Source organism: Egretta garzetta, unplaced genomic scaffold, assembly GCF_000687185.1.
Source record: "Egretta garzetta isolate BGI_Z169 unplaced genomic scaffold, ASM68718v1 scaffold158, whole genome shotgun sequence".
Lineage (NCBI taxonomy): Eukaryota > Metazoa > Chordata > Aves > Pelecaniformes > Ardeidae > Egretta > Egretta garzetta.
In genome coordinates, this window is record NW_009260430.1 from 2991943 (window position 1) to 3046430 (window position 54488).

General features: G+C 39.1%; 1 protein-coding gene across 1 annotated transcript; it reads right to left on the reverse strand.

The window, feature by feature from the left end:
- Window positions 1-25854: 25854 nt before the first annotated feature.
- ZNF831 (zinc finger protein 831) lies at window positions 25855-41012 on the reverse strand. The gene is made up of 6 exons (XM_009643709.2): window positions 40938-41012; window positions 32223-36492; window positions 31301-31443; window positions 29498-29661; window positions 28651-28802; window positions 25855-27379 (listed from the first exon to the last, which is right to left on the reverse strand). Exons 2-6 carry the CDS (start codon window positions 36486-36488, stop codon window positions 26543-26545), a joined length of 5562 nt encoding a protein of 1853 aa, XP_009642004.2. The 5' UTR covers window positions 36489-36492; window positions 40938-41012; the 3' UTR covers window positions 25855-26542.
- Between the last annotated feature and the right edge of the window lie 13476 nt (window positions 41013-54488).

Here is a 54488-nt window from a genome sequence, read left to right on the forward strand (position 1 = left end):
CGCCCCCCGCTTCCCACCCGCGCAGGTAAAGGGCAGGGATGAAGGCGCCCATCCTCCCCGGGCGGGGAGGCACAGCCCTTCTGCTACTGTTAACGCCGATCTGCGTTCATCGCTTTTAAATGCTCTGAGCCTCTTGTTCTACGTGGAATTCCAGGAGGACGTTTATTGCTTGGGCGATAAAACCGCCAAGTTTTGACTCAAATCTGGGCTACAGATTTGGGAATTGTTTGGGGTTTTTTTCCCCAGGACTCCGCCAGTTATTTTCCAGGTGAAAATCAGTCACCGATTTATTAATACTTTCTTTTTCCCCAGTTAATTGTGAACACCTCTTTGCGGACTACCTAGAGTGCAAAAATTAAGGTAAAAGGGGATTTCAGGTTGCGTGAAATACCTGACACTTGTGCCAAACACTCCTGCATGTGGCCCGGTTTGCTTTCATATCAGCAATTACGTGACAATAGGTAAGGGGGTAAGGGTTAAGGGAATTTCTTACAGTCGTATGTGTAATATCCTGCTACAGGAAACATATGTCACAGATAGCACCTGGAGAAAGGTTAGCAAATTTAGCCGTGGATATTTTAAATGAAAACACGAGGTTTTACTGGAGAGTGTTTCAGTACTAACAGAAAGAGCTGCAGCCAAATTGCTTTTATGCATCAGGCCAATTTGATATATTTGCCAAGAACTGTTTTGTGAGTAGCAAACTGGTGGCAGGATCACTCAGGTTATGTTATCCGAAGGAGGAACACTGTTCTCTACCCCATCAGATTCTTCTCCAGCCCTGCCCCCGATTCCAGCTTCTGGGGCGGACTATCCAGCAACACCACTTACAAAAAAATCTCATTAAGATGTCATGTTTTGTCAGTTTGTCAAACTTTGCCTTTTGTCAGTTCCTGAAGATTGAGAGTTTTGTGGGAGAACTCTAGCTGACCATATTCCCGGCTAATAACAAAAGTACGACGGTCATCAAAGACGCGGTAATAGCCAGAAAGTTCCTTTTTCTTGAGTTTTGCTGAGACCACGGCTCTCTGTGGAAATGTAAATTGCTTTTGTTTCGCACACTTTGTGCACGTGACAAGACTTTACAATATAGAACTGAAATGTTAGAAGCATTAATCATGCCCTGTCTCCAAAACCCAGTTAGAAAAGACAAGATTTCAGTAAATTTCTAAGGTCTGTACCCACTGCGGTGAGTGCGGTTCACGAGGACGTAGCTGCAAGGAGTTTGCTCAGGTATTGACAACATTCGAGTGCTGACGCAGAACTGTGGAAGTACCTTGTTGATTTTAGGTCTGCTAATTTTAAATCATTTCCTTGCAGTCCCTTGTGTTCTCATAACTAATGCAGCGGGGGAAGAATAGATCCCATGTAAATCACTGAACTTAGCGTTGTATTGAAGTTCACGCTTGATCTAGGAAAGTAAACGCTCACTTACCTTTAAGGATGAGTAACTGCGGTGACCTGAATGTTTATGTAGTTTTGCTTTGCTGCCTTGTGGGTTTGTGTGCATTAAAGCCATGCTCTCCAAGCATCAGCAGAGTTGCAGTCAGGCTTCACAGTTGTAGAGCTGCTGCTATTCTGAAAAATATCGTGACAAAACATCTCTGAAAAAAGAATGTTTTTGAAGTTGTTTCCATTTCTTGTATAAGTAGGAAAATTCATTGCTTCAAATCAGGAAGTTCTATATGTTGTACTCTGATACTGTTGGATCCAGGATTGATTTTGACAAATGCTTATGATTGCATTTTAAGTTATCTGAAAAAGGAAAAAAAAATAGAGATGCATTGTGCAGTTACTGTTTAACAGAACTCTTCCCTGCAGTGAGTAGGAAGCGCTGGTTATATGTTGCTGATGTGATAAGTAACGATGACATGAGTCCAAACTCTGCTTTATTAATTTCATTTTCTTCATCGGAACATTTTTTTTTTGTTAATAATGATGTAAAATTATCACAGTGACAAGTTTAAAATTAGTAATATATAACTGTATCACATGTATCCGTTTCTTAGGGCAAAAAAAAAGGTCTTGTTCTGTTGTGAATTGATTCGACCACATTTTCCTAAAAAATATTGTTCTATTATTTTAAATGATGTTTTGAAGGCCTCTTCTACATTGCTCTACTTTTTCTTCCATGTGCTGTTTAGTTTCTGAAAAGCCAGGGGAGGCCCTATCAGCACTGGTACTGAGTGCTGTGTAAACAAAAGAAGTAATAAAATATATTCTGAAATTACCTATCAGGGTTCAGAAATTAAGGGCAAGGTTTTGGTCAAATGACCTCATGTAAGCTTTAAAAGAAGATAAGACATAGACTCTACAGGAAGAGAAAGACTCATCAAAGGAATTAATACTTTGGATATTGTGGGCCTGATTCTCATTTACATTGATTATCAAGTTATCTGTGTCACGTATAACCTAATGACTTGTGACCTTTTTATTTAATAGCTATAGCAGTCATGAAACAAGTATGCTCGTTAAGCGAATAGCAACAAATAGATTTTAGAAATCCAGGGTCCGTTTTGAGCCGGGGTAGTAACAAATGATGTCTGGATATCAGTGTCAGTGGCAATAACATGTGATGCAAAATGGTTTTGTAAATCTATTTAAGGATTATATTTAAAAAAAAAAAAAAGAGTAGCAGCTATTGAGGTAGCTGGCATAGATTAGAAGCCAAGAGATCCAATTCATAGTATTTTACAGTTTTTCCTTTAAAATCCTTTTAACTTTGTAGGTTCCTTTTTCTGTTTCAATTTCGAGACCTTTAGGGTGGATGGGTACTTTGCAGAAGTCATGAGACCCCTGGACAAAATGCGTGGAGTTAATCCTTCTTTTTATACCTTCTGATCTGCCCACCTCCAACACCCTCCCTCCTGTCCCTGTGCAGGAGCACGGCAGTGCTGTACGAGTCAGATTTGGCCCTGGACACAACGGGAATTCCCTGTACAAGGACCCTTCCTCGTTCTTGGGGCCACCCAGGCAGCTTAAGGAAGACAATCAGCAGATCTGCCCTGTTGCCGGGTGTAAATATTGTATATTTGAGAACTTCTAATTGACTGAAGGGAGAATATATCTTAGAGATGAGGTCAAGGCTGAAGGAGTCCTGGAGCGCGGAACAGCTGAAACAGATGATGTTAAGAAAAGTAAGCTCAGATTCCAGATTTCATATTTGAAAACCCCAGACTGCCATTTCAATTAGGAACACAATCTTGGTTTTGTTTAGTACTTCTCTGCCCTTTGTATCCCTACTTTATAAATACTCTAATGCAATTGTGAAGCAATCAGAGACCCTAGCAGTAATTCCACAGCATTTAACCTGACTACACAAACCAGTTATGAGTTGTAAAGAAGTTCCAGATGTGTTTAAATAAGGTTGGTTACTGAGAGAAACCACTTTAAAAGCTAACCTCCTAGGATATATTTACATTAGCAATAAAGCCTGTATTTGAAAGGTACAGTAGGGTTTCGGCAGCAGCGGAGAATTTTTTGACACTCATATCTATCCTAACAGCTTCACAGCAGACCAAGAGGAAAGCCTGATCGATACCAATATGATACTATGTAAACGCAAGCAGTCTATTTATATTTATGAACCATTCGTATCTCTTTCCCACTCTCTTGCTTATTTTTGAATTGCAATACTCTTTCACTTTATCGAAAGAAAAGATCCCATTAAGCTGCAAACACTGTGTGTTTAATTAATAGCATACTCTGTATCACTCTCAGAAAGCAAGCAACTTAATAGATGGTAGCTGATGTTCGAAAAAAACGTGCTGAAATCAGTAGGTTCTCAAGAAAACCTTATCTTCTGATTATTATTTGTTACTTTTGGCTTGGGTTCTATAGCCAGAAAGCTGAAGTTAATCTTGTCTCCCCTCCTGTTACAGACAGCCCCTATTCAGAGCCCTTTGATGTCAGTGCAAAGAATCCCATTTTTAGTGGCCTTTGAACCAGATGTAGTAAAAGGGCAACCGAGCATTTCGTAGGGGTTGCAGTTGGGCAACTTGCTTAAAGGAGGAGAGGTCTCGTACCTATTTCTGTTTTCCCATTCTTTTTATTATTTTTAATATTTAGATACTATTAGAAGATACTTAGTAAACAGTGAAGAGGGCAAATGCCTCTGCTCTGACCGTATTGCGGTTTATCTGGATCAAAGTAAAGCAAAGAAGGAACTGTATGGCTGTTTTTCAGCCTTCGTAGCAGTAGAGCAATAGCACACAAATTTAATGATTCCTGCTTGTTTCAGCTATTGTGAAATTTAGGAAGGAGTTTGCATAAGATAACATATCCTGCTGTTGTAATATACTGGAGACAGGGCTCAGATCTCTGGATAAGGAATGCTGCAAAAATCCTAAGTGTTATTGCCGCTACCCAGCACTCTCCCCAGGATCTGAACCTGACCTCACTTCCTGGATCCAAACAATCTCTGTCTTTGTGAAAATAACAGGATTTTACAGGAAGGGAATTTTCTATAATTATTAATTACGTGAAACAGTTCTTTTCCTCGACATTTATTCAGGTTTGGGCATGTTACTGCACAAAGAGATTTCCATGTCAACATATGATCAATCTGAACACTTCTTGTGTTTGTAAAGAATGGACGGAGAGCTGCCAGCAAATAAGAAGCTAGAGGCGGAAAACTGAGGTGGCTGTCTTGCCAAAAGAACTTAGCACATTGAAAAATGACTAAGGCAGGGAGGCAGACCCCCTGGGAGGGACAGCTTGTTTCTGGAGGTGTGCTGGCAGGAGGAAGAAAACGCGAGGACCAAAGCAAATCAGTTTGCACAGAAGCCAGACTGGAAGGTGATGAGAAGAGGGAGGGAGTGGTGTGCACACATAAGGATTTGGGTTCTGGCCTGGTTTTCCTTCCTCAGCGGCCTGGTAGGAAACTCACGGTCAGTTTGTAGCGTGAGTGACTGGGGAAGCCTGTAGTCCTGGGAGGAAAGGGAGGTGTAAAGATAAGCTGGAGGAAGGTGGCTAGAGACTAGGTATGTCCTGAAGACTATGGCTGGCCCTCAGGCTATTACATAAAAAGTGAAATTCATGTGCTTCTCTGACAGCAGTTCTTTGAGAGCTCCCCTTCTCAGAGAGCGCTGAGCTGAAGCCTGGCCAGATGCCTTTGAAGAGGGCATTTTCTGCATTTGTTGGAAGGCCAAACGACCAGAAACCCCAAATCAATTGTGCTGTCTGGAACAGAACCTGCAGGGAGGGATACGCTGGATTACTGGTGAGGTGAGTGCCATTACCATTGCTGTGCTCCTAGGAGCTTGGATGGAGCAACAACATGAAGTGTACTGGGGCACTGCAGTGATGGTGCTTTTTACGGCTCCTTTTGTCCGGAGATGTAGCAGCTTGGATGGAATAAAAACCTGAAGCTTGCATTGCAACTCAGGTGGTTCGTAGCCCTCCTGGCTGTGAAGGGAGCTTTACAATATCTGCTGGATTTTATGTGAGAACATGGATTTTGCAGAAATGGTTGGCCTCTGTGTGGTGACAATTCCTGTTTGCCTAATTAAGCAGTTTTAGGGCTTTTGTCTTAGTGTGGCTTTGCAATGTGACATGCAAGTGATTGCAGAACTTTAAAAACCCCTGTGTTGGGCCACTGATACGCAGAAACAACTTTTTACAAATCTGTAGATGAGATGGGTGTCTTCTAACAGCCAATCTTGGTACATAATAAGGGCAATCTGGGACAAAACTCAGTAAAATGTGCAGTAGCACAAAATGTGCACATCAATAACAAAAACCTAATTTATTTTATATGATGTGGCCCCATGGACAAGACTGTTCATGTACATGCAGCAGTCAGTATACTGTGTGATAATAATTTATTCACCTATATGAAAACCACACAGTCTGGTTGTAACTACCTTTATTCTGTGGCAAATCTCTTCAAATTCGTACTTAACAACATTAGTAAGAGATGAATGTTTCTGGTGCTGTCTTGTAGGATAGTATAAATAAAGGTTCTGCTGCTGTTACAGCTACTAATGAAATTAGTGTCTCCTTATTGCAACTTCTTGGTAAATCCAATCTTAAATACAAGCACAGGTCTGACCATTTCTTCTTCTGGAGGATCCACAGCTGAGACTCATCAGTCTAGCAACAACCTTGACACCATGTTTGAATATATAACCTTTCCTCTCCCCAAGTAACTTATCTCTCACTAAGAAAAGACTTTCAGAGAGAAATAAACAAGTGTCTGCCTGTATGAACTAGTAAAGGGAAAATAAAATGAAAAATGAACCTGTATTATTTAAACAGTGTGACATGATAAACTGCAAGTGCTGCTCACACCTAGCCCTCTGAGAGCAGCTTTCTTTGTTGATAAGCTTTGATTGAACCTGAACCTTCAGTTACCGAACCTAGACTTGTGAATACATTACATTTTGCAATGGCATAATATTAGAATCCTCCAGAGTTTCTTCAGACCATTAGTTGGGATGAAATCACACAGATGTCTGAACACAAAGACAAGGCCAAGTTGGGCATCGATGTTGCGAGTGATCTGACTCTCAGTCCTGCGGGAGTATTCAAGTTTGGTGCAGAGGCCGAGTAGGTTAAATCATTCTAGTACCTAGAAAGTCTGGGTGTATGGCAGCTCAGGGGGCTGTAGCGTGACATCTGGGGTAACAACTGTGGAGCATCTGTGCAGGTTTTCTGGCCTAGACCTGGTGCAGATTTAACTAAATGAGGTTAAGGAAGCTCATGCATTGCCAAAGTGCATGCGCTATGTTCTAACCCTTTCTGCAGTGCATATAGGGTGTACAGCTATTTTTGTGCATTCTAAAAATCCATTTGGATGTGCGTTATGGGCCTGGTACATCTTACGGCAGAGATCCAGCTTGCCAGGTTGTTTTCAGCTTGAGATGCTGTTGGTAAATCACAGAAGGCACAGATACATAAGTCAGAGTTATGAAAGTCATGTCTGTGGCTATGTTGTGTTTAGCCTGATTTGTTGGAAGAACAAGAGATGGCAGCATCCTTCTTGACGGTTCAAAAGGCAGAAGTCTACAAAATAAACTCTACAGAGTTACAAGGTGAACATAAGCCTAATGTAACGTGGAAATTCTTAATCTATTTAGCTGTTCTCATTGACGTGACTGTACTTATTGTGGAGGATCTCGACCTCACATTCAGTTCAGTAACATAAGTCTGGGAATAATAGCAATGCAGTACTTTAAACGTGGCAGGTGTTCTTAAGTACATATGTTATCTTCTCTGTGGTTGAACCATCAGGGTAGGAAGAGGGGTGGAGGAAGAGTAAGTGCACCACACAACCTGCGTGTAAGTTTTGAATGCAGCTGATGTAGCTTTTTCCTTTCTCACATTTTCCACAACTGCATTTCACCTTACCTTATCAGGGTTGGTAAAGCAAGTGCTAGTAAATCAGGTTGTAAGAAAAGAGTGGGTGCTAACAGAACATTCTCCCTTAGCAGCTAGGGAAGAATACTGGGACATAAACCAAAATAGGACAGGGAAGGCAGCAGTGTTTTGTGGGAAAATAGGAAAGATAATGGGGAAAAACAATAGGCAAAGAAAGGAGAAAAGAGAAAGTCAATTAACTCACAGAAATATCTTTTCTATATAAAGACAAAAAAAAGGAAGAGGAATAAACAAAAGGCAAAAAAATACAATAGGAGACTTAATGGGGGAAGTAAAGAAAAGAAATAAAGAAACAGGGTAGAGAAAGAAAATGAGATGCTAATCTCTTTCCAAGGGTCAAGTATATCCCCCTAATAGTTAGCATGGCTAGGATTTTGCTTCTGCTTTTTGCCTCTGAGTGCTTCTTTAAAGCAAATAGCTAACCAGGCACCAGGCTGTTTAGATTAGTTGATTGTCATTTGAGCTTCCTAGGTATTATGTTATTTCCCTGGCAAAAATTCTTCAGCTGCAAACATTTTCAGGCCATGGTTGTGTTGTTAAGGGCATGGAGAAAAGAGACAGCCTGAGATAATTCCTTAGCATAGCATTACTTTTCGTGTATTTTAGAAGATACATCGTGGGAAGCATTCAAAAGAATATTGAGGCAAACTAGAAGAAAAGGCAAGTTCAAAAAGCTATTTTATTGATGGAAGGAGTTGATGAGGGAGGGAATGAAGAAGGACTGGAATTTGTACAACTCTCTTAACAGCCTGGCTGCATTCCTTTGTCAGTATTTTTATTGACTTTCACTTCCAAAGAGACAATGATGCTTCAAGCTGTTCTCTGAAGTCTGGATATACCTTGCTGAACTAATGAGACAGAATGTGTCACAGCTGTTCACAGGGGTTGCATGTGTGTGCACATGTTTGTATGAGAAGAACAAAAGAGTTGTGATCATACTTTTCTCACTCTGAAGTGCAATTATTTCCGTGCCTTTTGAGTTTTGAATAACAGCATGTCACATGTTAGAAGGGCCATAATGAAATTTATTATCCCTGGCTCTGAAATAATTTATTCTTGTTTTGACATTTTTATCTTTTACTGTTTTATCTTTTCTCAGGAAGTCAGACTTTCTGCTTTTGATATTTGCAGTTTTGCAAGCAAAGATTGACCTAACATCTATACCAGTTAAAGTTAGACTAGTAGTGACTATCTGTTGTAATATATTCTGTTGATATATTGCTAAAGAGGATGCAGGACTCATGTTCATTTTGTGATGGGTCAGAACCTAAAGGCAAGGATTTTACATGTTCATCATTGTCATAGTAGTGATGGGTAGAAATTCACTGTCTTACTGTAAGGTAGTTGCAAAAAGGATGGTGAGAATTATTATAGGTTCCAGTTAAATAGCATGAAATATGAATTAAGTATCAGTATTTCACTGAATCTAATAGGTGCCTGCTCAGATAGAGATTCATTCAGATAGCTTAATTTGCTTTTAATTACTCTGTGAAAGGATGCATCAGTTATTAATAAACTGTAGCTACTGCTTTAATGTATTTCCTTTAAACAGTTTGTATTTGGGGTTCTGAAAAGGCACCAGGAGCTCAACATTTGCAGAATATAATAAAAATGCTGGAAGGGTTGGCATGGAGCATAAGGAGATGTGAGCAAGTCAGGACAGTTACACTGCTGGAAACTGGCCACCCAAGAAGATCTGGCAGAGAAAGTAAAGTATTAATAGCATTATTAATCTACTGAGTTTTACTGCCAGTAAAATAAGTAGAGAAAGCACAATCAGGGAGGAGAAGTTATGTGGCAGCAACACAAATAATGTTACAAGTTTACTGTTGTCAGAGGTATGATATTTGCGGTTCCTGTTACCAAACTGTGAGTATACCCAAGGACAGCAGCTATGCCAAACGTCTAGATACTGCAGTTCGCAGTGGGATAAAGGGCGTAACACTGTTTAAACTCACTGTGCTTCTCATGTTTAGTAAGTCCCCCATGATTATGTGTTACAACAATCAGAAGCCATTTTTCATGGGGTTGTCGGGGAGGGGTTTGAATGCTGAGTTAATCGAACGCGTTTTTGCTACTCTTACTCTGCAGAGTTCCAGTACCACGCGCTGTGCCATTGGTACTTCTCCTGTATTTCTCCAAAAATTAAAAGTTGTTTTCCTGATATTCTGGATAGATTTTTTTCAGCCAAACAGTTCCTGTAATTTCAGAATGTCTCAACCCATTGAGACTGTCATTCATTAAAAGTTTGGGTCACAGTTCAAATTGTTTCTAAAAAACCCTCTTCTTTCCAATCCAGCACCACTCAAGGCAATGCCGCATCAGGCACTGGAAATCTCCATTGTATTTCCTGCATGTACTCACATCAGTGCTTTGGCAGAAACATGTTAAGCTTTAATTAAGGGGTATGTTTTATTTCTGATGCCTAAAGAAAAATCTGCTCTAAGTCTGTGGTTTTCTATTAAGGTTCAGATTTAGTTGTCAGTTTTCAGTGAACGCTTTTCTTTTATTCACTGTTTTATTTTGTTGCTCTTGCCTTCCTGACACTCACCATGACTTCACAGCTAAATAATGATCAGTATAAATTTTTCAGTATATGCTTTTCAGAGTGAAGGAACGGACTGTAAGAGCATTCAGCTACACAGGCCTCCCTGAAAATGACATGAACCTATTTTATTTTTTATTTTATTTTAATGTTTGGTTTGTAGCATCAACTTAAAGGCCAAAACAGAAGAAGGATGTGATTGCTAGATACGTTGCGTGTGCATAAAAAGCAGTTCCTCCCTCTTCCATTGTAATTGTTCCTGGTCAAGACAGTAGGTTTGCGCGGCTGGAAAACTGAATGCAGTGGTAGGTCAGATGCTTTCAAAAAGATTGTTTGAAAAAGGAAAATACTGTGAAACACCTTTACCCAACATCAGATAGAATAAATAACTCACAGTAACTTTTTTTTATAGAGAACACGTTCAATATGAGCAATCTCTAGCAGGCCCTCTTTATTACGCAAAGTGTGATGAAGCCAAGTGCAATTAGATCCAGGAACTGATCTATCCAAATGTGGTCTGTCCAGGCTGTGACCCAGGCTATTCCACGTTACATGGCCTAGGAGAAGAGGGAGAGAAAAAATGAACACATTGGTGATTTCAGATCCTACTGTAGATACATTAGGGCTCCTTACAGATGGGTTAAGAAAGGATGCAGATCCCAGGCAAAAGGCCCAAGTAAATACAATATCTGGGACAATAACTTCAACACAGAAGACTGTAATAAAAAATTGTATCTGTTGAGAAAAAACATATATTTTTAAATAAACAGATGAGACCTATCAACAAAGTCACATGTGGCTAGAGTTTCCTAGAAATATGAAAAGCAGAATAGGAAAAATTTGTTTGGAAAAAGAGAATAAAAACAGATCAGTAGGAAAATTGAATCTTAGTACGTTAGCTGTCAGAGAACCATCATTCACTTTTTGATTCCTCAGAAGCAGAGGATGCAGTGACTCTGTTGCTTCAACTTCTTTCCTCTTAGTAAAAATCTGTTGCTTAGTTTGAAAAGTCACATCTGTTTTATACAAACTGCAGGAGAATTTTAAACGTCAGCTATTAATGCTGTTAAGACATCATTTGCTGCTCGCAGTATGGTTTATAATTGGGATCACGTACTCCCTTCTTGAATCGGGAACTGAAGCCAGAATTCCCTATCTCAATAATTATCTCCGAAATCAGTGACAAACTGAGACTCATCATCTGTGAGCTGGGCTACGTCAAGGGTGACAGACTGCTGGGCTCTACCAGTTGCTATGATAGCTTGGAAGGAAGGGGAATGTGCTGGGAATCCAAAGGTACCAGCCTCTAGAGAGAGGGGGGCTTCGGCATAATAGATTGTTGTTTTTTTTTTTAACTTGCCTGTTTGTAAGTAATTTGTTTGTTTTCAAAATCTTCCCTACTTCCCTTTCTCCAAACTAAGTTAAACCCAAGCAAGCATCCTGTTTAAAAGTAAATAAATAAACAAAAAATCTAGCTATGTAATCAAATCTCAAGTATGTTGCTTATGCAAGTGATCTGAACTAAGTCAGCATGAAAAATCCAGAGTTTTGGTATTTTATCCTCTTAAGATCTTGGTTTTTCCCCTTGGTTTGTTTTAGACACCTCTGAAAAACCATTGCTTTACAGATATAGTGCCTTTTGAGGTTCATTTTCTAACCTTCCCCCAGTACTGCAGTCTCCTGTCTTTGGGGTGTGTATCTAGCCATTTGCTTTTTCTTTCTTCCTGTTTCTCAGGGTTACTCGTAATCCTTTGGTTCTATAAAGCATCTCCAGGTTGCTTTACCATTCAGAAACTGAAGATACAGCAATATAGGAAACTGAACCCAACCTTTTAGGTTGAATTCTGATAGAAGTTTTCCATTATGATTTAGGAATTCACTATCTCTTTCTGGCAGTGGCCTACAAGCTGGGCAAGTGGTGTTCTTCAGGCCTGTCAAGCTGGTTGAGGGAAATTCCCCTTGTCTTTTGTGTGAATGCTGCCATGGTGTTTGCATTTTGACTCTAAGTACAACTGAGATATAAAATATGTAATGGTAAGCTCGGCTAGTAAGCTCCAGCTTTGATTCATAACTACCTCTGAAGATATGCTGCTCATTCCTCATCTTAAAGAGCTGTCTCTTAAGTAAGCCAAAGAGTTGAAAAAAGCTGCATCTTGCATAAGCTTTGGTATTCTGTTTCAGTGATACTTTGAAAGCTGAATGTTTTGTTTGAGATGGATGTTTGGAGTTAAAATTCAGTGGTCTTACAGAATAAAGGCTCTGTATTTGGGGCATTTGAAATGTGTCATTGGTTTTATTTTCCTCCTAATTTTTGTATGCTGGCTGTATTTACATTTTATGCCCAGATGGTTTTCTTTAACATCTTAGTATAACTTACATATAACATCTTGCACCAGCGTTGTTTTCTTGATTTATGCCTCTGTGTTTGAATAGTTTGAAAACTTTCGTAGGGCACCTAATGGGGAAACTGCTTTTTTAACACTGCGGATGGCTGTTTTTTATCAACAGAAAACTGGGAACTTGTGGTTTGTGTGTGAATTGTTGGACAGTATTATAGTCATGTCATGCCAGGTTTTTTTAATTTTATCATTTAAAGAAGCCTAAAACCTTTACCCCCAATTGAAAGAGCATTCTTTCTTAGCACATTAATAGCTTTGGAATTAAGGATTAAGTAAGTAATTTTTATTTTCCATAAGGGATCCTATTCTTCCCACGTAGTAAAATGCCACAGATGCTAAAGCCTCTATGGCTAAGATAAAGATGAAACTTATGAGCTGATACCTGTGACATGAACTATTCATGGAAGGAAAATCCAGTGTTAGGTAGAACTAGAAATGCTCACTGAGTAGATAAAAAGCGTACAAATACTACTGGTTATAACCCTTCTGTACACAGCATTATCTGAAAGAAAAGGTCGTACAGTAAAGAAATACTTATAGAAAATTTTAAAATTACTCTGCAACCTGATGTGCAAGTCAGATGTCCTGCATTGTAGCAGATAATTTTGTTCTATGAGTAAAAGTACCTGCTTTGCAAAGGCAGCCGAAAAAAATAAGATGTGTAGAAATCCATAATATGTTAAATCAAACTAGCAGTTGAGGATATTCTTAAATCAAAATAATGCAGGCTTCCTCCTCTCTGCATCTGGGGAGGGCCTGAGGGCTTTTGAGATTACTTAAAAAATGAAGTCTAATTGTGAATGAGATTATGCAGCTGGCGTGAGGAGCTGGTTTCTTATCAATTTTGACTAGGCCAGTTATAAAGTGGTTTAGCTGGAATGACTAACAGGTATTTCTATTCCAGTGCTGAACAAAATGGGCTAGTAATATTCACAAACAATGGAGTTTACATTTTCTCTTGAAATATGCTGTTGCCAGAGTTCCATTTCATCCCTGTTTAGGGGAAAGAACAGTAGAAAAGCATCTCATTTTTGTGTAATGTGAATATACTAGAAATTAGGCAGACTACATCAAATTTACTGTGAACGTGCCACCTAAACTGGTGAAGCCTAAGTTGCATTGGTAAAGTGAAGATATCAGGTAGTTACATCTTGCCAACACATTGAGATCTTTTCAGGGAGGCAGGATTTCTGTGCAATCCCGGAGAGATGAGATCTATTAAAGTAATTATTGGTTACACAGGAAAGTACCTACTTCCTGTCTGAAAATCTTTCCATATACATTTGTTTGCTTCTCATACCCCCTTCAGACAGTGCTTAGAGGAAAATACTATGCTAAATTCACTCTGTCGGCAAAATGTAATTAGAAAACTTGAAAACAGCCGTTTTCACTAAATCGTGGTTTGCAACTAATGTTCAATTTTGTAAGCCTGCACTCTGCGTTCAGATTCACTTTCATCTAAAACATACCAGAACATATTGGCTCTGCAAACAACCTGAAGCGTGATCAGATCTGTAGCTTTGAGTGGAAGAACAAGGCTTATTTTCATTGACTACAACACTTATGTTTGCCAGGGTCACACAATCCTGCAGACCATCATTGGTAAAGTATAATTTTTTCTGAATTAATCTTATGACTTGATTGATCTAGGGGAAGAATTTAAATCCTTTTAGTCTGATAAAGACTATTAAGATTTCATTGCTTTCAGGACTTCTTTATATTTCTGCTTTTGTGCAGAATAGCTAGCGTTCTCCCACAAAAAAAAAAAAAATAAAAAAATAAAAAAAAAAGACTTGTAGGCTTAGGAACCCTTGGAGCAATTTACTGGGTTCTGTATTTTTTTTGGAGTTGACTGTGTTTAATGTAGTCTTGTGGTCTGGTTTAAGTTGTGCCATTCTGTGAAGCCTTTGTCTCCCAAATGATGTTAATTCTCCCCACATTGCATAATTTTGATTTCTCACTGGGGAAAGGAAAGTACCTGCAAACACATTTCCATTCTGTAAGGCTCCTCTTAGGTGCTGCATGCAAATGGCTACTAATACATGCCCCTCGGTTCTCTGGGAAACAGAGGAAGATCTTATCTTGTTGGCCTGTCGTTGCTGTGGTGCACTGAGTCTCCTCCTGGCACTGCTTGTGCTGCCACTGAGGGACAAGTTTCACAAACCTACACTTTCCCATGTGTCTGGGCAATGTTCTTCCTAATTCATGTTCACCGCTTTCCTTTATTTGCTGCTGATCTCACTCCCGTGCCCATTTCTCAGGCTGCTATCTCGGTTGGTTTCAGCACCTGCTCATCAGCTAATCCCCTGAGCCTCTGCCATCCTTCACAGCAAGAGAAAGCACCAGAGGTCTCTCTGATGCTCTCTGCCCTAAAAATGTAGCTCTTCAGTATTAATTCCCTAAGCTATATCCATGGCTGAATATGAAGTTTTTCTGTCTGAACTTTGCTCTGCAGCTACATCCAGTCTCCCTTCAGCATCCCATTGCTGTTGAATTCTTGTGCTTCGTATCCTGTCCTGAATTCCTGTACTCCAGAATGACGCTTCCTCTCCTTGGTTGCTTGAATAACAGAGTTGTCTTCTGGCAGATGGCTATTGCTATCCTTCCTCTAGTATTTTTTCCACAATGACCCACAGCCTAGCCACTTCCCTCCTTGCCCATTTGAATTGGGTAATAAAGAACCAACAAATGAATTAAACCTCTACCTGACTGAGTCCCCTTGCTCCTTTTTTCTTCAATTCTCTCTCTAAGTATGTTAATTTGGCAAGTGAGGATGGACTTGCTGAATTAGAGATTTTGTAGGTAGACTGGAAACGTACAGAAGCCTGAAATGTTGCATTGAATCCAGTTTTCAAGGATATGTTGGAAGTAGTCTGATGACACAGCTATTCATTAAATGCTTTGAAATTCCTTTTTTTATCACTTGTGGAAGTTCCAGGGCTTTTCAACAGGGCTTATTGGCTTAGGTGCAGCTCCCCGTAAGCATGACTAAACTCTGAATTGGTTTACTTCAAGCCAACTTGATATGGCTGTTCTGATCTTCCATGTTTCTAGCATTGACCCAGGTTAAGAGAGTTTGGACAGAGCCAACTTAGTTCTTCCTGAACCCAAAAGTGTGTAGGAATGTCCACCCACCATGTAAATGGGGAAAGCCAGAATGCAAATGGAGCCAAGGGAAGTGAGACCAGTGGAATGAAGTGGAAAGACGTGGTAGCGAGAAAACATGTTCCTGAGTAGCCCTCCCAGAAGTCTCAGTACTTGCTGTGAACAGACCAGTTGAGGAAAAACTTGCTAAGTTTTATGTTTGTTTTCAGTAATAAATGTTTTGGCTGTCTCAAATGAAACTACTCTCTCTATTAAAATATCAGTTGCGATTTTAGAGTAGTAGAGTGCATATAGTGAGACAAAAGAAGAGCAAACCATAAACATGTTCTGCCGCTGGTGTACATCCATTATAAAGACCTTTTTTTTTTTTTTTTTTTTAAGCAAAAGTCAAGCACTAGTTAAATAACTACTGCGTGTAGCTGCCTTGTGGGGTTTTCTTTTCCGAAGATGTTTAAAAGAAGGCATGTAGCTTGCTGCTGTTATCACTTATGTAGATTATGGGAAATAAATAAGTGAAATATCCATTCAAAAGGGCAATTTAACCCCTTTTTTTTTTCCCAACAAAATTATCTGACACACTTAAAAAGGGGCAAGTTAACTGCCTGTTGGAACACTAGCTCTGAGTCTTCCCAGAAGAATGTAGAATGAATTTAACTTTTCAGGGGGCAAAGATATTTAAAGCAATACAAGCTATGTAAAGAGCTTAGGGATAGTCAACTAAATAGTTTTCTGTTGACTCAAGCACTCTTTCTTACTGTCACGCAGCCTGGGATCAAGGGTGGTGGAAATATGCATGTGAGGAAGCGTGAAGAAATGGCTCGCTCTCTTTGTATATCTTAGTGGCTTTTTTAGACTTGGCCTTACTGCAACATAGTTACTGTTGCTACAGACCAATCTGAAATCTTTCCACCAGAAATGCTATTCTGAGTACTGACTTCTAAATGTTTCATATCTCATTGTTCTGAAATTTGTCACATCTAGAGCTTGGGAGGCAAATTAAATCCCACTTAATTTTAGATGGATACTTTGCTATGCTAAAGACCAGATTCAGTTTTGTTACTTTTTTGGCTTAAGATTTCTATCAATTTCTGGAGTCGGAAACATTACAGAGCTGCAGTGGTGGGTAGCACAGTTGTCTGAATGGCTCGAAGCAGCTTGGCATGGGATGTGTGCTTTGTGTGTAGACTAAGACATGTATTTTTTAAAAATGTTTGGTCTTAGTCTAACTTTGTTTCAGTTGAGCTGAATTAAAAGTACAATGAACACAGGTATTCTGGAATTCCTATTCATGCAATGTGGATGCTCATACATAGAGAGCCTCAAGCTAACTTGCTACCCATTTTCTTTGTTCTGCTTAAAAAATAGCAGACCTACATCTTTCAGGTTTGTTTTCACGAGATGAGTAAAGCACGTTTCTTGCTCAGCATGCGAACCTCAGCCATATCCTGAAGAAATTCCTGGACATGCAAAGAGGGTCATGATTGGGAATAGTCAGCATGGATTCATTACCTTCTCTGATGACATGGCTACATCTATGGATGAGGGGATTGCAGTGGATATTGTCTGCCTTAACTTTAGCAAGACTTTTGACATGGGCTGCCATGGCATCCTTGTGTCCAGCTTGGGATGTTAGTGTAAAGAGGTGAAATACTAGGTGGATGCAAAAAATGGCTGGACTGTTGGGCTCAGAGGGCACTGGTTAATAGTTGATGCTGTACCTGGAGTCCAGTTACCAGTGGAATTCCTGGGAGTCTGCTCTTGGACCTATCTGTGTAATATCCTATTTAATATGTTTATTGATGACCTGGAGAAGGAAATACAATGCAGCTTGATTAAATTTGCATTACATCAATTGAAGGGAGCAGTTAATACATGTGAAGGTAGCGTTGCTGTTTAGAACAACCTAGATAGCCTGGAGGAATGGACCAACCACAACCCTATGAAATTCAGCAAGGACAAATGCAAAGTCCTGCACCTGGGATGGACCAACCTCATTCGATGGATGACTGACTGGATAGAAGCTCCTCTGAACAGGCTCCGGAGTTCTGGTGGGCTAAACATGAGCCAGCAGTATCCTGGGCTGTGTCAACAGGAACATAGCCAGTAGATTGAGGGAAGTGCTTATCCCCCTTTACTCAGCACTGATTAGACCCCATTCCTGATTACTGTGTCCAGTTTTAGGCTCCCCAGTACAAGAGAGATGGTAAACTTGAGCAAGTTTAATGCAAGGCCACCAAAATGATCTGGAGGCTGGAGTCCATGGTCAGTGAGGTGAGGCTGAGGCAATGTTCATCCTGGAGAAGAGAAGATGTCTTTCAGTTTGAATGCCAGCATGCCAATAGTTCTGAGGCAGTTACCATCCAGAGGGAACCATACTCTTTACTGAGCTGCACATTGGGACAATGGCACACAACAGTCATAAGCTGAAACAGGAGACTCCAGCTGCATGTAAAAGGGGGGAAAATCATTCTGAAATAATTAGTTTCTCAGAATGATTCTTGAATCTCCATTCATAAGGGTTTTCAAAATCTGACCGGAAAAAGCCCTTGGGTGCCTTCAAATCTGAATGGTCCTATGAAATAAATAACATCTAAGCAAATAGAAGTAATCCAGTCCACTTGTCTCCTTATGGAGTGTTTTATTATGCCTACAGAAACTACCACCAGAATGTGGATCTTGAATGTTCATCTACTAAGAAATGTAGTGAGACAGTCACATTTGGTTTATGAGTTCCATCACATTAGTGTAGATTTGACTCAGTCACTCTGTCTAAAAGCTGTTATCTCTACACAGAGATTTTAGTTGTAAGACTGGAGGAAGGAATCTTGAGGGGAAGATCTGGAAGTTGCAAGAGGAAGAATACAGTTAAGAACATAGTTACACATCCGAACCGTGGCTGACTGATTTCAGAGATTTGGCAGATGCTTTTAATCATGAACAATAGGTTTAAGTGATTGCTGTCAGGATACTTTTTACAAGGCTAAATTTCTGATTGTTAATCTTGAACACAATAGTAATACAAATGTTTCCAAACATTTTTCTGCCTTCTGCATTTCTATCTGGATTCCCGTTTGCAAAATTTTGATGCATTTTAGGCATAAGTGCACATGCTCTGAATCTCTTTGCCTAGCAGTTAGTAAATTAAAATATGGGCAAGCGTTGTTGCTTCTAAAAGCAAAATACCAGCAAATATATGTATTTTCAGATCTATCTTAGAAACTCTCTCTTGATCATATTATCCAGGAAGGAAGGATAACTGGTAAGATTACTCTCCTTCTGGCCCCATTTTTTTTTTTTTTTTCCGACGTTGTCATAATTAAGCCAAAAATGGTGATTTTCTTTTTTTCTGAGGAGCTCTTCTTACACAGTGTGTTCTTGATGAATACAAAATGGAACATCTCATAGATAGCACATAAAGGCAATGAAATTATGTTTTAGTAACTGATCTGACTTGGATAAATTTTTATAATGCATTAGTCACTACTAGGTGAATTAAGGTGGAGAGAAATAATGGATGTAGGCATAGAAACAATGAATGTAGACATTGTGTCTGATTCTATGAATGACAGGAATATTTAAGAGAAGAACTGCTTGAGCACATTCTCTGGCAGCCTCCTGTTTATAATTATTTTATACAGTGAGTGGCTGTGTTCTAGCTTCATGTTAAATATCCCAGAGGAGGTATTTAGTAGATGTAACTGTGGAGGAACATTCTCTGGCTTTATTTTCCTTTTTTTCAGTTTAAATCTTATTACAGGACCTACTGTTTCCCTAAAATATTTTACCAATTCCTTTCCTTCCTAAAGGGAATTCTTCCTCTGAGTGTTTCTAAGCAAATACTTCATATCATATGTTTCAGTCAAGTTTTTCTCCTGGTTATACATCGTCACTGAATTTAATTGGACCACATTGGTGTAATTGAGAGTAGAAGATTTGTTCCTTTAATCTTTCTGCGTAAGTAATCTATTTCCCCAATCAGTTTTTTTTCTCTGCTTGGAATTTCTTCAAATTTGTCAACATCTTCAGGGTAAGGAGGTTCTCCCAGTTCTAACAGCACCTGAATTCTTTTTGAAGCATAGAATGTGTTTCCGCAGGCATGTTATTAATTATGGATATTTCCCTAATTCCACTTCTCTGACTACTGTCCAACAGTGCATGTTTGCCTATCTACATCTGGTACAAATAAAAAAAAGTTTGCGTTTTTCATATCAAACATGTAATAATGACCAATTTGCTTTTGTTCTTACTTTTAAATCAAAGTTTGTAAATCCTTTTTATATAATCTCCTAAGCTTTATAATATTGCACAGGATGAGGCAGCTTTTTTATGCTTTACTTAGCTATATTTACTTTCTTGCTTCCGGACATCTAGTGATTTGAGGTCTGAGACCTTTGTATCATTTCCCTTTTGAATGGTTGCTCCATTTGGAGCATACCCATATTATAACCCATAAAAAGAATCAACAAAGTTATGCAAACCTTCTTCATAAGAGGGATGACTTGGAACAAAAAACACTGGTGGGCTGCAGGGGCTGTGATGTTGTGTTTTGTGCCTGTGTTGTCTTCCATTTGAGGAGCTCAATGCAAAATATTCTCTGTAAGCAATGGGAACATTAAGAGGCTGTAGAGTTAATGGTCAAATTACTTTTAAAGATGTGTAACTTTCCCTGTTTCTTCTTCCAGCCAACACACATAAACATGTACGTGCATATACCTATCTAAATTGCTAGTTGTGCCAATCTCGTAATTGCATTTGTACACACGGGTTTTGAGATTTGAGCTAACTATTATAGCCTTGGCTTAGCTTCCCAGCAAGGTATTCCTCTTCTCAGACTGTGATTTCCTAACATAGGTAGGAACACCCCTGGCTCCCTTTCCCTTCTTCAATTGCTAACCTAGGTTGCTGCCAAAGCAAGCTACGGAAATAAGTTTTGTTCTTTTCTTTTCACGTTAAGTATTGTGATGGAGAGGGGGAAGTTTCTGTAAGGGCTCCTTTTTACAGAGGCAAGAGAACTACCTTGGCTCATCTGAATGACCCTGTCATATTCCCAGCTGTGTGTTTGAGACAAAACGTTTTATTTGGGAATGTACAATGAAATAAAAAGGATATTTTCAAGAAAAATCTGAATATATGTATAATAATGATAAAACATAGAAAGATTTTTAGATATAAACACTGACTATAGCTCTATCAGTGTAAAAAGAGTGGGGAGGGCTGTTGATGTGACCTTAATTTTGCCCTGTGAATACCTCTGTAATGTGTAAGAGGCTTTGCTTTGCAGAGGTTAAGTGTAATTCAGAAAGATATATTGAAGCCTGACTCCATAAAGGCTTAGCTGTCTACGTTTGTCTAGAATGATTGACCTCGCCAGCAGTACTACTGAACCTGCGTAGCATTCAAAGACATCTGGAAAACAAGATCACAGTAGGTTATGAAACTCAGCTTCCACGGCTTTCATCCAGTTGCTTGGTTTGTTAATGGCATAAGAACCTTTGATAAGAACCAGAGTCTAATCAGAGTCAGAACTAACTCACTCTGAAACGCTTCTAATCATTGCTGGATTAAGTACATTAAGTAATATTAAATCTGATTAGAATTGCTTGTTTTGTCATTCAGTGAAATAAAAACATGCTACAGATGCATATACACAAAACTTGTGATGCTTAAAAAACTGAATTATGGATTAATTAATGGACTATATTAGAATCACCTTGTTTTGTTTTTTAAACCCCAATAATCATTAGGGACTGATCATGAGACTTATGTAGTGGGTTTTTTAAAGAAAGTCTATGCACCCTGGCACAAGAATCCTTTTTGACTACTTTGCAAAGCACACACAAATATGTTCAAGTGAGTCCATCCCATGTTTAACTGGTTCTTGTAGTTCTTCTAAACTCCAGCATGACATAAATACAGAACATATTTAGGCAGTTGTCATGAGCAGTCCATAGGTACATTGACTTTGACTGTGAGAAAGAAAACTGCTTTTTTATATTTAAGTACTGCTTAAACTTAAGAGAATGGTTTATAACCAAACTGCGGTAACATTACAGTTCCCTGGAAGACACAGCTATTAAGTTATGGGCTTCTACGTGACATTTATCCAGTTCCACCAGGACACTTTAAATGTGCGGTTGAAGTCTCACAGTACTTTAAAGTCTAAAAAAAATAACATTGACCTTTTCATCCATGTGACTTTTGTGCAATGCTGACGGTAAATGAAAAATACAGGCCAGGAGTCTTAATCTGTAGCCGTAACTCCACACAAATCCTTAAGGTAAAATTAATGGTTTAACAAAGCTGCTTAACTACATGAAGATGATTAAAATATAAACACTTATGAATGGGAACAGATTTGGTTGTGTAAATAAAACATAGACAACATACAAAGCCAGATATACATTGCGAGTTATGCAAACCGAATGTGTTTAGGTCGGAGTCTGGGTGTATCAGTAGTGCATGTACAGCCACAGAAGCGCTAAGTATTTCAGGCATCGTGCTTTGGGGAAGCTATTGACAAACAAGAATTTATGAATAAAAAACAGGGCTGGAAAGCAAGTCTGTTCCAGCCCTAAATAATATTATACCTATAATAAGAAATACTTGCCTTAACTGTTACTGAAGTTCCCAAGTGATGAAGCGTCTATAATCTCCCTGGGTTATTTATTACATGCTTAGTTGCTCCTTAAATAGGAAGCTTTTCTTAACTTCTAGCTTATATGCTGCAAATTAAGCCCATCATTTCATATCCTCTGAGAATGGATGTGGAGGACAGATGATTGTGATAGTCTTCTCACGTTCTTCTTCTGAACTTTTTTGTATGTACTCCCTTAATTTTCTCTTCTGATAGCTAGCCAGCTCTTATTATCTTTTCTCATGAATTATGTATTCAAGGCATATCTATATAGTTTTTGGTGGTCTCTGGGCTTGCTCTGGTTGGTTCACACTCCTCTCATCCACCCTTGTGTATGAGTTGGGGGTTGCCAGGCAGATCAGTGGAGTATCAATAATTAATGAGATCTAATATAAAATTTGAAACAATAAAAAATAGTTTGTTCACATCTAAAGAGGGAAAAATCTGAAACATCCACTTATTTCCAGTCTATTTGAGTAGGTGTTGAATATAGATCTTATCAGTGATCAGCATTCCTTATTAATTTGCTTCCTTCGGTAGAAAGAGGAAAAAGTTGATGAGATGCATTCACGTGCAAAGGAGTTTCAAATTTGCTTATAGGAAAGCAATGATCCATCAGAACTGCGGCTGACTTTGAAGGATAAAGAAACAGATTTTCCTCTGTGCCTGGTGCCCTCATGTGGCTTTGATGTTCAGCTTCTTGCAAGTTAATTAAATACATCGCCGCATGGCTGACACTTTTGCCGTGTAAAGGGTAGAGAATAATTTGCTTGTACAGCCTTATATGTTCTTTTGTGAATACAGCATCTTCTGGAAAGCCAAAACAAACTCTTTGCCATATGGCCAGTTGGATTTGGTTATGCAAACTCCTTGAGTTCCCTAACTTAAACCAAGAACATTTCTCACAGTCTTCACACACTGATGTACGTGATTCAGGCCTTACTCCTCCAAGGGTTGTTATGGCTGAAAAGATTTGTGTTAGAGTTGCTACCTTCTCTAGTGATACTGTTAAAAATGCCACCACAGATCTATTGGTGCTTTTAAAGAACTATGATTTTTTGGTTTTCAGCTCTAATGTTAGGTCAAATTTTTATACTGTATACTGAGCTAAAATATCAAGGATTACTCCTGTCGGGAAATAGAGTTTAAAATGTACTTTCTCAGCTAACTTAAAATTGTCCCATTTTTCTTCCAGTTACACCTGCAGTATGACAAAGAATTTTCTATATTTAATGCCGTGAAATATACGCAGGATAAATGTTTCTTTGTCCAGCACTTCTGAGTCTGTCATAAGAACACTTCCAAATTACCAATCTAGAAATTCCACTTTAAAAAGCATCATTTAGCCACAAACATTATGCAAAAAACTTTACATAGCAAATTCATTACATGCCCATAAATTATAATAATAAAAGTCTTGCACAAGCAAGAGGCGAATGTAGTTGCCGTGGAGGCTGCTGGTGTGGTTTGATCCAATGGCTTTCTTGTACTGTGCTTTCTAAAGGTGCTTGTCAAAGCTTTTCTTTACAACTGGATCAGGTAGATTTAATAGGCATGGAAATTTTCCATTAGCTCTAAAAGACTATACCTTTTTAAAAGACTTTGCAGAACTTTGAAAGATTTGAAATATTACTTTGTCAAGTATTTCGATGGAATGGCACAGAATTGAAAATTCTGATTAAAAATTGAAAAAAATCCACTTTCTTGTCACCCTTACTGCTATTAACAAAGGTATAGAGGGAGTTTGAAAATTAAGATGGAAAAAGATCTGAAGCTAAAGCAGCCGAAACCAGGCATATGCTTTTTTGTTAGTATGATTACCTAATGAATGTATTCATGCAGGTACCTGCATGACAGCAGTCGTGCAGCCTTCGATAGAGCTTGGCCGGCAGCATTGCTGGGAGCACCGTGACATGACTTGTGTATCCCTGTAGGCACTGCCTATCTTTTTCTCCTGCTTTTTCTACAGATTCAGAAACCAGCTGTAACCTTGAGTGATTCCATCAGAAAAAAGTTCCAAAACTTTGAGTGGTTCAATATTGTGGCAATACTGATGGCATCTCCCCTGCCTCTCTTCCCTCTTCTTTTCCTCTTTTTCTCCCAAATTGGAGTTATATCAGTGTACTTCTTTGAACTCACACTATTTAAATTCTTTGCCTGGGATTCACCCAAATACCTCTGTAGTTTGTCTTGGAGCACAAATACTGAGCAGAGCAAGAAAGATTTCAGGACAGTTTTTTCTTTCTTGTCCTTGTAATACCAAACCCAGTGAAACTTGTCATATTAGTGATTTTATCAACATTTTTCTTGCTAATAATCTCACTCAGAAGTTTCCTCAGGAACGTGTTAGGTCTTCTGCTAAGGTTTGTGGTAGACTAAGATATTTAGCACAATTGCTACTGAAAATCATTAGATGTTAATACGGATGGACTATAATGCTAGTGCATGTACTAAGATCTTCATGTTTCATTTTTATTAAGATAAAATAATTTAACAGTATAAAGAGAAAAATCTAACTTAAAAACAATCTACAGCTGCATCATTCTTTTCAGCTGTGTCATTCTAAACAGAATGGTATTTTTGCTACTCTATCTCAGTGAACAAAATACGCAATTTGCAGTGCCCCACATATTGCCGATGCCATTCATTCTTCTGCAATATGCCCGTGCTTGCTGAGCTCTAAATACCAAACTTCCCAAGTTCAGGAGGCTGTTACTTCACCTTATCCTCTCATGGTGTGCTATGCGGAGATAAAACTGAGGTTTACAGAAGCCTACCATAAGGTGTAGCAAAAGAACAGACCAGTTCACTGTGTGTCTGAGCTGCAAATTCTGATCACAACCCAGCAGATTAGTAGTAATACTGTTGTTATAAAATCCCAGCACTTGGTCAATGAGAAGTAAAGCAGGAGAATAAAAATGAGTAATTCTTTAAACTTATATTCCTAGATTTTTTTTCCCTGCAGTTTTGACATCAGTTATTGGTGTAATTAGTGTAATATTGTTATGTTTTTAGAAAGGGAAAAATATCTTTCATGGGTCATCCTCCATTCTGAAAGAGCAGATTTTTTTCCTAACTTTTTTTTTACACCTTAGAATTAGGAGTTGGTGTAATATTTTGATCATTATTTTTGTTTTCTGTCCCAATAATAAATGTATGAACATAAGTTGAGGCTAAAGGTGAAGCTCTGTATGAACGACCTCAAGTCTTGTCACGTTCGTAAAACATCTGAAAACACAGGAGTTGCATGGGACTTAGCACCTGTTTTCTCTCTGTTAGCTGCTTGGGCATTTTTTTGCATATATACATTTATATTTCTCATGTAGTACACTAGATTTCTTTGTGAGTATGATCTATATAAGTTTACCTGTGCATGATTAAAGTAAAAGCAATTCTAAATATCCAATGTGGGTTAATCCATAAACCCCTATGTATGATTGACTGTATAAGAACGGTAGAAGTTTTAAGTATAGAATTTGACTATAATGTAGAAGTGGAATGGTTTTAATGTTTATCAGTTTAATCAAGCAAGTGAACACACTTGGTCAAATTAAAATAGCTACTTATTTATTCACATAGAAACCAGTAAATTTTAGGGTTTGTAGCACAAAACTTTTTGTTAAAAAAAGAAAGCCAGCTATGCCACATAGCTTCTTTACTCTCAATAAAATAGCTTCATTGCAGTTAAACTTCAGATTACAGTAAAAATGAAACATTCCAGATTACATTGGTTGGAGCACAATGTGATGAATATAATGAGAAAATCCTTGTCAGAAATTTTACCACAAGGAAATATCAATAGCTAACACCCATATTCTCCAACTAGAAATCAAGAATATTTGAGTAGATCTCGGCATAAAAGGCACGAAACACAAAGCAAAGCATGCTTGTGTCATTTGTCACAAAGAAGCACTGACGTTTGTGCAACATGGAAAAAGATCAGCATTTTTCCAGACTCTTCCAATATGATGGATACCTAGGGAACAGATCTTCCCCTTAGTGCCAGTGTATCGCTCCCAGTACAGACGGCAGTGACTACAAGACAAGAGTATATAGAAGAGAATACATCCATACCCTTCCAGGAAATCTTAGCTCATATATTGAGGACGCAGCTGCTATAGTATTGTTTGTAGGAAATACATACACTGCAGCCTTTTAATAACGCAACCCCTGGCAGCTAGCACTTGTGGGATTTATATAAGACTGGCAAGAATGTTAACAATGCTGGAAACCCCTCATAAACACAGGTTTATCACTTGCATTGAAATGTGTGATGCCAGCTCCCTCTTTGCTTCAAATAAGCTTTTTTTAAAAAGTTTGAGTCCTCGAAAGAAAGGACTCTTCAGAAGAGAACGCTGCCTATTGCACAGAGGAATGGCTTTTCTGATTTTAAGGTGCTTCAGAAATACAGATGAAACATCCGTGGTATTTCCTTCTGTAATGAGCCGTTGTACAAGCATCTTGTTAGCAGCCTAGTTGCTATATTTCTATAACGAGCCGATCTTCATCATCACTGCTAGTGTCATCATACTCAACTCTGGTTTGCTTCCTCATCATCTCTAAACCTCTCTTTTTGTATGTCCTGGAAGGTGTTGCAGAGTAAGTCTTGAACTCGGGGGACCTGAGAGTAACTGGGGGCTTTTTAAAGGTAGTAGCAGCTGTTTCGTGTGGCCTTCCATAGCTGTTTGACTGAGGGTGGGTTCCATTCTTGTCTGCAGTTCCATGAAGGTCAAGGATTTTTGGAGAAAAGTTTGCCTGCTCTGTGTATTCTATACTGGGTAATTTAGCCCTTGTGACTGACTCAGGAAGAGACTCTGCTTTTGATCCGAATAAACGTGAACAGCCAGGCTGGGAACTGGGAGTTGAATTTTCTTTTGGAGGTGAATATGTGTTTTCTTCAACTGGAGGTTTCTCCAGTCCTGAGGCCTGGATCACCGGGTCCAATGTACCAAATCTTTGACTTTCTGACTCTACATTTAGTAAGTTTTCCTGGCTTGCTTCTAGATGTGAGGAAAAAGGACCAGTAGTCTCCAAGTGTGTGCTGTCAGGTTGGTCACCTGTGCCTGTATTTGTAAAACCAGAAGGGCAAGGCCAACAGGAAGATGCCATTGAGTCACTCTGAGCGTTCGGCTGTGACTCCCCCGGGACTGATCGCTGAAGCACAAGTGGTTGTGTCACTAAACAGCGGATTTCCACATCACTGCTGACTTGCTGCATGGCTGTATTAACTGTGGATGAAAGGGAATGAGCCGTCATAGATATTTCCAGAGGAGATGAGTTTGTTCTTGTGTGTTCCCTGATTTGCCCAGAAATGTCCTGTAGAAATTAGGGGGAAAAAAGAAATTTACATTTAAAATTTTCAATCCAGAGCAATTCCATCTTTTATAAAAGTGCAATGATAACTGAGTTGATTATATCAGTAGAAAACGTTTACCTCTGCTATAACTCATAACAACTGAGTGATTAAGCATAATGTCAACCTTTATTTATACAACTGTGATTATATTTGCACTCTTTTTTTTTTTTCATTACTGCAGACCCAAGTTACTCATCCCTCTTTTGATGAGAAAACCTTTTTTTTTTTTCCTCTCAGTGTGTGTGGGAGGTGTAGTAAAGGATGTATTTTTTCCTCAGGTGTTTTTCTTCTTGGTTAGGTGACTGATCATGCTAATAATTTATGGATGCTAGGGGGTTAGGGATTTCAAGCTGCATCCTTATGTACTGTGTAGGATGACGTTCTTTTCATTAAGATATTTCAATACATATATTGCAACGATGTTTGTGCAGTGTAAGGGGAAAGATTTGGGATGAGTCTGTAAGAAATATTACAATGTCCAAGGTGGTGAGATATGTGTAGGAAATAAAATTACTTAGTAAAACACATTTTAAGGATTAGGTTCCTAAATGTGATGTTGCTTATGCTACATGAAGAACCAGTGCTCATGCTACATAACAGCAGCCTGGCTCCGTAGCTTTTGTCTTCAAGTGTGGCCAGGAGAAGTCTAGGGAAAAGTATAAGGATTAGGATAAGCACAGAATACTCCCAGAAGTTGTGCTGACACTGCATGCCACCGCGCTGTTTGCAGCACGTGCAGGTGAGTCTAAGACCCCTTCAAGCTAACGCAGCTGCTGGTAGCATTGAAAGCGCGGCAGCACTGGCTTCCACAAAGGGCTAAAGAAATTCAGTTGCGATGCTGGATACGCATTCTTTCCACCGCTACGTGGCCGTTACTGCCCTCCCCGCTTTTCTAGCTTCAAGCTTACTGTGTCTGTCTCAGGATCCTCTGTGCTACACCTACTGGCACCTCTGACACCAGTGCTAATCAATCCTCTGACAGCAACCGTGAGAAATATCCTTTTTAATTGATGCAAGTTTAATTGTTCTTTTAAAAAACCTAATTCTAACATGGGTCAGTTTTCATTATAGTTGGACCCCCAAAATACCTTTAACACTTTTTGAAACATAATCTGTGGTACGAAGTAGTCTCAACTTGAACTTTAAAACAGCTGAATGTAATTCAAGTTTTAATTACCAATATCTTTTTTTCTTTAAAAAAAAAATACATGAATTAAGGTATAATACCTACTTCTTTATCCATTTTGTCTTTTTCTTTAACATGGTTTAGATTTTCAGTATGAGAAAATATTCCTGAGTTATTCTTTCCTTCTTTTTTCCTTCTGCAAAGTGGCTTGTCTGAGGTGGAACAAGATGTGTCTTTTTGCTGGTGTAGGTAATTTTCTATTGGAAAGAGGTTGAAGAAACTTTTACTTTGATTTTTATTCCTCCACATGCTAGAACTTACTAAATTTCTCATCATATCACTGAACTAACTTCTACGTTTTTACTATTTTCTGTAAATTTTTATTCTAAGCCTGATACATTTTCTCACTTTTTTATATATCTTTAGTTATTGGGGTTTTTTTAATTGGCCATTACTGTCTGCAACGTAGTAGCTATTCATATCTGCTATGAACAAACACATGGTATTGTCCCTGCTTCTAAGATGGTTGTGGCATAAGCATAATTTGCATAATACTGCTAATTAATCGGGGGGACAGTCATTGAAACACAGAAAACAAGTCAACACACCAAACTCATTTCACACTGCAAACATACAATCTTGTTTCAGAAACTGATAAAGATCCATCTTAAAACTGTTTGGGCTTCTAGTGGAAGGTTATTTTGAGCTATTTCTTTTTAAAATGCCCTCTTAATTGTCAAATTCACAAATGCAAGTATGTGTATGAAAATCACCATGCATTCAGTTCTGAAAATGTGTGAGACATTTGTATTTTTACATGCAGAACATACTGAAGGACAAAAGCGGTTTTGCAGTTCCGTGTGGAACAGATGCCTATCAGAGACACTGCTAACATTCATTCTCTTAAAAAATAAACATTCAACACATTAAAAAAAATATTCAAAATACTTACCTTGTACCTTTGATTGAGGAGAATGGCACTTCTTATACTTATTAAATTTACAGGGTTGTGATGAATAGCCCTTTTTGAAAGCATCCAGCGTCCTATTTGGAAAACAGTGCCGCTTGCTCAGTCGGTTCAGCTGAGCATATCCATGTACGTGCCTCCCTCTGTACCTGCATTGCCAATAGCATTGAAAGGGTAAACAAATGCCTGCTATTTAAAAGCAACCGGAGTAGAATAATAGCATATCACCAGGTAAATCTAAGTCTGACAGCAATTTACTACTGTGAAGGAGATTTTTGTTTATGTCGACTCAAAAAAAAAAAAAATCAGGATTTTAGGCAAGAGACCCACAATTATTTCATTACATTTTTCCTCAGTAGGAAATCCTTAGTTTGCTAAGACAAAAGGATTCAGGAATAACAGAGCCTTTTTCCTATGTCTGGAATTTTAAAACAACAAACTCAGAAAGACTTGGATCTCAGAGGAATCATCTGAGACTGCATAGATCTTGGCTTTTTTTTTACTTTTCATTTCACTTCTTATGTGCTACCTATTCATCATCACTAATGAACAACCTAAGTATTACAGCTACATAGAATCCTCATGCTGAATAATCCAACTCTGCTTTGTTTTCTACTCTAGCTAGATCTTTCTCTTAATGGTTGAGACTCAATTACATTGGAAGGTCCCATTCCTATGTTGATAGAATCAGTCACTATATACAGAATAGTAAGTAAACTAAAAGGATGTGCTTTTTCAGGTGTTTGGTGTATTAGGAAAATGTATTACATTTAATGATTAATAGTTTGGCCAGTTAGCTACTAATACGTATGACCTGAGCCTGCACTGAATTGAGTCCCTGTACTTACTTAATGTAGCCAAATAAATAAATTCTGAGACCAGCAGGAAAAAAACCAAAGCAGAACAAAACAAAACAAAACAAAACCCACCCAGAAACTTCACCAGAAAAAAAGGCCTAGAAGAATGTCACTAGACTGGATAATATACACCTGAGTCTTCTATTTTTGTTCTTACAATCCTTCAAAATTGCAGTGCTGTTTGCCAGACGGGACACAGCAATGAAGTTACTGACACTGATTTGGCCCACAGGGGAGTCACTCTGTCTGATTTTGGTCATGAAATAAAACAAGAGGGATATATGCACACAATATGTGCTTCTTATTGAAGCAATTCATCAGCCACTCTGCTACCTCACACTCCTAAAAGATTAGCAGCTAAATCTTACACTGATATGAGCTCCCATTAAATGCAGAGAAACTGTGCTGATTGAGACACTGTTGCCTTTGATGGTTTTATATTCAAATTCTTCCTGCTTTTTATTTAAACTGAATGATCCTTTAAACTACAGATGGTTTTGTTAGTTTGTATTAGAACTTAATATTTTTCCGCATTCTCTTGTGAATACGAGTTGGGGATATCGTTCTTCTGAGGACGGATGGTCTCACACACTGCTTTTAGCTGGAACAGGATTAAAAACGAAGTATTTTGGTTCCCTTTAAACAAAAGTAAACGCTGACAATTTTGACAGATAAGAATCATTTCTAAAGCATGGTGAGAGTCAACTGACCAGCCATCATCTTTCTCAGGTATATGTCTCTTTTGCTTAGAAAAGTCTGCTCCTGATAGTAAACAACATACTGATCTTTTTCTGAAAAAGAGATTTATTTTTCCCCCCAATTTTGACAAGGTTGAATTTGGGGGATGACTTTGTATTTTCCATGGACTTTTTACACCTATTTTAGCAAAATTATGTCTGTATCTAGGGGAGCTGAAAACCATATTCCTTACCATTTTGGGGTGACTTTAATCTTTTTCTGTTTGTGGCTCCTCTTGAGTTTATTTGTTGAGAGTTTTTCCTTTTTGCAAACTACAGATTTCTTCTTTTGCTCTGAAATATTTTTGAAAGCACCACCAGGACCTGCTGAGCTTAACTGTTGAGAATATTGGAATAAAAAGAATTGCATTAGCTGAGAGATTGGAAATCTGGGCTCTTTTCAAATAGCTCTGAATAGCATAGTAGTTAAAGAGCACAACTCTGAACTTTTCCGAGAATTTGTGTGTTAGTTTTTTTCTCATCACATGGTCTATCTACTTTGATAAAACAAACTAAAACAACTCACTGCTTTTGTGGATCTTCTTTCACATGTGTATGTGTATGTTCTTTTGTATTCTTCCTATATAAAAAGTAAGCTTAGTCTTACAGAGCTGTTCTAGGATCTGTACAGATCGACTAGTCTATCTTCACTTACCTAAAAACCAAAAGCTTTCAAGCCTTAAACACTTTACAGGGTGTAAATTTGGTTTTGTTGACATTTCAGGGTATCTGTATGATGAGAGATCTTGTACACAGTCTGTCTTTGACTCCAAGTATCTCCAAGTGTAATAAAGTCTTGGCATTAATGGTCTACTTAAGTCCTACTTTAATTCAAATATTCATTTAAAATGAAAGCAGTGAAATACATGTGCTGTTACAGAAGAATATAAAATATATTCATAAGGGGAAAGATCAAGAAATAGAAATACACTCTTCTCACTAGGCAGCATTCCTACTGAAATTCCCAAGTGAAAGAAACTTAAATTCTGTTTCAACAAATGCCTGTAAATGTCCGTAAATACACTTTTGATAATTCTTTTATTTTTCTAACGGGGAGGAGGGGAAGGTCAGCCAATTACACCCTCTTGAGGATGGAAATAGGATTACTAATATTACCTCTGGCATCTGCGATCCTTTAGAAAAGGATGAAACGAATGTTTTTAAACTCCTGTTTGCTAAGCCATATGCCACAGTCTTGCTAATATTTTTCATTTTGAAAATAGAAATGTCATATTTTGACAGTGCGTGTTCATTGCTAGATTCCTTGTCACAGGTATGCATGGAGGAATAAGCAGAGTCCGCATTCCCCTTCTGCTCAGCAGGCAGAGGAAGGCTTCTTGTTAAACAACACCAAGTTAATCGAGGTTCAGCATTTAGTGATGGGAAGGTGCTCTTGATGCTTGACACCGTTGAACTTCCAGGGTAGCAAGTCAGATTATTGTGGGGTAGGGCTGGGAATTCTTTACAGTGAGTGGTGAGAGCGTGGCAACAAAAAGTGCCAAAAGAATGGCAGAAATAAGAGGGGTTGTCTGTTGAGCTGTGAGAATGCTGCGTGTCCTGCAGTGTCGGAGAAATGTCTTTAAGGATGCATGGACTTCCAGCTCTGTCCCATCCCGTGACTGTTGGCTCTGCACCCTTGCTAGAAGCCGATGTCATTATCAAAGAGTCACTTCCTGAGCACAGGTGATGTAAAACCTTCCTCTCTTCTTTGATGTCAGCTGATATGAAAAAACCACTTGTATACAGAGAAGTGAAGCATGTTTTCTTCTTCGGAGTCTGTGTAGAGGAAGTAGCTATGCTCATCCACTTCTCTTCTGTTTGACGTTGATAATTTAATTTATTTTTGTTCTGTTTGTTGTTCCAAGCATGTCTTGTAATATCCTGCTGCCTGAAGTTCTGGTCGTAAAAGGCGTTATCTGCTGTAGTTAAGATATTTGTTGTTTCTGAATTGAGTGGTGAACAAAATACCGGAGTTTTCCAGTTTGCATGTACGTTCCGTCGTAGCTCTCCTTTGCTGGCCTTTTGTCTCACTTCAAATTTTAAAGGGGACCAAACCAGATCATTAGAGAGGAAACTGTGTGATCCGCTGTTGGAAGAGCAGGGGGGGGTGATTACAGTGTCTGTCCCAGATGTGCAAGGTGTAATCTGTTCTGATCTCAGCAAAAGTGACAAATCTGAGGCTCTCTTGTCTTGTGGCAATTTAAGGATGTATTTTGGACAAAAGGCATTTTGTTGTGGGACGGGAGTTAAGTGATCAGATTGCAGAGGATGAATTTTAGAAGACACATCAACAGCATTGTCACTGAAAAGTGGTACTTTTGTTCCTGTTTTCACAAGACATGTTTTGACATCTTCGTCTGTTGCAAAAGAATTGCAATCACTTCCCCTTAATTCAGGCCCTAAGAATCCTACACATGAAGCTTTTGAGATACCTGCTGAATGTGAAGGAAGGTTAACATCACTACAAGTAAGAACTTTTGTGGGGACTTTGATTGTTTTCGTATACTCCACATTCTCAGTACTGCCAGTGGATTCATTAATTCCTGTGCTCAATTTTTTCTCTTCTGCTTTACTGGAGAATTTCACCGGTGTGGTGGAAAGACATCGAGTACTAGTGCAGTAGGCTCTCTCTGCTTCATTTACCGCATTGTTTTCACTACTGGGACTAGGGCAGGACTTTGAAAGAATGTTTTGTGTCTTCTCCGCTTCAAATTTCAGCTTTTTTCTTTCTGATGGTAAATTCTGGGATTTCCCTGTGGCTTCTCTGTTCTTGTTGCAATGATCCCATGGGAGTGTTGGGGCATGCTGGCTGGCTTCCTTATTCCTGCTATGGCTTCCATAGTTGTTTGAAGTGCTTTTACAATCTGATTCAAATGTACTGGATTCTTTCCCAGGGCTTGGTTTTTCCCATTTGCTACTCTGTACCGGCAAGCAGTCATCATTCCTTCTGGTGGCATTCAGCTGATGCTGAGCATTTTGAAGCCTGAGCTCACAACTGCTTGGAGCCAGCAACATGCTGTTGCCGCCTGTGTATTTATCTGTGTCACCACCACTGAGGTCTTGGGAGGTTTTGCTCACTACAGTATGTGCACTAGCATTTACTGAACACGACGTCTCCATTACGCAAGTCACACTGCCTGCAGTTTCCTCGGACGACACATTCGGTGGAACAGGAATACCATTAGTACAGGTTTCTGATTTACCACTGTTTAAACCTGTTGTCACAAGGGAGGAGCGACTGTCACTTGCAGAGCTCCTGCCCTCTCTTTCCTCAGTAATTTCAGTACTGCCGACTGATTCCCTTGAATCAGGAGTGAAGCTTGTAGCATCTGTAATCTTATTCTCCCTCTGTTTAATTTTCTTGGCATTTTGGCTGTTTTTCATCTTTTGGTAGATTTTCTTAAATGTTTCATCTCCATACATTTGCCATTTTTCTTGAGAGAACATTTTTAATTTCCTTTGATTGTGTTTCTTATTTTTAGCACTGATTACTTGTCCAGCCCCAAGCTTTTTACTCCCTTGCAACTCCTCCGATAGAGGAGGATGATCAACCACAGTACTTAGGGGCAAGTCATCCACTGCTGTTTGTCTGACAAGAGCTCGGGGATGGCTGTTAGGGAAATCCACTGAATTTGCAGCAAGATTGTTGCTAGGCAGCAAACTAGCAGTGCCTGTATTTACAGACTGCTTAGTAAGAGAAAGTGGTTTTGAGCAACCTGCTTTGTCATGTACCATTCTTGCGCCCTCCACAAACGGCAAAGAGTTGCTTCGCGTCACGGGCACAGCGTCTATCGTTGTGGAGAACTGGGTGGGGACTGAATGAAAAAACATTGGCTTGCATTTTTCTAGGGGTGCAAAGGTAGATTTTGCTGAGCAAAGGGAAAGATTCTTTTTCCTATTTACATCACAAGTCCTGATGTCAAAATGGAAAGAGTCTTTGTACGTATAAGGCATTGGCAGATCGATGCTTCCCTGTTTAGAAAGGACAGTTTTTCTGGGCCTAACGTTGTCTAACTGGGTATCATCCACCACACTCTTGTTATGAGAAATTAGTTTTGAAATGTGTTCTTCCAGCCTCTTTTTCTCTAACATCAAGGCTGTAGCTTTCTCAGCTGCATCTTGCTTTGCACTGCTTCCGGAGGCACACCTTAAGCTGCTGAAGGCAGTTTCATTTTCCAGTTCTGTGCTGTGTTCATAGAGACTATGCAATGGGCTGGATGATGGCATCTGTTGTTCTGTGCTATCAGAGCGTGACAGATACCCTGAGTCAGTGCTCTCACACTTCTTTAGCTTGCAGTCAAATGGCTTGTAATCCCACTGTTTTTCTGAAGAGGTTGCTTGCTGCCTTTGCAACTGAATGTGCTTATTGGCAGTTGGAGTTCTTTGCTCCTGTATCTTCTTTCTCTGGCACTGACCGTTTGGCAAAGCTCCTGGTGATGATAAACTTTGAGGTTCTCTTTCAGGAACCCCCTGAGTAGCCTTTGAATTCAAGGACTGATCCGTTGGTTCTTGATTTTCCAAAGCAAGTGATGAATTGCTTGTCGCTGGCAGAGGAAGGTCATTAAGAAGTTTCTTAGTGTCTGGTACAGCACTGGTCGCTGAACCCATTTGTTTCATCTGTATCCCCTTGTCTTCGCAGGTGGAACTGAGTAGTTTGCTGCCTTGATGTGACGTGATGCTCTCTGTTGATTTCTCATTTTGCTCCAACGTGCCACCATTGTCAGAGTCCGAGGGCAGTCTGGTGTTGTTGACATGTGTTTGAGTTCTTCGGTGTTTATACAAATTGCTTTGAGTTTTAAATGCAATACCACAAGTGGTGCAAGGAAAGGGCCTCTCTCCTGTGTGAGAGCGAATATGTTTCTCAAGGACACTTGGCTTCAAACAATCTCGTCCACAGTGTTTGCAGATATATTTCCCAGCTTTTTTTGATTTTCCTGGGCTTCCAATAGATGCGTTTACACAAGAATTTGGTGACGATAAAACTGGTAAAGTGCTCACTATGTTCAATGTTAGAGTTTGCCCAAGTTGTTTCTGAAAAACTGACTGAGGCTGATCCGTGCCTTCTGAAGGAACGAGTGGATTCAGGATTAGAGGTATGTTACTGCTGTCTAGACTGACACAGCTCCTGCCAGTCACTAACTGACTGTTTGGCTGAAAGCATCCTGCCTGGATGGGCTGATACAGGGGTATGGTGAGGGCTTTTAGATACACAGGCTGAGGCAGTGCTTGCTCCTGCTGAGGAATCACACTGCCTTGGCTGAGATCTGGAGAACCCTGTGCAGGCTGACGAGAAGAGGTTGGAACCGGCCGATCTGCTACTGCAACGGTAAACCCAGGCTGCTTCTGTGCCTCCATTTCAAAGGTTATCTGCCACACGCTCATGTATCTGCAAGGGAGGGGAGACAAAACAAGTAGGAATCTTCAGGGATCAAAATAAACACTTTCAATTGCTGGACTGGGAAAGTTAGCAATTAAGAACATCACAGATCTTATATACAGGCATTATACATTTTCCAGTTGATTCATCTTTCATTTCTTTTGTTTCTTAGCTAGGAATTAAAGTTTGGTCCAGTGTAAAGAACATGGAACATTGCATTTAAAACTTACAATGAGTACCCAAAATATCTGAGTATCAGATTTGCAAATGGAGGCTCTCAGCACCCCAGAAATAATACTACTTTCATTTTCTGGAACCATATTCCCATTACATATTTGTACCATGTGGTTGTTGTTTTTTTTTTTAATTTAAGAATTTATGTTAATACATGTTAATATAGAAACACAGAACAGACCTCAGGAGGTCTCTAGTCCCACCACCTGCTCAAAGCAGGGTTAGCACTGCGGTCAGATGGGGTCGCTCAGGGTGTTAGCCAGGCTGGCTTTGAAAACTTCAGAGGCTAAAAACTGCACAGCTTCTTTGGGCAACCTGTTCCAAATGCAGGACATTAAACATGGCTGCATATTATCTGGGCTCACCCAGTTTAAGCGAGCTAAGGCTATACACTTTGCAACACGTGATGCAAAATGAAAATATATGAACAAAACTAAACCGATGTCCTGTTGTCCAAGCGAGAGTTACATAAATATGTACAAAGTGGAAAAGATGGTATCATAGGAAAACAGTGGGATAAATTAAAGCTGTCTTTTGTGTAGCCCAAATTAATTTTGTCTAATTACAGGCGATATTATGGTATACCGCTTATTTTTAGATGCTTTCAATGCCAGATGAAAACATTTTGTAGACACAGTTTTTTGGAAAAAGTGAACCTAGTCTTACAAAAGCTGTCCAAATACATTCAGGGTTGGTGCTAGTCCAGGCTACTTCTTATTTTAACAAAAAGTTTACCTTGTCTTTTTTCTTTCTTAGAAAGAAACTAAGAAACTATCAAAATAAGCTGGTTGAAAATCATTTTTGGAAGAACTGATAGAGACCTCAGCATAACCTCTTGTAATTATAGTTTGGGTGAAAATTAGAAGGTGATCTAGAATTTTTATTCAAATTCTTATTCAGCTATACTCACAGCTCTGTATCCCTTGGCTCTTAGGAATAATTGGCTGTTCTTGTGCAAACAGTCATAAAAACCCCATTTGAAATAACATAATCAGTGGCTAAATGTGAAATCTGCAATTTGTTGCCTTACTGCATAATCTGTAGTGGTGTTCCTGTACCTTCCTTTGATCATTTTAATAGGGAATCGGTAAAAAACATTACTCAGAAATGTTGTTTGAAATTTGGACTGGTTCCACGTGACACACACACACTATGTTACTGTTATTTAAAGCAAAATCTCTGTTGCATGTAGTTACTGAGAAATTTGCAAATAATTCACATAAAGTAGAAATGGCAACGCAATGTAATTGGGTTTGAGTATTCCTCAGTTACTATTAGAGCAGTTAATAAAACTGGTAAGTTGCTATAAAGCTGGATGGAGATCCAAAAGAAATTCTGTTACTTCACAAATGAAAATTATAACGTCTCATGTCACGTGAAAAAATGGGAAAATAACTTTCTATTAATGATCAAATGGAGCAGATTAAGGTCAACAAGTTATGTGCTCAGTAATAAATGTAACTAGCATCTCAATAAATAGAGTAGGAATTCAGGGAGTTTTCATATTAAACGTATGCACCGTCGAAACTGAGAGATAAGCCACCCTCTGGGTTATCAGTCTTCTGCAAAGGAAAAGGTTTTGCATATTAGGATATTGCCTTTAATCCCACTGATTATTTCATACCCAGGTGTAGCTCACAGTGCATTTGTCCCCTTGAGCAACAGACAACTAACGTACCGAGAACCCGGTACCTTTTCCTCTGCGCTCCTCCCTCTGCACCACTTCTGGAAGTTCTCTTGCTGGCTGGCAACTTACATTTCACAGCCAAGGCTTCTTCCAGATTCTCTCTGATCTGCTTTGCTTATTGCAAGAATTGGAAAAGTAGAGGAAAAAACCAGCAATGCGGTCCCTGGGATGTGTTCTCTGACTTTCCTTCTAGTCACGAGCAAGGCCGTTAGCTTCTCCGCGTGCATTACGTGCATCTACAAAACGGCTGATGGGCCACTGTAACCGAGAAGCAGTGGGCACGGGGTTAGAGCACTTGTGGGAAAGGTATAGGTGCCTGCTGGGACTCTTCCTCTTCACCCAAAGCTTTTAGTGTAATAAAAACCCGAGAACAACCTGTAAAATGAACTGATCTGTGCACAGCAACGTGTTAGATTTTGCCTTTTCTCCTTTCTCACAGATTTTACAAATCAAACTCTGTTATCAAGCATGGACTCCTCTTGTCCACTTCAGAGATGTCTACATGGAACAATCACTTAAGTGGCTTTATAATATCAGTATTGACTGTAATGATAAAAGAATGTTAAAAGAATATGGCCTGTTAAAGGAACCAAGTTATCATCCATATTCTGCAGTGTGGTTAACACTATGGGATAAAAGTGGATTTCTCTAATTTGCAAAGTGAGGTTACCGACATTTCAAGTCCATTTAAGATGTTTCTTAAGCTATACAGTCACCTTTATTTATAGCAATTTAAACACAGCATACAATAAAAACAGCAGCAAGTGATAAGACATGAGCCAAGGGTACTCAGAAACTAAGCATGCAGTAGTTTTTCCAAGGATGTGAAAATAAAGAAAAGCTGAGGGGAAAACAATATGCTGCAGAGTTAAGACTCAAAGAAGAAAAGTGAAGTCTGAATACCATGTAGCTAGAACATCTAACAAGTACCACATCAGATGAAACAAGCCAGGGTATCTGCACTCCCCACCTTCTCCTGGAGAGAAGGTGGAAATGCAGAATTTACATTCCCACTCTGATAAGCTTGCTCCAGCATCACAAACTGTGTTCTCTCTTTGAATATCCTTGTGCACCTGCGTAGCTGATGGGCCCTCCAAGGCCAGCCTGTAAGTTAGCAGGGCTTGCAGTAGACAGATGTTTTTCATATGAAGCCTATAGTTCCAAAGTACCAGAGTCTCTGTGTAATCTCGCTTATTCTGTTAAATTTCTGGGGCCCAAAATACAGTGGAATTCTGAGAATCATTTCAGTGCTCTGTAATGTTCCACAAAGAAAATACTTAAATGATTACAGAAAATTGAAAGGAAGGTTTTAACTAATGCTAAACAACGGAACTAAATGGTGATCCACAATCTCATTGCTTTTAAGAGTTTAAGAATACATTTCTACCACCTGTGGTAGTTTGCTGCTTTTCACAGCAAACAAAAGATACTTTCTTCCTAAGCGAAACTTCTGTGGCTTGTATTCTACTGTGGCGAATATGATCATACTTTTCACATCTGTCTTTTATATACAAAAAAACCCCAGCTATATTTCTTTGTACATTGACAAAAATAGCTTATCTCAAACTAGTTCTACCCCAAGGCTAATTCTGGGTAGTCCTTGCCTAAAGTAGAAAAACTTCCTGTGTTGATTATCCTGCAGGCTCTGTTACTGAACATCTTCCTGATGTTCTGAGCTCAATCTGTAACTTGTAACATCGACCTAGTAGTGTAAAAACTTGATCCTAATTAGATAAGGAAAAATTTCCAATAAACAAAGCTAAAAGCAGGATTTGGCCTGTCCAAAATTTTCTAAATTAGTTTCTTAAGCTATTAAAACTGGTCAATAAACTTCCATTTAAATACAAGTATTTTGTTCCTAGTTTGAATTATACCTTCAGGTACACACATAGGTAGGTCTGTGGAACACAGAAAGGTCAAAAAGTGGAGTAGTTTCAGATGACAAATCAGTGTAGCAGAAACTGTCTTATTTGGTATGTAAGAATAGTATAAAGTATTCCAATGAGGGGGGGTGGTATAAAAGACTAATTTTAAATCCAATGTCTTCCTGTTTTCTAAATAATTTTTTCCTTAATTCCCAATACATTTTATAAAATTTGCTTTGTTTTATCAGCATTGTAATCTTGGCTTACAGAACCAGAAGATTTTTGTCTTCTGCATGGCACATGTAAATGCACTGTCAACTGCCCATCATTGTTAATAAAATCATTAAATAAACATGTAACTACTTATTTCCTGCACTTACATATAATTTTTTTACAACGCATTGAGAGGAGCATCACAGTCTTTAAGCAGATGCAGTGATCAATCCCCTGGCTTGGTCTACAGATATAATCTGTAGACATGAGAGTTTATTTTTGTAACCACAGAGAAGCAGCTTCTCAACATTCTGAACATGCATCTACATACTATATTAGACTACAAGTCTTTGCCTTTTCTAAAAGCTTTTGGTGATCCATATCTTAAATATAATACCAGAGAGCATACAGAAGTGGAATCCTCTTTAGTCTGTAAATAATTTTAGCTTACGTACCTTTTATTGAGCCAGGCATTTCAGCAAAAGAAGTCTCATTTCTGTCAATACTTGATGCAAGCCGAAAGAAACGAGGACAAAGACTTGAAGCAGATTAGAAGTAGGAAGTTGGTTTTTTCTTTTTTTTTTTTACATTGGTGTCACAGTAACAACCTTCAGAAAACAGGAAGAGATGAAACAGAAGAAAATGAAGCAGCATTTCAATCTCTTTGTATCCTATATCATTACTCACGTAGGAACCTATAAACAAAATCAGCTGTCCTCAAAATGTAGGCACTTTGTACACTGCTTTCAGTTGTGTCATTCAGTGAAATACACTGACACAACGGTAGAATTTTTTTCTTTATACCTGTAAAGGTAATTTGCTTATAACTTTACAGTAAAGATCTCTCTTAAAATGTGTTGGAAAAGGAAAGAATGGTGGAGAGACTTGGTACATAGAATCATAGAATCATAAAATTGTTTAGGTTAGAAAAGACCTTTAAGATCATCAAGTCCAACCGTTAACCTAACACTGCCACCCCACCACTAAACCTCATCTACCCATCTTTTAAATACCTCCAGGGATGGTGACTTGACCCATAGCTGCAGCCTGTGTCTTTGTTGTGGTTTAACCCCAGCCGGCAACTGAGCCCCACACAGCCGCTCGCTCGCTCCCCCCTGGTGGGGAGGGGGAGGGGATCAGAAGAGTAAAAGTGAGAAAACTCGTGGGTAAGACAGTTCAATAGGGAAAGGAAAAGCCACACACGCAAGCAAAGCAAAACAAGGAATTCATTCCCTGCTTCCCATGGGCAGGCGGGTGCTCAGCCATCCCCAGGACATCAGGGATCCATCTTGCCTAACGGTGACTTGGGAAGACAAACGCCATCGCTCCCAACATCCCCCCCTTCTTCCCCCAGCTGAGCATAACGTCATACGGTGTGGGATACCCCTGGGGTCAGGTGGGGTCAGCTGTCCCGGCTGTGTCCCCTCCCAGCTCCTTGTGCCCCCCCAGCCACTCGCTGGTGGGGTGGGGTGAGGAGCAGCAAAGGCCTTGGCTCTGTGTAAGCCCTGCTCAGCAGGCCCCAACCCATCCCTGAGTTATCAATGCTGCTTCCAGCACAGACACAAAACACAGCCCCACACCAGGTACTATGGAAAAAATTAACTCTACTCCAGTCAAAACCAGCACAATCTTGTAAACTAAATAGTGGTGATTATTATTATTATGATTGTTTGTCCAATATCCACTTTAGTGGGAGCTTTTTCTTTTAGTCATTCAGATGATAGACTAATGATGGAGGTGTCAATGGATTTTCTTTCTACACAGCTTTATTGATCTTGGAGAGTTTTCCCTGTTGTTTGGATTGCTTTGTTTGTTTCCAGACCCTATTTTAGTAGGCATCTAATTTTGGAGGTGGAGAAATATTTCGGTCTTATTCTTCCTATCTTTCTTGCCTGTCATTTAGTTATTTGGGGGCAAAAAAGCTCTTAATAGGGCCCAGTATTGTTCCTTAAAATCCTTCCAGTTTCTGTTATACCCTGAAATGCTCCCAGTAATTGGCAGTGGTGCTGCACACACTGAAAATCAGTGAATCTAGAAAACTCTTTGACATTGTGAACTGCTTTACAATGACTCGTGGTTCTGATTTACAGACTCGTTCTGTCCATATGGGTAAAATTACAGGCAGCAACTAGTTTTAGCTCTACTGGGAGATACTTTCCTACAGGAACGGATTCTCACATATACATGAGATCTTCTGGAGGATTATTGCATGCTACAGTCAACAAACTAATGGAGAAAAAAAGATGCACAACTTAGAATAGAATGCTGGCATGAATCAAATCATAACAAACAGATGATTATGGGCATTTTACATAACCAGTCAAAATTAATTTCTCTTCAGGTTTATCACATACCTGATGTCCGTTATATGTTATTCCACTTTGAGACTGACTATTATTATTTTAAGTTAAGATGAACTTACTAAAAAGGGATGCTTATTTTAAACAGTGCTAGTAATTCCAGAAGTATGTGGAACTAGTAGCAACTCTAAAACATATATAAGCTTCTAAAATTCATTATTTAGAACACTCAGTAGAATATCAAATTCTAAATGCTAAAGCTGCAAACTTCTTATCCTGAGAGGCTTAAAGAAGCAAGAATTAACTAAAGCAAGTTACAACTAAAGCAAGTGACTGCATGGATGTCTGTCACTATCACACAGGTTTCGGGGCTTAGCAGAATCTTTTGAAGCTTGATCTAAAATCTCTAAATCTTGAATAAGTGACTGTGGAATCAGACTGACTCCACAGCATCCTGTGATTCCTCCCATTTCTATGGATGAACATACTGCTGTAATGGCTAGAAGTAATTTGAACTGTACCATTAATACAGAGGACCGGTATTACACTGCATTAGTTCTATTTGAAATTGTGATTTTTGTTTTGTCTTTTCACCCAATCTGGTTTTGGGTGTGACATCCTAAGATGGAATCTCTATTCATTTAAGTTCAAAACATTATCCTGCTCAGAGAAATCCAATTAACTTCAGTTGTCTCAATATACAGCAAAATATCTAATTCAATTATGTATAAAGATAAACCTACTGTTGGGTACTACACAGAAGGGAGTATGTGGTGCTATATTGCACTTCACTCTCAATTCACATCTTAATCAGGATTTGAGGAGATAAACCCACATACCATTGGTATGATTTCTAGGTTCCAACTATCTGGGGAAAGGGCTCCTTCCCAGGTGTCTAAAACCCTGCATCCTTCACAGAGACCTGCAGGGTTTTAGTCAAAGGTGTGATCAAGTGAAAGTAGCAATAAGCATGCTTCCTATACTAATAAGGACATAGATCTCAAAGATCCTATCAACTACAGGTTTTAAAGTATTTTACAAACTTAAATGTAAAGAAAGTATCTTGTAGGATTGTTAACTATTATTTTTTCACATGAGGACAATGCTGCTGAGAACAGCACAAATATCTTACTGGCAGCAGAAGATCCAGATACTGAATTATCATTTCCAGTTGCTCATCTACCACTGACAGCTAGCACAAGGTGCCAGGGTTTATGAAGAACTCCCCTGACTGAGTAGACAAAACTTCCACTTAAGTATTAGTATAATAAAGTCATAGTGGACCACAGGGTCTGAAATAAGTTTTGTGCAGGTACTTTAAACACTACTTCTTTGATGGAAAAGAAAAGTTTATGAGTGTACCCTAATTCTGGTGCTTTCTAGACCTCAGTTCAAGCTAGCAAAACGGAACTGATACATTTCCTGATTAGCCCAGAAATTACTGTTAATCTTGTTTTACTTAAATACCCTTTCTGCCTTTGCTCTTTTCTCAGTTTGACTCCGTACCTTGAAATGTTTCATAACAGAAGTACTGACTTCACCTTTTCGCTTGTTCTTAAGGGCTGTGTCTGATCTTACAAGACTGCAAGTTCCAACAGCAGTGTGCAGACTGCTTATAACCTTGTTAACAAAGTCGAGACCCCTGGGCCCCTGCAGAATCAGAAAATGTGTAATTCCCTAACCGTCTGAAACCCTCATCATCTTTCAGTGATAACATTTCTTGCTCAAATTCTGCCTTTGGGAAATCTTGCGACTTGTTAAGCCATTGTTCCTGAAGTTTTGCCCTGCTTCCTATGTTATAAAAGTACAAAGCAACTGGAAGACACGCTGCTCGAACTTTGAGATTCTTGTACCATATCCCGAGGACGAGTATTTTTGATGCTGTACTTCCATGATTGTGCAATATCAGTGAAATTTATTTTTTTTTAATTTTTGTAATCACTGTACAGTATTACAACCTTTTAAGAAGAACAGGATCTGTAATACCTTTCCTTCATTCTAGAATAGCACCAACTGTTTTGATCATTATTAATTTTACAGTTTTCTATCTTTTTGATTCTCCTTTTCTTGAATATCCATAAATGAGAATATTCAAAAGGCTTAAATCAATAAGAACATTGTTAGGTAAAATATATTTTAGTGTGTAAGTAAACACTGTATTGGCCTTTTTGATTTCTTCATGCAATTTGCATCAGAGAATATTTCCTGTTCTGTTTCTTATGCTGCTACTTTTCTCAGCTCCAGTCATGAGAAATGCTTTCTAGTTTGTTTTATGTCTTTATTTTAAATTTTCACCACTTCTTTCTAAAAGGAAACATGTCTAACACATCTGTTGGTTTTGTAACACTGTCGGTAGCTTCACAGTAAAAAAAAAATAGGATTGTTAGTGCTTAAAAAATCTAAAAACCTCAAAGGATTTCCATTCTTTTGTCCTTTCATCAAATTCGCTCCTGTGCATTTCCCATGTTAGGAAAGAGTTAACAACCTGCAGCCAGCAGTCTGTAATCAACAGGTTGCTCTAACAGAAAAATAATAACCCCAATCCATCTTTTAAAGTTTAGGAGGTTGGACTAAATGATGGAAAAAATACTGATTAAAGCCCTCTTAAAAACAGAAGTGGGGCCAGTACTAAAATGCTTTGTGTTTTAGGAAAAAATCTTTCTCATTACTAAGTAAAACAAACATCACATTAAAAAAAAATATAAATTTAAAATTTCTGTCTTACCATCTGGAATTTAATTATATCTCTGTCTATATAAAACGATAACAAAGCACTTGCTAACCTTTAGGTGGCCAATTCACAGGCAGGTGGAGAGGTTCAGGTCTCTCTGGAATAGCGTTGAAACGAAGCATCCTGTTTTCTTTTTTCGGTGTCTTTCTCTTCTCTTTTTTTTAAGCATTTGAAAACTGAAGGGTGGGTGGTGGGGTGTGTGCAAAGAGAGGAGGGGGTGAAGTCAGCCCACGCTTGGTGTGGGAAGAGTTTTAATGGCCGATGCTGGTAATATGGTTTGCCTGCTACAGTGTCTGCACTACTGCAGCTCTGTGTGTGGGCGTAAAGAAATGACACGACTGGGTTTCAAACCATTACACTGAAGATTTGCAAACAGTTAAAAAAAAAAAAAAACACAAGCCCATCAGGCACAAATGAAAAATTATTACTTTTCTTTCTTTTGTCTTTTTCTGAGGCTTGTTTGGGGTTTTTTTAACTTATCCAGTCAAGTGTCTTCCTCAGCCTCTAAATTTAAAAAGGTAAATTAAGTATTTCAGAAGGTTTTTGATTTTATGTAGTGTGAACATTTTGTTATTATTTTTGCTGCTATTTTTAATTAACCTACAAGAGCCCGTATTTCAAAAGGCATCCAGCTTTCCACAGTAAAGGTCTTCACAAGACACCTGTATTTCAGCCTTTGAACATGCTAAACAGGTACCCAAATCTTGGAGGCACCCAGTAGCATGGTACAACAGACATAGGAGCCACCCCACAACTGGCCAGGTAGGAAATCTTAGACCATGCCTATTCCCTTGAATATTCCACAAGACACAGCCAAGAAAAAAAGGGACCTCCTGGCAGCCTATTTTTGTGCAGTAGCCTGGCAATGCATCAGGCTTACTGATCCAGATCAGACAGAAAACAGGCATGAATGTTTGCTGTAAGTCCTGGGTATAAAAGAGACCAACAGGAGTGAGACAAAGGGGCTGCTCTCTGTAGTATCACAGGGAATGAGAGGAAAATGCTGTGTAAGCTAAAATACAATTGCTGGCACAAGAAAGGTGAATATAAAAGGTTATGAATACCCTGTTATTGGGAGGGACAGGTGGAAGTTTTCTGTCAGACAAGTGAGAACACTCCTCAAACATCTTTTTGACCACAAAGAGTGAAACGGAAAGAAAACTGTTTTAGAAAGGAGTTGAAAACTTCAAGGGACATTTACGACGGCTGCTCCATGAGAGTAAAGGACTGGCACTTGTTAAATGCATATCTTTATGTATGTACGAGCGAAGACATCCAGCTTGACAATCATGTGCTCGGATGCAAGGCAAGCATCCTTGAGTGTAATGGTTTGGGTGTGTATTTTTTCAAATATCCAAACGAGCCCGAAATCAAACAGGAGTTCTCTTGCATTTGATGTTCTGTTGACAATAAAAAGCAGGGCAACTGGCTACCGAAGCAAAGGGGGATGGGAAAGAGACGCTTCATGATGCCCATGTTGCTATTTAGTGCACAGTACCACTGGCAGTTCTTCACCCCATCGCCTGGCCGCAGTGTGAAGCAGGGAGCTGAGAGCTCCCAGTGTGGAGGATCCAGAGCCAAATGCCAAATCAGCAGAATTCAGGGTGTGAGTAAAACCAGCAAGACTGGACTTGAGGGCTTCAGACTACTAATCCCAACCTTTAACAACAAATCTGATAGAGGTAGTTAAACAGTGAATCACACTACAGTGAATGAAAAACGATCTTCAATTTTATATCTATCTGGTAAAACTGTCAAAGAGATATTACTGCTAATAGACAGAAGTATGGACTGACTTGGTATTAAGTGGGGTCTGGCTACTAGCCACAGGAGAAGCTTAAATTTCTCTTTCATGTATAAACTAACGGCTGAGGTCAGCTCCAGGAAAATTTTGCCAGAGAAATGTCTGTGGCCTCAGCTGATCCAGAAAAGTGTATATTTAGAGAGACAAGAAATATGGCTCCCAGCAGGGCTGCATTCATGCAGGCTGCGTGCAATTGTACAACATGATGTAGATTGCAAACTGAAATTGCTTAAATCAATTCAGTAAAACTGGTAATTTTCCTAGCATTGTAATTTTTGCGTGTGTATAGAAGTAAGAAAGACAGATTTTTACCTTTTTTATTACTTTGTCTTTCTCTAAACTCTAAATTAATCTTTGTGTACTCTCTGCTCAGTGAAGACACCTTTTGCCCAGTTAAACACTGCATGATTAATGAGCAGTATCATTTGAATCTTTTGCTATAATTCATATTTTTTAAAAAACGCTAATTACAATTTTTTTGACCCATTTTGAAAAGTATAGTAACAAAATACATAGCCTGAGGCAGTATATACTCTACTTAATATGGCACTTCTATATATCTTATCCAGACAGCGAGAACTGCCACCCTAAAGAGGACTGTAACCTTCACATATTGGTCAGACCATACCGAAATAAAAAAGCCCATGCAAAAAGAACTTAAAGACAAAAATGTGCTTGAGCAGCAAAAGGGAGTGACACAGCTTCACTAGAAGCAAACACGGGTCTACTTGCCAAAGAAAAGCCAGTACAAGGAAAAAAATGAAAACACAAGGCAAAAGTAATAGATCACATAGCAAAAAGACTCAAGGGCTGCTGAGAAAATGCTAAGGCAATCACAGAAATGAAAAGGTTCAGCTGGTTGTGCATGCAACCAAAGGGTTTCACTAAGAATTGAATTTCTTCTTTCAAGTGCTTGGGTAATTTTCACACCCCAACAGCAGGGCTGTGCATGTAGACACTCACCCCAAGGAAAAAAAAAAAAAAGCAGTGCTACCCTCAAACCATCTTCCATTAAAATCCCATAGACCCTTTTTCCAAATTTAGATTTAATGTGTTTTAGGTAAGGCTCTAAATGCTGAATCATCATACAGGGTTGATTTGGGGGGTTATTTGGCTTGGTTTTTTAGTATTAATTCAGCATAAGCAGGTCTGGTGAAGGACTGTTTTATGGATTAATTCACAGGGAGAGTCTACAACCCAAGAAAAAAACTTAGACATCTGAGAGGAAAAGCAAATGTGTGAGTCTAGCTTTGCTTCTAAAGTACCAGGTTATAGGGTGGTAATGAAGGGAGCTCCAATTATTTCTCACTCAAATCATTCTTTTGCTGAAAGTTAAACCCTTAAAAAGTGGAGGACATTATGGTGCCTTTTCTGCAGAATAGATGATTTGCAGGAGAAATATGAGGGGTATTTCCAGGTCTTTTAGATTGCTGGAGTAATGAGCTATAGTATTTTCAGGCATATCACATCATAAATATGAATAATTGCAGTTATGATGCACTTAAAAGCAATATAGCTTTCAGAGGAACAGTTGCTTCAACTCACAGGCAGCAAGGTTAGCTGTTTCTTACGCATGCACAAACTAGAGCATAGTCACACTCATTTTTCCATCTGTTTCTTATTTGTCATAGAAAAACAGAGAACTTCAGAACTTCTGATAGCATTCAGAAACGTTCTAAAAGCCACCAGCTTTTAGACTTAAATGTACTTTACAGAAAATGAGATTAGAATTTGACAGCATCATAGATCATTTGAACCAAATTCAGGTCAATGTCAAAAACAGGAAAAGGAAGCATCGATAACTAGAGCTGTAGCAACACGGCATTCCCATCACCATGACCCCAGACCAGTACCAATCACATAGGTAAACCCATGTTCCACACCAGTCAGCCAACTCAACTGTATTTTTGTTTTATTTTCTCCATAAGCTTTTATGTAGTTGTGTTTTTTCCTCAACATGTTGTCAAGGAAACCCTACATTCTTGTAGCTTAGTATCCAGCTCTTTATTGCTATAGACACAAACCAATTTAGGGTTTTGAATTGATCGATATACTTTCCTTCCCACTATGAAGGGATGCTCTTAATACCAGAAGCTGGATAGAGTTGGAGGAAGACCTTTTTTTGAAGAATGAGTTCTTCCAAAATGCTTATGGGAAATTTGCCAATTAACTCTTCTATTTATTAATTTCATTAAATTATTTTTCATATCAATTCTATTACGCTGTATGCTATCCACTGAAAAATAGCCCTGTAATCTTACTGGTGCCCTCTTATTTACCTCTGTCACACTTCCTCTCATTTTACTGTCTTTGAACAATGTTGAGTTCCTCTGACAAAAATATTTTTGGATTGTGTGAGAGCTGCCAGCGAAATTTTGAGTGATAATAATTAAGTTGCACACTCCTTTCTGTGTCATAATCCTACCTAATACTTACACAGTTTTCCACTGGGAAAAGAGGTACTCCCTGTATATATGTACGCAGAATTTATGATGCGCTCCGGGGAACGACTGCTCTTCAACATCTGGGTGTGAAATAGTAGCGCCCGCTCTGCCCATGGCTAGCGTTCTGTAGAGCGCAGTGGTCACATCCGCATGGCAAAGCACTGGAACCTCAGGGTTGGCACCTACCGTTTACATCTCATGCCTGTTGTCTGAAAAATTCTTTCAGCATGCGATATACCACACTCAACTGCTCCATGCATGCCACAAAAGCGTCCCAGTTCTTATCACAGGCTTTAACATGCCATTTTAATTCTTACCCTCGTGAAGGTGATCAGTGAAACATATAGAATGCCTCGTGCTACTGGATAACTTCCATAGAAAGATGGGAAGTGGTCAGGTGAAAAGAGTACTTGTAGCTTCCTGGCAGAGTGAAGTATATTATTGCACCGGACTTGTGTTTCAGTTGTATGTTATGGTAAAAGGTATTTCTGTCATTCTCTCCTTTGGGTTTCATGGAGCTATGCTTTTAGCTGTTGTCAAGGAAACACCAGGGTTTTTTCCCCCTTGCTCATTAATGTCTGCATTTTTGTTTCCATAGCTACAAAGGAACCTTAGTGTTTTAAAATAGCAGTAATTGGATTACCATGACTTTTTGTAATTTATTGAGACCGTTAATGGCTCCAATTTTCAAAAGCAGACACCAAAACTGTATCAGCAGGTTTTCAGCTATTAACAGTTGTTATCTCCTTGTCCTGAAATACTGGGTACGTGCTAAGAAAAGTCTTCAGCATCCAAACACTCACTGCACCCAGACTCAGACTCTAGACATGGTGCTCGAAGTCCTTGAGTTCTTAACAAGAACAGGCAATCTGTTGTTATATTTAAATGTGGTTTTCTGTCCAGGCTAATAAGTTCTATGCAAAACTGTGGAGATTTAGCCCATTTGTTCTTCTGTTACAAGTTACTAAAGATTCCTTAAATAACCACAACGAAATGTGACAGTTAACTTTTAACTGGAAGTTTCCCTGACCATGTCTGTACTGAATGAGCATCTATGTGGCACAAGCTGAATTTCCAAACACCTGTCCCAAAATGTCTTCATCTTGGCACAAAATATGAGCTGAAATTACTGAAAAAAGTCTGCTTTTTAGTTGTATTAGCTTTGATTTCTGATGGGCACCTGCAAAAAAGTGCAGAGGTTCTATTGTGAATAGGTGTTAACCCCAATATCTAACGTATTACTGATCCTTTGTAAATTTGACCCTAGAAGAATAATCTGGGAGAATTTTTACAGCCAAATATCTAGCACACTCTGGATACAGGAACATGGAAAAAAGCACAAAGAATTAAGAGCACCAGTGTTGCTAAGAACTGGCATTACTTGGTAGGGGCATATTTCTCGTTTTCTGAAGAAAAAACTTGAAACTCCTTGACAGGCTGGTCTGCGTGTCTGTCTGTGTCTGTATGCACACTCCTACCATGCTGAAATTGTTACCATGCCATCTTCTGACACTTCTGATTTTATTTTTTACAATTTATTTGCCTATTCGAAATGTCTACAAAGCACCATAAATGCATATTCTATACCCATACCCTTCCTTTCCAGTACCTCCAGCTCCTCCTGTCCTCAGACTCAGCACGGCTTGTCCCATAGCCCCCAGTTAGGAGGCATGCCCGGTTGTGGCTGCTTGGCCAAACAGAAAGCATCTGAATTCACCGTACGGACTTGGCGTCACCACGGTGGGTTTCTGCACTCTCCCTGCTGAGTCCCAGCCAGCAGACGTATACGGGTCCCACAGTCTGACTTGATTAAAATTAACCAACAGTTTAAAAAGTTGTAAGAGGAGGACAGGCAGAATGACTAGATAGCACCTATTTCTTCAGAAAAACAAGCTAAGGAGAGTCACTAAACTAAAAAGTTTACAATCTAGGTATAAGAAAAAGGTGGCAATGAGTGGCTAGACACAGATAAGTGTACACAAGGAAGTCCCTTTAATCTAAAGTATTAGTCCCTACTTTCTGTAGTGGATTTCTGTGCATCCTTGAGGCTAAGGCATTCTATCACCATAGAAACAGCATCCTGTGTCACTGTGGACCTAACTGTCGATGCGTGCTGTTATGGAAACAGTCATCTCAACATCTGTCCTCATGTTGTACATTTCAATTATTGTGTTTGTAAAAATCCATTACTAAACTATCCTTTCAGGATTCATTTCAATAAAAACTAAGTCTCTGAAGTATTTAGCCATCTAATAAACACCTCAAGGCTGCTCCAAATTAAAAACACAGCGTTAGAACAAAATGTATATTAGAATTACTGTGCCCTTCAATAATGACCTACCTTTCCCAATATCTAGCAAAGGTTTGTGGAGAAAGACGGTCTGCCCACCCCAACAATGATTCATAAAACTACTTCAGGAAAGCAAGTTTTTAAACCATGTGTTCTGTGCAAGGACTCCTTTGCACACACATCCTACGTGCATGCATGCATGGAAATGAAAGAAAGAACATAAGAAAGTTCAGTGAGAAAATGTGGCTTAGTTCACTGAACTGGGAACTGGGAATGCTTAAATTTTAATTACAGATGAACCATTCTTTTGTCTTGGAAAAACCATCTAAGACAGACCTTGAAAAAGATAAATGTGAGTTGGAAGCTCAACTCCCACTATTTTTTTTCTGGGAATTGAGTCCTTAGCTGATCTTAGAGCTTTGAGAAAATCTCCTCAACATTTTCATATTTATAACATCTGCGTTACTACTACTTACTTATTTTACTAGAGTTCTGTGGGCATCGGCATTTCTTATTTTTCTTTAATAAAGCCATTGAAGAATTTGTGGCACAATTATAAGCTTTTACTTGAATTACAGGTCATTCATCCCTTGCCAAAACCTGGAAAATGTTTAAGTAGATTTAAGTCAAGTGAAAAGGAGTATCCGTTATTTCCGGGACAAGCAATTGCTAGGTACTTACACAGTTTTCCCTGCAGCAAAAATAAAGTACTGGAAAAAAAAAATCTTTTTCCTAACACTTTCTTTAACTGTTTAGATTCTGCAAGCTTTCTTGTTTGAGATATGTGTCAGAATTTATTTTGTTCTTCTATTCACATCTGCCAAAGAGAAGAGTTTGTTACCCAGATTGTTGCCTGTGAAAGATTCCATCCTTGTTGGTATTCCCCGCTGGGTTAGTAAGTCGTCCCTGTGAACTGTCAGAGCTCGCAGTGCTTTCTCATATTATTTCTGAAAAGACAGAATAAATTGATGTGCTCAACTTAACTAACAAAGCTGACAGCTATAATCCCATTTTGTTCATCTTCCAAAAATTGTGAGTGTTTTAGTGAGGCTAACAGTCGTTCTCCTCTCCATTTATAGCCAGGTTTTTCTGGAAAGAGATTCTCTGATATTTATTTTTTAGTATTTCAGGTTTTGGAATGCATGCCCGTGCTGACTAGTTTCCCTAAGAGGCACAACCAAAATACAGTAATTAAAAAACAGACGCCATACCATACTTTCAATACAGGCCTTTAAAAAAAGCCTACTAGTAGATGAGGTAGGGATTACTTTTCAAAGTCTTTTCTAAGGGAGCACAGAAGAGATTCAACATCTGAGGCCTGCCCAAGTCCTAATTCTGCAGACATTTTTTGCGTGGTTTTGATCCTCACAATTATTTAAATAATCAGATGAATAATTATTGAACTAAAAAGAATATCCACCATCCCCTTCCTAAAGAAGGGTCTTTCTCTACAGGTGGTTGTAGCTAACTTCTGTTTAAATCCATGCAGAACCCTTGTGTGAGTGTTCAGATGGTTTTGAAAGTATCCCTCTAATTTTAAGTATATCAGCAAGGATTAAGATACATATGACACACTGAAATACACATTTATAAAAGGAACACTGATTTTGGAGTAACCAAATTAAATAAGTTTTAGTTGCTTCTGATACTGTGTTGTCTGCAAGTTCTATGTTTAATGAAGCTTTGTATAGGTTTTTTATTAATACTGTAGTTTTACTTATAACTGGCCTTGCCTGTTGCTTTCATCGCTAATGTATCTGGCAGCATCAGTCCCTGTTTGAGTCCATATGCTCAGGGGAGTGTTCAGCTGTTCAGACAGGATTTGTTTTTTCTGTTCCTATGATACTCAGGGTGGTGGGCTGACCCTGGCTGGATGCCAGGTGCCCACCAAAGCTGCTCTATCACTCCCCTCCTCAGCTGGCCCGGGGAGAGAAAATACAACGGAAGTTTCCTGGGTCAAGATAAGGACACGGAGAGATCATGCAACAATTACCGTCATGGGCAAAACAGCCTCAACTTGGGGAAATCAGTTTAATTTATTACCCATCAAATCAGAGTAGGATAATTAGAAATAAAAACTGAGTCTTAAAACACCTTCCCCCCACCCCTCCCTTCTTCCAGGCTCAACTTCACTCCTGATTTTCTCTACCTCCTTTCCCCAGCAGTGCAGGGGGACAGGGAGTGGGGTTGGGGTCAGTTCATCACACGCTGTCCCTGCCGTTCCTTCCTCCCCAGGGGAGGACTCACACTCCTCCCCTGCTCCAGCCTGGGGTCCCTCCCACGGCAGACAGTCCTCCATGAACTGCTCTGGTGTGGGTCCTTCCTGTGGGCTGCAGTTCTTCACGCACTGCTGCAGTGTGGGTCCATCCCTCCCACGGGGTGCAGTCCCTCAGGAGCAGACGGCTCCAGTGTGGGTCCTCATGGGGTCACCCGGCCC

Coding starts and splice junctions, on each gene's coding strand:
- ZNF831 (XM_009643709.2), bottom strand. CDS start 36,488: ATGAGCGTGTGGCAGATAACCTTTGAAATGGAGGCACAGAAGCAGCCT. Junction 28,803..29,497: donor TCCTCAATCAAAGGTACAAG/GTAAGTATTTTG, acceptor TCTTTCCAATAG/AAAATTACCTACACCAGCAA. Junction 27,380..28,650: donor AAGACAAAATGGATAAAGAA/GTAGGTATTATA, acceptor TAATTTCTACAG/GACATTTCTGGGCAAATCAG.